Consider the following 72089-nt stretch of genomic DNA (forward strand, 5'->3'; position numbering starts at 1 on the left):
TCATAGTGCATGACACTAGGTGGGTTCTCACACACTTCTCTCATCTCACGTGTGGTGGAAAATAGAACTAAGTTCTTCTTGTCACTCATCGTGGAGTCGCTCAATTTGGGCTTGTGGCGCTCACTCTCTTTTTGGCGGCTCGCTCTCTCACTATTCTCTCCACGATGGGTGGCTTGCTTGTCGGCGATCACTTGGCTTGGAGACATGGGACGAAGTACGTACTCCTTTCCCTTAATCTTGAAGATGTAGTGGTTCGTTCGGCCGTTGTGGATGACTCCTCTATCAAATTGCCATGGGCGTCCAAGGAGAAGGTGGCAAACGGTCATTGGAACGACATCACACTCCAAAGTGTCTTCGTAAGCTCCGATGTTGAAGGAGACGTGTACTTGATGCTCGACTTGGATAGTGTCGGGGTCGCTAAGCCATTGAACTTTGTATGGATGAGGATGCTTCATCTTTGCCAATTGGAGCTTGGAGCATAGTTCCTCACTTGCTAAGTTATGGCAACTCCCTCCATCGATGATGACCTTGACAGACCTTCCATTGATGCCGGCCTTGGTGTGGAATATGTGGCATCTTTGGTCTTCTTCTTTTTGTTGTTGAAGATTCAAGACCTTGGAGACAACTAGAGCGGGATTTGAATCTTCGTCACAAAAGACTTGATCTTCTTCTTCTTCGGTCACGCGCTGGTACATTGCCACTTGCTCAAGGGCTTTCATCTCCTCTTCACTCATGGAGTCATGGGTTCCGTCGTTGTTGAGGATCATGGTGTGCTTATTTGTACACTCAAAGGACTTGTGGCCTCGAACGCCGCATGTGAAGCATTTGATGGAACTTGTCTTGCCGGTCTCATCGGTTGGGGTAGATGATGATGAAGTTCTCGGCTTGAAGTTGCTTGTGGAAGGAGGATGACTCGGGGTAGTCGAAGATGTTGGAGTCGTTGAAGCTTGATTGTTGGAGAAGCCATAGGACTTGGATGAGAACTTGGCATAATTGAAGTCATCTTGCACTTGACGTTCCGCTTTGGTAGCTTGATGCACTGGCTCGATGAGGGTCGAGTATGGTTGGAAGTCAGCGATCTTCTTGATAGGATGGTTGAGTCCATTCAAGAAATGTGCCATAGTTTGCTCATCATCTTACGTGACGTTGGCTCTTATCATAGCAATCTCCATCTCCTTGTAGTACTCTTCAACGCTCTTGGTTCCTTGCTTTAGTAGTTGGAGTTTCTTGAAGAGGTCGCAGTTGTAGTAGGTAGGCACGAAGCATGCTCTCATGACATCCTTCATTTGTGCCCAAGTAGTGATGGGTGGTTCACCTCTTGCCTCACGGCGCTCGATGACTTGTTCCCACCAAATGATGACATAGTCTTGGAACTCAAGGGATGCCATCGCGATCTTCTTCTCTTCCGTCGTAGTTGTGCAAGCGGAAGATTTTGTCGACCTTCAATGCCCATGAAAGATACTCTTCGGGATCGTTGCTTCCATTGAACTTGGGCATGGTGAACTTGAGTTTTCCGTAGCGTTGCTCTTCATTGTGTTGGGGTCGGGGATGATGACGCCCGTGTTGTTGATGATTATCGAGCTCGTGTTGCTCTTGGTGAGGAGGGTTTTCAACCTCATGTTGCTCTTGTCGTGAAGGATTTCCATTGTCTTCATGCTCTTGATGAACTTGATGTTCTTGGCGAGCTTGTGGAGGAGCTTGTCGAGCTCGAGGAGGAACTTGAGGAACTTGACGATGCACGCGAGCTAGACATCTTCGTTCGTGAGCTTCTTCGCGAAGTGCTTCCTCTTGTTCGCACCGATGGCGGTTGCGTGTGGCGACGGCGTGACTTGAATCTTGAAGGGCACGTTGCGCCTCAAGTGCTTGAGCTTCACGGAGTTGTTGTTCTTGGCGTTGTGCCTCGGCATCTTGTGCATCTCGGTGTAGACGCGCACACTCTTCCTCTTCATGTTGGCGTTGTCGTTGTTGTTCGCGTGCTAGCGCAAAAGCCTCTTGGGTTTGACGTTGTCGGTGCTGAGAGTTTGTATCGCGTAGAGGATTGAGACTTGCTTGACGATCATTGCGCGCGGCACGGCGAAGAGTGTTCGATGTCGGTGTACTTGAGCCGGAGAGGGTGAAGTCGGAGTGTCGACTTGAGCGGGTCCGTCTTGATGAGGACGAAGTGGAAGAAGAGGGGTTGAGCAACAAAGCTCAAATCTCGTCCATTCTTGCGTCGTTCTCTTGCTTGTGATCGTCGAGCTTGTGGTCGAAGTAGTCCCTTGTATGTTTCTCAGAGAGTCGCAAGTCGGCGGCGAGGTTGTCGATGCGCTCACTCATTGCTTGTTGCTCTTGATGCAAAGCACGTTGTGCACCAAAGAGGTGGCTCTTTGTAACACCCCGGATGTAATTTACCTTATATGTATCCCAACTCTTGCCGTTTCCGGCGCTAAGTTATCTTATTTCCTCGGGTTCGGGTTTTTATCGCGTGTGTTGTTGCCTTTGTCATGCATCTCATATCATGTCATCATGTGCATTGCATTTGCATACGTGTTCGTCTCATGCATCCGAGCATTTTCCACGTTGTCCGTTTTGCATTCCGGCGCTCCTATCTCCTCCAGTGGTCCTTTCTACCTATTTTCGTGTGTGGGGGTTAAACACTTCCGTATTGGACCGAGACTTGTCAAGCGGCCTTGGTTTACTACCGATAGACCGTCTGTCAAGTTTCGTGCCATTTGGACTTCGTTTGATCCTCCAACGGTTAACCGAGGGACAGAGAAGGCCTCGTGTGTGTTGCAGCCCAACACCCTTCCAATTTGGCCCAAAACCCACCTAAACCCTTCCTATCTTCTAGAGCGTTCGATCACGATCGCGTGTCCGCAAACCGCACTCCATTTGGAACCTCCTAGCTCCTCCTATCTATAAAAAGGGTTCCTCCCCGAAATTTTCGGATCTTTCCTACCCTAACCCTAGCCCCCTTCTCCCACCGCGCGTCGGACAACGTCCGCCGGCGCCGGACGTGTTCGACTTGCAGCCGCCGCCGCCCCGCGCCCAATCGCGAGCCGCCACCTGTCCCGGGGCGGGACCGCTTCGCCGCCGCCGCCCGAGGCCCGCCCGGCCCGGAGCCGGCCCCCGCGGCCCACTCCCTCCACCGCCGCGGATCGCGGTCACTCCCTCACGCCCGACCACCGCGCTGCCGCGCACCATCGCCGTCAGCCGCCACGCACCTCACCGGCCGGAGCCGAACTCCGTCCCGCGCCGGCCGCACCTCGCCGCCCCACCGCGGCAACCTCGTCGCCGACGTCCGCCGCCTCTCCTCCCCTCGGCTACGTCCTCCGGCGAGCTCCGCGACAGCTCCGGCGAGAAGCCCCCACGATCCTCGAACAGCGTGCCCCGATCCAGATCCGGTGCTACAGTAACCCTAGGGGTTGACCTCGTTTTTTCCCAAGTCTGCATTTTTTTGCATTGTTCATCGCATTGTAACTCCGCATCCGTAGCTCCGATTTGCGCGTGTAGCATATCAAAATGTTCGCCTCAGAGAGTGCATCATTTTTTCTCATTGCATCATTTTTATTTGAGCTCATCTTGATGCCCAAAATGCTGTTGGAAGAGGGATATATGATATAATTGTCAGATCTGTTTCAGCAAATGGTTATTTGTCATTTTTGCCATGATTAATGTGTGCATGATATGCTCCTGAGTTCTACATGTGTTTTGTTATATGCCATGAAATCTTTACATAGGTGCTTACCATGTATTTTTGTGATATGTGTGGTGACTAGTACAAGCTTGCAAAGTAGTGCATTCGTTAATGCTGATTTCAGGGACTTAGAATTTCACTAAGTCCTTGATCTGATTTTATCAATATGCCATATGTTCATGTTGTTTCCTAGTGATCCGTGCCTCTTTTGAGGATGATCAGTAAGGATGTTTTGTTAACATTGTGGTGATCTATCCATCCATGTCTTTTTTTGCAATTATGGAGCACTCTAGCTTGAGTCAATCGAGCTCTACTTTTGCTATTTCGTGAATCCTGTCAGATTGTTGACTTGTTAGCGATTTTGCCGAGGATATTGTTATTGAGCCGTGCATGCTATGTTGTTGTTCTTGCCATGTCTAGCTTCTATGATATGTATTCTTGATGGGTGCATTCTTATTTTTTCATGCCATGCTCTATAGTGAGTGCATCGAGCTCGTGAACATGCCTACTCGTTAACAGATTTGCATACTCCAGTTTTTCTCAAAGTCTGAGACCTGTTTATGTTTTTGCCATGTTCGCATGCTTGCACTTGTATTTTCTGATCCCTTTTGGCTAAAGGTCACTAAGGGACTTTTGTTAAGTGCTTTTAGTAGCTTCATGCCATGCCTTGATTTGCCATGTAGTTCCTGTAGCATATAGTTTTCATGCTCTAAAGTGTGCTACCTGATGTTAAATTCCAGACTTGTGTTAATTTCACCAAGTCTGAAAGCTGTTATCATTTGCACTTTTGCCATGCTTGTTTGAACCTGTTAATGGATGAATTGGCCGTAGCTCAGTGTTCATCTTTTGTCAAGCACCATGAGTGGATCCCTGCCATGTATTTTGTTGTCATGTTTGAGTGTTGTAGCATAATTATCTTGATGCATTTAGATGGCTACTTGCTGATTATCGCAGACCGGTGCCATATTTGTTTTGCTTGCCATTTCCAAACCATGCATCCGATTCCGGTGATCTTTATATCTATTTCAACCGAAATCACCTCACCTTTCTAGTGGCACTCTTGGATTTCCAAGTTGAGGCCAGGTTCAATCATTCCTTATCAAATCTTGCATATGCATCACATATCGCATCCCGCATAGCATACCATGTTTGCATCATGTTGCTCGAGCTTTGCACGTGGTTGATTGTGTTCCTTTTGCTTGTTTGTCTTGTTTGAGTAGAGCCGGGAGACGAGTTCGCTAACGAGGAGCCCATTGAATTTGCTTACGAGGATCAAGTCAACTCTGACAACTTTGTAGGCAAGATGAGCATACCCTTGAAATCACTTCTATCTTTGCTTGTTAGATGCTCGCTCTCTTGCTATGCCTATGCTATGATGCCTACCACTTGCTTATCATGCCTCCCAAAATTGCCATGTCAAACCTCTAACCCACCATGTCCTAGCAAATCGTTGATTGGCTATGTTACCGCTTTGCTCAGCCCCTCTTATAGCGTTGCTAGTTGCAGGTGAAGTTTGGAGATCGTTCCTTGTTGGAACATTGTTTATTGTTGGGATATCACTATATTATCTTGTTATCTTAATGCATCTATATACTTGGTAAAGGATGGAAGGCTCGGCCTTTTGCCTAGTGTTTTGTTCCACTCTTGCCGCCCTAGTTCCTGTCATATCGGTGTTATGTTCCCGGATTTTTGCGTTCCTTACGCGGTTGGGTGATAATGGGAACCCCTGGACAGTTCGCCTTGAATAAAACTCCTCCAGCAATGCCCAACCTTGGTTTTACCATTTGCCACCTAGCCTCTTTTTCCCTTGGGTTTCCGGAGCCCAAGGGTCATCTTATTTAAACCCCCCGGACCAGTGCTCCTCTGAGTGTTGGTCCACCTCGTCAGCCGCCGGTGGCCACCAGGGACATCTCTGGGCTGGCCTACCGGAAGTTTGGACAATCCGAGTGTGCCCTGAGAACGAGATATGTGCAGCTCCTATCGAGATTTGTTGGCACATTCGGGCGGTGTTGCTGGACTTGTTTTACCCTTGTCGAGGATGTCTTGTAGAACCGGGATGCCGAGTCTGATCAGAATGTCTCGGGAGAAGGAATATCCTTCATTGACCGTTAGAGCTTGTGATGGGCTAAGTTGGGACTCCCCTGCAGGGTTTTGAAGTTTCGAAAGCCGTGCCCGCGGTTATGGGCAGATGGGAATTTGTTAATGTCCGGTTGTAGATAACATGAACCTTAACTTAATTAAAATGAATCAACTGCGTGTGTAACCGTGATGGTCTCTTCTCGATGGAGTCCGGGAAGTGAACACGGTGTTGGAGTAATGCTTGACGTAGGTTGTTCTATAGTTCTTCGTTCATGCTTTGCCTTCTCTTCTCACTCTCTTTTGCGAACAGGTTAGTCACCATATATGCTAGTCGCTTGCTGTAGCTCCACATATTACCTTGCCTTACCTATAAGCTTAAATGGTCTTGATCGCGAGGGTGCGAGATTGCTGAGTCCCCGTGACTCACAGATTACTTCCAAACCAGATGCAGGGACCGATGATTCCGTTCCGGATGACGCTCGAGGTCAAGTGGGAGTTCGACAAAGACTCACGCCGTTACTATGTGTCTTTCCCTAATGATCAGTAGTGGTGCCCAGTTGGGGCGATCGGGACCGTGTCGCAAGTTGGGGTTGTTCTTTTATTTTGGTACCGTAGTCGGACCATGAGTGTATTGGATGATTGTAATGTTATTCATGTATTTGTGTGACGTGGCGAGTGTAAGCCAACTATGTACCTTTTTCCCCTATTATTTATTTACATGGGTTGTTGTGAAGATTACCTTACTTGCGACATTGCTTTCAATGCGGTTATGCCTCTAAGTCGTGCTTCGACACGTAGGAGATATAACCACATCGAGGGCGTTACAAGTTGGTAATCAGAGCCTTCCCCGACCTTAGGAGCCCCCCTGCTTGATCGAATTAGTTGTCGTTGTTGAGTCTAGAAAAATGTTTTGAGTCATTTAGGAATTATATATCGAGAGTTAGGAATTCTTTTTACTCCCCGGTCCCTTCATCACTCTAGTAAGGCATCCTGACGTAGAGTTTTGGCTCTTCTCTTCTCAAATTTCACAAAACAAAAAATTAGGATCATGCGGGTATCTTGGAATCATTCCGATCGATTTGTGACGAGAACATTGTTCTTGGTGCCTCCTGTCATTTAGGGGTTGTGGCAGTGTCCCGGGGAGTTGAGCTCTGAGGTGTTGTCGTCACAATTTTATCGTTGCAGTTCTGGAATACCTGAGTTTAGTTTCGCCGACATCGAAAATCTCTTTTATGCAGTTGTTGGTGAGATAACCTCGACGCCACCCAATATTGGGGCGGGAGTTCGGGAGTATTGCCATAACTTGTATAACGGATGCTTTTCGAAGGTTGAGGTAGATGATTTCCGAAGTTTTCTCGGTTATGTGTTGAAGGATGGATACAGCTAGATGTAGGATTTGCTAGATTTGGGTGAGATATTATGCTTTCCCTGTATCCCCAACACCTGATTGCATAACCGGAAAGGTTCGGGAGTTTCATAGGTGGGAATTCTTGTAGCTCTAGTTCTTCTTCCACGGATATTTGGTTTGAGATTGGGTGATCTTTACCAAGTATTCGTTCTTGTTCCGTACCTTGTTGTTGTTTTTCTTCCACCTCAATTCTAAGTGGCTTCTCAATTTATGGATATGTGACCATTTCAATTGGAATGCATTCATTCATTTTGTTCGGATGTGAAGGCTATATGTTGCAATTTCAACCCGTTTGATTCAGCTTCAATATTTGTCTATCAATGTGCTAATGGATGCCAACCGTTCAGGATGGCTCCTCCAACGCGCACGACTCCGAATCCTGATCCGCCACCACCACCTCCACCTCCGGAGGCATGGCAAGCTATGATGGCAGCTACCAATGCAAACACGCAGCTGATCATGCAACTTCTTCAAGAGCGCAACCAAGGGAACCAGGGCAACAATCAGAATCACTTTGCTACACTCAACCAGTTCCTTGCTAACCAGCCAAAGACCTTCAGCAATTGTGTTGAGGCAACTGACGCTGATGATTGGCTCGTGGACATATGCAAGCATTTTGAGTGCAGTAACGTCAGGCCTGAGGACTTTGTCAAGTTTGCTTCCTTCCAACTCAAAGACCAAGCTCAGAATGGTTTCAGCAGTATAAAGATTTCAGAGGAGGTCGTGTGATTACCTGGGATGAATTCCGTCAAGACTTCAAAGCTCATCATATTCCTCAGAGCATGGTTGAAAGCAAGCGTGAGGAATTCCGCAACGTGAAGCAAGGCTCTATGTCTATCTATGAGTACAACAAGATGTTTTAGAAGCTCGCCCGTTTTGCTAAGCAGGACGTCCCTGACGAGAAGAGCATGATATACCAGTTTAGGGGTGGTCTGAGAGAATAAATCCAGCTAGCTCTTGTCCTCTTTGAGCCCAGGAGGTACAATGAGTTTTACAACATGGCTTTGAAGCAAGAGACTGCTCAACTGAAGTGCGATGCTTCCAAGAAGCGAGTCAGAGATGCTACTCCTTCTTCCTCAACTCAAGTGGCTAAGCAGCAGAAGTATTGGCTTCCTCCTCCTCCGTTCCGTCAGCCTTATCAGCAGAAGAGCAAAGGTGGCAGTGGATCTTCCCACCCACCCAACCCTGGCTTTCAAAACAAGACTTCGTCTCAAGCTCCAAGATCAAGTGCTCCATATCACCGTCCGCTTTCAGAGGTCACGTGCAACAAGTGCCAACAGAAGGGTCACTATGCCAACAAATGCTTCAACCAGAGGCGTCTCCCTCCTCCTCCTCCTCCTCCTGTGAGATCGGCAAGTACAGCTATGGTCAAGCATAACCCCAAGCATGCCAAGGTCAACCTGATGAATGCAGCTTAGGCAGAGGACTCGTCAGATGTCATCATGGGTAACCTTCCTGTTAACGATGTTCCTGCAAAAGTACTTTTTGACACTGGTGCATCGCATTGTTTCATCTCGAGACCTTTTGCATCTAAGCATGAGTTGTCTTCTCAAGTTTTGCATAAACCGTTAGCAGTTGTCTCACCGGGTAAATGTTTGCTCGCAAACTACGAGATTCCGGATATTTCTATCATGATGGGTGATTTCAAGTTTCTGGCTTCTCCAATGGTCCTTGGTAACTCGGATATTGATCTTATTCTTGGAATGGACTGGCTTTCTAAGCACAAGGCTCGGCTTGATTGTGCTGCCAGGCAGATTCAATTGACTCATTCGTTTGAGGATGTAATTGTCTTTGCCGCTCGGGATAATACCATCCGTCTGTTTTCTGTCAATGAGAAGGGTGAATTGGATGCCATCTCTCAAATTCCAGTCGTTTGCGAATATCAAGACGTCTTTCCAGAAGAGCTTCCAGGAATGCCTCCGCACCGGCCAGTTGAATTCGTCATCGATCTTGAGCCTGGCACGGAACCTGTTTGCAAACGTCCTTACAAGCTCGGACCTGAAGAGTTGAAGGAGCTGAAGAAGCAACTCGATATTCAAGAGCGAATGGGTCTCATCCGACCTAGTTCTTCTCCGTGGGGTTGTGGAGTTCTTTTTGTGAAGAAGAAGGATGGAACGGACCGACTTTGTGTTGACTACCGTCCATTGAACAAGAAGACTATCAAGAACAAGTACCCACTTCCCAACATCAATGAGCTGTTCGAACAACTCGAAGGTGCCCAAGTATTCTCCAAGCTTGATCCCCGTATGGGCTATCACCAGATTCGAATCCGTGAGCAAGATATTCCCAAGACGGCTTTCAGAACAAGTTATGATTCATATGAATACACTGTCATGTCTTTTGGCCTCGTCAACGCTCCCCCGACTTTCTCTCGCATGATGAACTTCATCTTCAATCCCTACACAAATGACTTTGTCTTGGTCTACCTCGATGACATTCTGGTCTTTTCGAAGAACAAGGAAGATCATGCCAAGCACTTGCGTTTGGTGCTCGATAAGCTCAGAGAACATCAGTTCTACGCCAAGTTCTCAAAGTGCAAGTTTTGGCTCGATGAGGTTCTTTATCTTGGGCATATCATCTCTGCCAAGGGCATAGCGGTGAATCCTGAGAAGGTGTCTGCAATTGTGAATTGGGAACCACCTCAGAACGTGAAGCAACTCCGCAGCTTCCTTGGTCTCGCAAGCTACTGTCGAAGGTTCGTTGAGAACTTTTCAAAGATCGCGAAGCCTCTTTCAAACCTTCTCCAGAAGCACATCAAGTACGTTTGGTCTCCTGAATGTGACATCGATTTCAACACTTTGAAAGAGAAATTGGTCACTGCTCCAGTTCTGACTCCTCCTGATGAATCCAAACCGTTCGAGGTCTTCTGCGATGCCTCTCTTCAAGGTCTTGGTGCAATGTTGATGCAAGAGAAGAAATTTGTGGCTTATACCTCTCGCCAGTTGAAGCCCAACAAGAAGAACTACCCCACTCATGACCTCGAGTTGGCGGCAGTTGTGCATGCTCTTTTGACTTGGAGACATCTCTTATTGGGAAGAAAAGTGGACATTTTCACTGACCACAAGAGTCTCAAGTACATCTTCACTCAGCCTAATCTCAACCTCAGTCAGACTCGTTGGGTCGAAATGATTCAAGAGTATAATCCAAGTATCGAGTATACTCCAGGCAAGGCCAATGTGATTGCTGATGCTTTGAGCAGGAAGGCTTACTGCAACAGTCTGATTCTCAAGCCATACCAACCCGAGCTTTGTAAAGCTTTCCGCAAACTCAATCTACAAGTTGTTCCTCAAGGTTTCTGTAACACCCCAGATATACTTTCCATATTTGTACTCCAACTCTTGCCGTTTCCAGCGTTAAGTTATATTTATTTCTCGGGTTCGGGTCCTTGTCTCCGTGTGTTGTTTTCTTTTCCGTGCATCTCTTATCTTGTCATCACGTGCATTGCATTTGCATACATGTTCATCTCATGCATTCGAGCATTTTCCCCGTTGTCCGTTTTGCATTCCGGCGCTTCGTTCTCCTCCGGTGGCCTTTTCTAGCGTTCTTTCGTGTGTGGGGATTAAACATTTCCGGATTGGACAGAGACTTGCCATGCGGCCTTGGTTTACTACTGGTAGACCGCCTGTCAAGTTTCGTATCATTTGGACTTCGTTTGATACTCCAACGGTTAACCGAGGGACCGAAAAGGCCTCGTGTGTGTTGCAGCCCAACACCCCCCAGATTTGGCCTAAAACCCACCAAACTCTGCTCCATGTCCTAGAGCGTTCGATCACGATCACGTGGGCGAAAACCGCACCTCATTTGGACTCTCCTAGCTCCCTCTATGCCTATATATACATCCCCCCATTTCGGATCTCGTCTTCCTCCCCGTCCTCCTCCTCCTAAAAAAAACAGTTCAAACCCCCCCGCCACCGACGGACATGTCCGGCCTCCCCGTCCGCCGCCACGTGTCGGCCTCCTAGTGGTCGCCGCCCGGACCACTTCCCCGCCGCCGCCGAGGCCCGCCCGGCCCACGCGGGGCCCTCCCGGGCCCGGGTCGCCGCCCTCCCCGCGCCTCCTCCACCCGACGCCGGCTCCGCCATCCCGTCCGGCTCCGCCGTCCCGTCCGGCTCCGGTGGCCGGATCCGCTCCACCGCCGCCGCGCCGAACCGCGTCGCCGGCGCCGCGCCATCGCCGCCTCGCGCCTCCGCTGCGCCCCGCCGCCGCCCGTCCCCGGCCGCGCCGCCCCTCCTCGCCGCCAAGACCGGCCGGCCCCGGCCCTCTCCTTCCATCTCCGGCCGCCGCGCGCCGTTTCCGGCGAGCCCGAGCTCGGGCTGCTACAGTGCCGCGAGATCCGGATCTAGATCCGGTTGACCTCTCCCCGAAACCCTAATCTCCATATTTTTTTATGCATTCTTTGACTGCTCGTATCTCCGCAACCGTAACTCCGTTTTGGGCATATGATATATCAAAATCTTCGCCTCGACATGTACATCATTCCATTCCATTGCATCATTTGCATTTGAGGTCATCTTGATGCCCAAAATGCTGTTAGAAGTGGGCTTCGTGAGTTAAATTACAGATCCGTTAGTTCATCATGCACTTTTGTCATTTTTGCCATGTTTAATCCGTGCATGATATGCCTGTGCCCCTTTGGGATGAATTGTTAAGCATTTTGTCTTCTTTCCAGAGGTGCCACCCATGCATTTTTAGGATGTGTGTGTTGTCTTGTGCAAGCTTGCGAAGAGAGGTACCTGAGATTGCTGATTTCAGGGACTTAGTGATTTTCACAAAGTCTGGAATATTTTAGTTCATGATGCCATATGTCCAGCTTGTTTCCTAGTGATACGTGCCTCTTTTGAGGATGATCAGTAAGGGAGTTTTGATATTTACGTTATGCTCTATCCATACATGTCTTTGTTTGCATATGTGGAGTGCTCTAGGTTGACTCAATCGAGCTCAACTTTTGCTTCGTTGTTAATCTGGGCAGATCGTCAACTTGTTTGCGATTTTGCCGATGCTACCGTTAGTGTTCCATGCAGGCTATGTCTTTGTTCCTGCCATGTGTAGCTAGCATATTGTGTCTTCTTTCGGGATATATGCTTACCTTGCCATGACTTGCAACGTAGTGAGTGCATCGAGCTCGTTTACATGCCTTCGTGAGTTATAATTTCAGCATGTCTCAGTTTTCACTAAGTCTGAAAACTGATTGTGTTCGAGCTATGTTCGTGAGCTCGGTAGAGTATTTTGTGAAGCCTTTTGGCCCCAGGTCACTTTGGGTGTTTTGTTAAGCTTGTTGAGTAGCTCCATGCCATGTTCTTACTTGTCATGTTCAGGTTATCTATCATGTTGTTTTTCTGCTTCGAAGAGGGCTTCGTGATCTGAAATTTCAGGCTAGTGTTAATTTCACTAAGTCTGGAATCTGTTTTGCATATTCATTCTTGCCATGCTTGTTTGACCCCCTTAATGGATGAATTTGCCTATGGCTCAGTGCTAGTGTTTTGCTAAGCATCTTGTGTACTTCACTGCCATGTATTTTGTTTTCATGTTTGGTGGCTGTAGCATGTTCATTTCGTTGCATTTAGATGCCTACTTGCTGTAAATCGCAGACCGGTGTCCTATCTTAAAACGCTTGCCATTTCCAATCCGTAACTCCGATTCCAATGATCTTTATATCGTTTTCAAGCGATTTCGTCCCCTCTATCCAGTGGAACCCTTGGAATTCCAAGTTGAGGCCAGGTTCATGCATTTCCTGTCATATCTTGCATTTTGCATCCCGCATCGCATCCCGCATAGCATATCATCATTTCATCATATTGCTTGGTCTTGCACGTGATTGATTGTATCCTTGTTGCTTGTTTGTCTTGTTGGGTAGAGCCGGGAGACGAGTTCGCTACCGAGGAGCCCGTTGAGTTTGCTTGTGAGGATCCAGTCAGCTTTGACAACTGTGCAGGCAAGATGATCATACCCTCGAAATCACTACTATCTTTGCTATGCTAGTTTGCTCGCTCTTTTGCTTTGCCACTGCTACGATGCCTACCACTTGCTTGTCAGCCTCCCAATTGCATGATTGAACCTCTAACCTACCATTGTCCTAGCAAACCGTTGATTGGCTATGTTACCGCTTTGCTCAGCCCCCTCTTATAGCGTTGCTAGTTGCAGGTGAAGATTGGAGCCGTTCCTATTAGAACATCTTTTATTTGCTTGTTGGGATATCACTATATTGCTATGTTATCTTAATGCATCTATATACTTGGTAAAGGGTGGAAGGCTCGGCCTCTCGCCTAGTGTTTTGTTCCACTCTTGCCGCCCTAGTTTCCGTCATATCGGTGTTATGTTCCCGGATTTTGCGTTCCTTACGCGGTTGGGTTATAATGGGAACCCCTTGATATTTCGCCTTGATTAAAGCTTTTCCAGCAATGCCCAACCTTGGTTTTACCATTTGCCACCTAGCCTCTTTTTCCCTTGGGTTTCCGGAGCCCGAGGGTCATCTTATTTTAAACCCCCCCGGGCCAGTGCTCCTCTGAGTGTTGGCCCAACTCGTCAGCCGCCGGTGGCTACCAGGGGCAACTCTGGGCTGGCCTACCGGAAGTTTAGACAATCTGAGTGTGCCCTGAGAAAGAGATATGTGCAGCTCCTATCGGGATTTGTCGGCACATTCGGGCGGTGTTGCTGGTCTTGTTTTAACCTGTCGAAGTGTCTTGAGTTACCGAGATACCGAGTCTGATCGGAACGTCTTGGGAGGAGGTCTTTTCCTTCGTTACCGTGAGAGCTTGTCATGGGCTAAGTTGGGACTCCCCTTCCTGTTAATGATATTTCTGCAAAAGTTCTTTTTGACACTGGTGCATCGCATTGTTTCATCTCGAGACCGTTTTCATCTAAGCATGGGTTGCCTTTGCAAATTTTGCCTAGTCCTTTAGCAGTTGTCTCTCCCGGTAAGCGCATGCAGGCTAACTCCATTGCTCCGGATGTTACTATTACTTTGGGTGACTACAAGTTTCTGTCTTCTCCAACGGTTCTCGGTGACTCGGATATTGATCTTATTCTCGGGATGGATTGGCTTTCTAAGCACAAGGCACATCTTGATTGTGCAGCCAGGCAGATTCAACTGTCTCATTCGTCTGAGGAAGTCATTGTCTTTGCCGCTCGGGATAATACAATCCGGTTGTTTTCTCTTAATGAGAAGGGTGAATTGGATGCTATTTCGCAGATTCCGGTTGTTTGTGAATATCCAGACGTCTTTCCAGAAGAACTCCCAGGGATGCCTCCAAACCGGCCGGTTGAATTTGTTATTGAACTTGAGCCCGGTACGGAACCTATGTGCAAACGTCCCTACAAGCTCGGCCCCGAAGAGTTGAAGGAGTTGAAGAAACAACTCGATGAGCAAGAAAGATTGGGTCTCATCCGGCCTAGTACTTCTCCGTGGGATTGTGGTGTTCTTTTTGTGAAGAAGAAGGATGGTTCGAGCCGACTTTGTGTTGATTACCGTCCAGTGAACAAGAAGACCATCAAGAACAAATACCCACTTCCCAACATCAATGAGCTGTTCGAACAACTCAAGGGTGCTCAAGTATTCTCCAAGCTTGATCTTCGTATGGGTTATCACCAGATTCGCATTCGTGAAGAAGATATTCCCAAGACAGCATTCAGAACAAGCTTTGGTTCATATGAATACACTGTCATGTCTTTTGGCCTCGCCAACGCTCCTCCGACGTTTTCTCGCATGATGAACTTCATCTTCAACGCCTACACCAATGACTTCGTTTTGGTCTATCTCGATAACATTCTGGTTTTCTCGAAGAACAAGGAAGATCATGCCAAGCACTTGCATTTGGTTCTTGACAAGCTCAGGGAACATCAGTTCTACGCCAAGTTCTCCAAGTGTGAATTTTGGCTCGATGAGGTCCTTTATCTTGGCCATATCATCTCTGCCAAGGGCATTTCCATGAATCCCGAGAAGGTGTCTACAATTGTGAATTGGGAACCTCCTCAGAACGTGAAGCAACTCCGCAGTTTCCTCGGTCTCGCAAGCTATTGCCGAAGATTCGTTGAAAACTTTTCCAAGATCGCGAAGCCTCTCTCAAATCTTCTTCAGAAGCACGTCAAGTACGTTTGGTCTCCGGAGTGTGATATTGCTTTCAACACTTTGAAAGAGAAGTTGATCACTGCTCCAGTTCTGACTCCACCTGATGAATCCAAGCCGTACGAGGTCTTTTGTGATGCCTCTCTCCAAGGTCTTGGCGCAGTATTGATGCAAGAGAAGAAAGTTGTTGCTTATACATCTCGCCAGTTGAAGCCTAATGAGAAGAACTACCCCACTCATGATCTCGAGTTGGCGGCAGTTGTGCATGCTCTTTTAACTTGGAGACATCTTCTATTGGGAAGAAAAGTGGATATTTTCACTGATCACAAGAGTCTCAAGTACATCTTCACCCAGCCTAATCTCAACCTAAGGCAGACTCGATGGATCGAAATGATTCAAGAGTATAATCCGAGTATTGAGTATACTCCAGGCAAGGCCAATGTGATTGCTGACGCTTTGAGCAGAAAGGCTTACTGCAACAGTCTGATTCTCAAGCCCTATCAACCCGAGCTTTGTGAAGCTTTCCGCAAGCTGAATCTGCAAGTTGTTCCTCAAGGTTTCCTCGCCAACCTTCAAGTCTCTCCTACCTTAGAAGACCAGATTCGCCAAGCCCAGCTTCTTGATGCTATGGTGAAAAAGGTGAAGATTGGGATTGCAAAGAGTCAGTCCAAGTACAAGTGCTACCGCCTTGATGACAAGGACACTCTCTTCTTCGAGGATCGTATTGTTGTGCCCAAAGGTGAACTTCGTAAACTGATCATGAACGAGGCTCACAACTCTCTCCTCTCCATCCACCCTGGTAGTACGAAGATGTATCAGGATCTCAAGCAAGCTTATTGGTGGACTCGAATGAAGCGCGAGATCGCTCAATTCGTGAATGAATGTGATGTCTGCAGAAGAGTGAAGGCAGAACACCAAAGGCCAGCAGGTCTCCTCCAACCGCTTGCCATTCCAGAATGGAAGTTTGACCACATTGAAATGGACTTCGTGACTGGGTTTCCAAAGTCCAAGCGTGGCAATGATGCTATATTTGTTGTCATCGACAAACTCACCAAAGTGGCTCATTTTCTGCCTATCAAAGAGTCGATCACTGCAGCTCAATTGGCGGAACTCTATACCTCTCGCATTGTCTCTCTGCACGGTATTCCTCAAGTGATCTCTTCAGACCGTGGCAGCATCTTTACCTCGAAGTTTTGGGATTCTTTTCAGAAGGCCATGGGCACCAACATCCGCTTCAGCACTGCTTTCCATCCTCAAACAAGCGGTCAAGTCGAGCGTGTCAACCAGATTCTTGAAGATATGCTCAGGGCTTGTGTGATCTCCTTCGGCATGAAGTGGGAGGATTGTCTTCCTTATGCTGAATTCTCCTATAACAACAGCTTTCAAGCAAGTTCGGGCAAGGCCCCCTTCGAAATTCTGTATGGCAGGAAGTGCCGTACCCCTCTCAACTGGTCTGAAACCAGTGAACGTCAGCTGCTGGGTAATGACTTAATCACAGAAGCAGAAGAAATGTGCAAAGTCATTTGTGATAACCTCAAAGCAGCCCAATCCCGCCAGAAGAGCTACTATGATAGTAAGCACCGTGATTTGGTTTTCAAGATCGGAGATCATGTTTACCTCCGCGTCTCTCCTATGAAAGGTACTCGTCGCTTCGGTATCAAAGGGAAGCTTGCCCCTAGATACGTGGGACCTTTCAAGATTGTCAGGAAGAGAGGCGACCTCGCCTATCAACTTGAGCTTCCTTCAAACTTTGCAAATGTTCATGATGTGTTCCACGTCTCTCAGCTTCAAAAGTGCTTCAAGACTCCTGACCGCACCGTCAACTTCGAGGACATTGAGCTCCAAGAAGATCTCTCCTATCGTGAGCACCCAGTTGCTATTCTTGAAGAGACTGAATGCAAGACTCGCAACAAGTCAATCAAATTTCTCAAAGTCAAGTGGTCTCACCATTCCGACCGTGAAGCTACCTGGGAACGCGAGGATCACCTCCGTTCTGAGTACCCGGAGTTCTTTCAGTCCTAGATCTCGGGACGAGATCTTTTCGTAGTGGTGGAGTGTTGTAACGCCCCAGATATACTTTCCATATTTGTACTCCAACTCTTGCCGTTTCCGGCGTTAAGTTATATTTATTTCTCGGGTTCGGGTCCTTGTCTCCGTGTGTTGTTTTCTTTTCCGTGCATCTCTTATCTTGTCATCACGTGCATTGCATTTGCATACATGTTCATCTCATGCATTCGAGCATTTTCCCCGTTGTCCGTTTTGCATTCCGGCGCTTCGTTCTCCTCCGGTGGCTTTTCTAGTTCTTTCGTGTGTGGATTAAACATTTCCGGATTGGACCGAGACTTGCCATGCGGCCTTGGTTTACTACCGGTAGACCGCCTGTCAAGTTTCGTATCATTTGGACTTCGTTTGATACTCCAACGGTTAACCGAGGGACCGAAAAGGCCTCGTGTGTGTTGCAGCCCAACACCCCCAGATTTGGCCAAAACCCACCAACTCTGCTCCATGTCCTAGAGCGTTCGATCACGATCGCGTGGGCGAAAACCGCACCTCATTTGGACTCTCCTAGCTCCCTTATGCCTATATATACACCCCCCATTTCGGATCTCGTCTTCCTCCCCGTCCTCCTCCTAAAAAAAACAGATCAAACCCCCCGCCACCGACGGACATGTCCGGCCTCCCCGTCCGCCGCCACGTGTCGGCCTCCTAGTGGTCGCCGCCCGGACCACTTCCCCGCCGCCGCCGAGGCCCGCCCGGCCCACGCGGGGCCCTCCCGGGCCCGGGTCGCCGCCCTCCCCGCGCCTCCTCCACCCGACGCCGGCTCCGCCATCCCGTCCGCGTCCGCCGCCGTCCGGTCCGGTGCCGGATCCGCTCCACCGCCGCCGCGCCGAACCGCGTCGCCGGCGCCGCGCCATCGCCGCCTCGCGCCTCCGCTCGCCCCGCCGCCGCCCGTCCCCGGCCGCGCCGCCCCTCCTCGCCGCCAAGACCGGCCGGCCCCGGCCCTCTCCTTCCATCTCCGGCCGCCGCGCGCCGTTTCCGGCGAGCCCGAGCTCGGGCTGCTACAGTGCCGCGAGATCCGGATCTAGATCCGGTTGACCTCTCCCCGAAACCCTAATCTCCATATTTTTTATGCATTCTTTGACTGCTCGTATCTCCGCAACCGTAACTCCGTTTTGGGCATATGATATATCAAAATCTTCGCCTCGACATGTACATCATTTCATTCCATTGCATCATTTGCATTTGAGGTCATCTTGATGCCCAAAATGCTGTTAGAAGGAGGCTTCGTGAGTTAAATTGCAGATCCGTTAGTTCATCATGCACTTTTGTCATTTTTGCCATGTTTAATCCGTGCATGATATGCCTGTGCCCCTTTGGGATGAATTGTTAAGCATTTTGTCTTCTTTCCAGAGGTGCCACCCATGCATTTTTAGGATGTGTGTGTTGTCTTGTGCAAGCTTGCGAAGAGAGGTACCTGAGATTGCTGATTTCAGGGACTTAGTGATTTTCACTAAGTCTGGGATATTTTAGTTCATGATGCCATATGTCCAGCTTGTTTCCTAGTGATCCGTGCCTCTTTTGAGGATGATCAGTAAGGGAGTTTTGATATTTATGTTATGCTCTATCCATCCATGTCTTTGTTTGCATATGTGGAGTGCTCTAGGTTGACTCAATCGAGCTCAACTTTTGCTTCGTTGTTAATCTGGGCAGATCGTCAACTTGTTTGCGATTTTGCCGATGCTACCGTTAGTGTTCCATGCATGCTATGCCTTTGTTCTTGCCATGTGTAGCTAGCATATTGTGTCTTCTTTCTAGATATATGCTTGCCTTGCCATGACTTGCACCGTAGTGAGTGCATCGAGCTCGTTTACATGCCTTCGTGAGTTATAATTTCAGCATGTCTCAGTTTTCACTAAGTCTGAAAACTGATTGTGTTCGAGCTATGTTCGTGAGCTCGGTAGAGTATTTTGTGAACCCTTTTGGCCCCAGGTCACTTTGGGTGTTTTGTTAAGCTTGTTGAGTAGCTCCATGCCATGTTCTTACTTGTCATGTTCAGGTTATCTATCATGTTGTTTTGCTGCTCCGAAGAGGGCTTCGTGATCTGAAATTTCAGGCTAGTGTTAATTTCACTAAGTCTGGAATCTGTTTTGCATATTCATTCTTGCCATGCTTGTTTGACCCCCTTAATGGATGAATTTGCCTATGGCTCAGTGCTAGTGTTTTGCTAAGCATCTTGTGTACTTCACTGCCATGTATTTTGTTTTCATGTTTGGTGGCTGTAGCATGTTCATTTCGTTGCATTTAGATGCCTACTTGCTGTAAATCGCAGACCGGTGTCCTATCTTAAAACGCTTGCCATTTCCAAACCGTAACTCCGATTCCAATGATCTTTATATCGTTTTCAAGCGATTTCATCCCCTCTATCCAGTGGCACCCTTGGAATTCCAAGTTGAGGCCAGGTTCATGCATTTCCTGTCATATCTTGCATTTTGCATCCCGCATCGCATCCCGCATAGCATATCATCATTTCATCATATTGCTTGGTCTTGCACGTGGTTGATTGTATCCTTGTTGCTTGTTTGTCTTGTTGGGTAGAGCCGGGAGACGAGTTCGCTACCGAGGAGCCCGTTGAGTTTGCTTGTGAGGATCCAGTCAACTTGACAACTGTGCAGGCAAGATGATCATACCCTCGAAATCACTACTATCTTTGCTATGCTAGTTTGCTCGCTCTTTTGCTTTGCCACTGCTACGATGCCTACCACTTGCTTGTCAGCCTCCCAATTGCATGATTGAACCTCTAACCTACCATTGTCCTAGCAAACCGTTGATTGGCTATGTTACCGCTTTGCTCAGCCCTTCTTATAGCGTTGTTAGTTGCAGGTGAAGATTGGAGCCGTTCCTTGTTGGAACATTTATTTACTTGTTGGGATATCATTATATTGCTATGTTATCTTAATGCATCTATATACTTGGTAAAGGGTGGAAGGCTCGGCCTCTCGCCTAGTGTTTTGTTCCACTCTTGCCGCCCTAGTTTCCGTCATATCGGTGTTATGTTCCCGGATTGTTGCGTCCCTTACGCGGTTGGGCTATAATGGGAACCCCTTGATAGTTCGCCTTGATTAAAGCTTTTCCAGCAATGCCCAACATTTGGTTTTACATTTGCCGCCTACCTAGCCTTTTCTTTCCCTTGGGTTCTGCAGACTCAAGGGTCATCTTATTTTAACCCCCCCCCCGGGCCAGTGCTCCTCTGAGTGTTGGTCCACCTGTCAGCTACCGGTGGCCACCAGGGGCAACTCTGGGCTGGCCTACCCGTACCTAAGACAATCTGAGTGTGCCCTGAGAAAGAGATATGTGCAGCTCCTATCGGGATTTGTCGGCACATTCGGGCGGTGTTGCTGGTCTTGTTTTAACCTGTCGAAGTGTCTTGAGTTACCGAGATACCGAGTCTGATCGGAACGTCTTGGGAGGAGGTCTTTTCCTTCGTTACCGTGAGAGCTTGTCATGGGCTAAGTTGGGACTCCCCTGCAGGGACTGAACTTTCGAAAGCCGTGCCCGCGGTTATGGGCAGATGGGAATTTGTTAATGTCCGGTTGTAGATAACTTGAACCTTAAGTAATTAAAATGAATCAACCGAGTGTGTTGCCGTGATGGCCTCTTCTCGGCGGAGTCCGGGAAGTGGACACGGTGTTGGGGTAATGCTTGCGCAGGTTGTTCCTCTAGATTCTCGCTCACGCCTTGCCTCCTCTTCTCGCTCTCTTTTGCGTATAAGTTAGCCACCACATATGCTAGTCGCTTGCTGCAGCTCCACATACTTGCCTTATCCTTCCTATAAGCTTAAATAGTTTTGATCGCGAGGGTGCGAGATTGCTGAGTCCCTGTGGCTCACAGATACTATAATTCCAGATGCAGGTCCAGGTGATTCCGCTCCAGGTGACGAGTACGAGCTCAAGTGGGAGTTCGACGAGGACTCTCAGCGTTATTATGTTTCCTTTCCCGACGATCAGTAGTGGTGCCTAGTTGGGGTTTTCGATTCAGGGCCTTGTCGCATGTTGGGGGTCTTTTCTATTTTGGCGCCGTAGTCGGGCCATGAGTGTTTTGTTGAATGGATGTTATTTATGTACTTTGATGTGACGTGGCGAGTGTAAGCCAACTATGTATCTCCTCTTTATTATGTATTACATGGGATGTTTGTGATGATTTCCTAACTTGCGACATTGCTTTCAATGCGGTTATGTCTCTAAGTCGTGCCTCGACACGTGGGAGCTATAGCCGCATCGAGGGCGTTACAGTTTCCTTGCCAACCTTCAAGTCTCTCCTACTTTGGAAGATCAGATTCGCGAGGCTCAACTTCTTGATGCTATGGTGAAGAAGGTGAAGATTGGGATTGCCAAGAGTCAACCCAAGTACAATTGCTATCGCCTTGATGACAAGGATACTCTCTTCTTCGAGGATCGCATTGTGGTGCCTAAAGGTGACCTTCGTAAAGTTATTATGAACGAGGCTCACAATTCACTCCTCTCTATCCACCCTGGGAGTACGAAGATGTATCAGGACCTCAAGCAGGCTTATTGGTGGACTCGAATGAAGCGCGAGATTGCTCGGTTCGTGAATGAATGTGATGTCTGCAGAAGAGTGAAGGCAGAACACCAACGACCAGCTGGTCTCCTCCAACCTCTTGCCATTCCAGAATGGAAGTTTGACCACATTGAGATGGACTTTGTGACTGGGTTTCCAAAGTCCAAGTGTGGCAATGATGCTATATTCGTTGTCATTGACAAAGTCACTAAAGTGGCTCATTTCCTGTCTATCAAAGATTCTATCACTGCAGCTCAATTGGCGGAGCTTTATACCTCTCGGATTGTCTCTCTGCATGGCATTCCACAGTTGATTTCTTCAGACCGTGGCAACATCTTTACCTCCATGTTTTGGGATTCTTTTCAGAAGGCCATGGGCACCAACATCCGCTTCAGCACAGCTTTCCATCCTCAAACTAGCGGTCAAGTCGAGCGTGTCAATCAGATTCTCGAAGATATGCTCAGGGCTTGCGTTATCTCCTTCGGTATGAAGTGGGAAGATTGTCTTCCATATGCCGAATTCTCCTACAACAACAATTTTCAAGCAAGTTCGGGCAAGGCCCCATTCGAAATTCTCTATGGCAGGAAGTGCCGTACTCCTCTTAACTGGTCAGAGACCGGTGAACGTCAACTTCTTGGAAATGACTTGATCTCTGTGGAAGAGAAAATGTGCAAAGTCATTCGAGATAACCTCAAAGCAGCGCAATCGTGCCAGAAGAGCTACTATGATAGTAAGCATCGTGATTTGGCTTTCGAGATCGGATACCATGTTTACCTCCGCGTCTCTCCAATGAAAGGTACTCGTCGCTTCGGTATCAAAGGGAAGTTTGCCCCTAGATACGTGGGCCCTTTCAAGATCGTCAGCAAGAGAGGCAATCTCGCCTATCAACTCGAGCTTCCTCCTAACTTTGCAAATGTGCACGACGTGTTCCATGTCTCTCAGCTCCGCAAGTGCTTCAAGACTCCTGACCGCACCGTCAACTTCGAAGACATTGATCTCCAAGAAGACCTTTCTTATCATGAGCACCTCGTGGCTATTCTTGAAGATACTGAACGCAAGACTCGCAATAAGTCAATCAAATTCCTCAAAGTCAAGTGGTCACACCATTCCGACCGTGAAGCTACCTGGGAACGCGAGGATCACCTCCTGAGTACCCGGTGTTTTTCCAGTCTTAGATCTCGGGACGAGATCCTTTCGTAGTGGTGGAGTGTTGTAACACCCTGGATGTAATTTACCTTATATGTATCCCAACTCTTGCCGTTTCCGGCGCTAAGTTATCTTATTTCCTCGGGTTCGGGTTTTTGTCGCGTGTGTTGTTGCCTTTGTCATGCATCTCATATCATGTCATCATGTGCATTGCATTTTCATACGTGTTCGTCTCATGCATCCGAGCATTTTCCCCGTTGTCCGTTTTGCATTCCGGCGCTCCTATCTCCTCCGGTGGTCCTTTCTACCTCTTTTCGTGTGTGGGGGTTAAATACTTCCGGATTGGACCGAGACTTGTCAAGCGGCCTTGGTTTACTACCAGTAGACCGCCTGTCAAGTCTCATGCCATTTGGACTTCGTTTGATGCTCCAACGGTTAACCGAGGGACAGAGAAGGCCTCGTGTGTGTTGCAGCCCAACACCCTTCCAATTTGGCCCAAAACCCACCTAAACCCTTTCCTATCGTCTAGAGCGTTCGATCACGATCGCGTGGCCACAAACCGCATTCCATTTGGAGCCTCCTAGCTCCTCCTATCTATAAAAAGGGTTCCTCCCCGAAATTTTCGGTTCTTACCCTAACCCTAGCCCCCTTCTCCCACCGCGCGCCGGACAACGTCCGCCGGCGTCGGACGTGTCCGACTTGCAGCCGCCGCCGCCCCGCGCCCAATCGCGAGCCGCCACCTGTCCCGGGGCGGGACCGCTTCGCTGCCGCCGCCCGAGGCCCGCCAGGCCCGGAGCCGGCCCTCGCGGCCCACTCCCTCTGCCGCCGCGGATCGCAGCCTCTCCCTCACGCCCGACCACCGCGCAGCCGCGCGCCATCGCCGTTAGCCGCCACGCACCTCGCCGGTCGGAGCCGAACTTCGTCCCGCGCCGGCCGCACCTCGCCGCCCCACCGTGGCAACCTCGCCGCCGACGTCCGCCGCCCTCCGCCGCCTCTCCTCCCCTCGGCTACGTCCTCCGGCGAGCTCCGCGACAGCTCCGGCGAGAAGCCCCAACGATCCTCGAACAGCGTGCCCCGATCCAGATCCGGTGCTACAGTAACCCTAGGGGTTGACCTCATTTTTTTCCTAAGTCTGCATATTTTTTTGCATTGTTCATCGCACCATAACTCCGCATCTGTAGCTCCGATTTGCGTGTGTAGCATATCAAAATGTTCGTATCAGAGAGTGCATCATTTCATCTCATTGCATCATTTTCATTTGAGCTCATATTGATGCCCGAAATGCTGTTGGAAGAGGGCTATATGATATAATTGTCAGATATGTTTCATCAAATGGCTATTTGTCATTTTTGCCATGATTAATGTGTGCATGATATGCTCCTGAGTTCTACATGTGTTTTGTTATATGCCATGCCATCTTTACATAGGTGCTTACCATGTATTTTTATGATATGTGTGGTGACTAGTACAAGCTTGCAAAGTAGTGCATTCGTTAATGTTGATTTCAGGGACTTAGAATTTCACTAAGTCCTTGATCTGATTTTATCAATATGCCATATGTTCATGTTGTTTCCTAGTGATCCGTGCCTCTTTTGAGGATGATCAGTAAGGATGTTTTGTTAACATTGTGGTGCTCTATCCATCCATGTCTTTTTTTGCAATTATGGAGCACTCTAGCTTGAGTCAATCGAGCTCTACTTTTGCTATTTCGTGAATCCTGTCAGATTGTTGACTTGTTAGCGATTTTGCCGAGGATATTGTTATTGAGCCGTGCATGCTATGTTGTTGTTCTTGCCATGTCTAGCTTCTATGATATGTATTCTTGATGGGTGTATGCTTATTTTTTCATGCCATGCTCTGTAGTGAGTGCATCGAGCTCGTGAACATGCCTACTCGTTAACAGATTTGCATGCTCAAGTTTTTCTCTAAGTCTGAGACCTGTTTATGTTTTTGCCATGTTCGCATGCTTGCAATTGTATTTTCTGATCCCTTTTGGCTCAAGGTCACTAAGGGACTTTTGTTAAGTGCTTTGAGTAGCTTCATGTCATGCCTTGCTTTGCCGTGTTAAGTTCCTGTATCATATAGTTTTCATGCTCTAAAGTGTGCTACCTGATGTTAAATTCCAGACTTGTGTTAATTTCACTAAGTCTGAAAGTTGTTATCATTTGCACTTTTGCCATGCTTGTTTGAACCTGTTAATGGATGAATTGGCCGTAGCTCAGTGTTCATTTTTTGTCAAGCACCATGAGTGGATCCCTGCCATGTATTTTGTTGTCATGTTTGAGTGATGTAGCATAATTATCTTGATGCATTTAGATGGCTACTTGCTGATTATCGCAGACCGGTGCCATATTTGTTTTGCTTGCCATTTCCAAACCGTGCATCCGATTCCGGTGATCTTTATATCGATTTCAACCGAAATCACCTCACCTTTCTAGTGCACTCTTGGATTTCCATGTTGAGGCCAGGTTCAATCATTCCTTGTCAAATCTTGCATATGCATCACATATCGCATCCCGCATAGCATACCATGTTTGCATCATGTTGCTCGAGCTTTGCACGTGGTTGATTGTGTTCCTTTTGCTTGTTTGTCTTGTTTGGGTAGAGCCGGGAGACGAGTTCGATAACGAGGAGCCCGTTGAGTTTGCTTACGAGGATCAAGTCAACTCTGACAACTTTGTAGGCAAGATGATCATACCCTTGAAATCACTTCTATCTTTGCTTGCTAGATGCTCGCTCTCTTGCTATGCCTATGCTATGATGCCTACCACTTGCTTATCATGCCTCCCAAATTGCCATGTCAAACCTCTAACCCACCATGTCCTAGCAAACCGTTGATTGGCTATGTTACCGCTTTGCTCAGCCCCTCTTATAGCGTTGCTAGTTGCAGGTGAAGTTTGGAGATCGTTCCTTGTTGGAACATTGTTTATTGTTGGGATATCACTATATTATCTTGTTATCTTAATGCATCTATATACTTGGTAAAGGGTGGAAGGCTCGGCCTTTTGCCTAGTGTTTTGTTCCACTCTTGCCGCCCTAGTTCCCGTCATATCGGTGTTATGTTCCTGGATTTTTGCGTTCCTTACGCGGTTGGGTGATAATGGGAACCCCTGGACAGTTCGCCTTGAATAAAACTCCTCCAGCAATGCCCAACCTTGGTTTTACCATTTGCCACCTAGCCTCTTTTTCCCTTGGGTTTCCGGAGCCCAAGGGTCATCTTATTTAAACCCCCCGGGCCAGTGCTCCTCTGAGTGTTGGTCCACCTCGTCAGCCGCCGGTGGCCACCAGGGGCGACTCTGGACTGGCCTACCGGAAGTTTGGACAATCCGAGTGTGCCCTGAGAACAAGATATGTGCAGCTCCTATCGGGATTTGTCGGCACATTCGGGCGGTGTTGCTGGACTTGTTTTACCCTTGTCGAGGATGTCTTGTAGAACCGGGATGCCGAGTCTGGTCGGAATGTCTCGGGAGAAGGAATATCCTTCATTGACCGTGAGAGCTTGTGATGGGCTAAGTTGGGACTCCCCTGCAGGGTTTTGAACTTTCGAAAGCCGTGCCCGCGGTTATGGGCAGATGGGAATTTATTAATGTCCGGTTGTAGATAACATGAACCTTAACTTAATTAAAATGAATCAACTACGTGTGTAACCGTGATGGTCTCTTCTCGGCGGAGTCCGGGAAGTGAACACGGTGTTGGAGTAATGCTTGACGTAGGTTGTTCTATAGTTCTTCGTTCGTGCTTTGCCTTCTCTTCTCGCTCTCTTTTGCGAACAGGTTAGTCACCATATATGCTAGTCGCTTGCTGCAGCTCCACATATTACCTTGCCTTACCTATAAGCTTAAATAGTCTTGATCGCGAGGGTGCGAGATTGCTGAGTCCCCGTGACTCACATATTACTTCCAAACCAGATGCAGGGACCGATGATTCCGTTCCAGATGATGCGCTTGAGCTCAAGTGGGAGTTCGACGAAGGCTCACGCCGTTACTATGTGTCTTTCCCTGATGATCAGTAGTGGTGCCCAGTTGGGGCGATCGGGACCGTGTCGCAAGTTGGGGTTGTTCTTTTATTTTGGTACCATAGTCGGACCATGAGTGTATTGGATGATTGTAATGTTATTCATTTATTTGTGTGACGTGGCGAGTGTAAGCCAACTATGTACCTTTTTCCCCTATTATTTATTTACATGGGTTGTTGTGAAGATTACCTTACTTGCGACATTGCTTTCAATGCGGTTATGCCTCTAAGTCGTGCTTCGACACGTGGGAGATATAGCCGCATCGAGGGCGTTACACTGTTGGTGACGTAGGAGTTCATGTTGTCATCGTGCTCAATGAAGAGTGGGTTGGTAGAAGTACTTGGCCTATCCATCATTCCAAGAGAAAAATGTGAGTGATAGAAAGAGAAGAACGAATACCAAATGTACCTTGACCAAAGTTGAAAGTGGATCAATGATCACTCCAATGTGGACAAGGAAATAGCACAATTGGTACCAATTCTTGTCGGTTTCTCACACCTACACAAGTAAAAGCTTATGGTGGAGCTTGGTTAGGATGGTGGCACAAAATTTAATGCAATTGTAAGTGAGCTTCAATAATGTTGGAAAAGATTCGCAAGATTGCAATGCAACAAGTAGACCAAGCAAGATAAGGTACACGGAAACACACACGCAAAAAGATAAGTGGGGTCGTGCAACCAAGGATGAGCCAAAATGTGGAATCCACAAAAATGCTCTTGTTGCACAACACTAGAGAGACGCTAGCACGATTGCACAATAGGCGGATACAAAGACTTGTGCACAACCTACTAAGCAAAAGTGCAACGACTTCTATCTCAAGTATGCTCTATGCAAGGTGTTTCTATGATATGATCCAAGATGATCTAATATGACAATCTTAATGTTGTATGATGCTATGGTGCTTGCTTAAAAGCTCTTTGCTTATCTTTTCATTTTGCTTAAAAGCTTGTTTGGCTCTTTGTTGTTTGAGCTCTTTTCTCATGCAATGCTTCACGAACCAAGATGGCAATTGTGTATGCGATGACAACCTTGTGACACAAGAGATGATACCAAGATATGCAACAATGATGTATGTATTCTATGGGAAGTATGATCACTAATGTGCACAAGTCTCGTTGCCGGCAGTACTCAAAAGCTAGTCTCGATGGGTAAGCGACGCAAAGGAGTAAGGCTATGATGGCTATCAAAGTAATGGCAAGAATGATATGTCGAATACCAAGGCGAGGTTACCATTTCTTGCGTACGATATGGTGTCAAAATGGTGGCACGAATACCAAGATTTAGTCGAGGTGGTCGTCGTTGATGACGCGTCCGTGGCGAAGATGAGCGGCGGTGATGTTGATGTCGAACTGTACCTAAATAGCCGAAACACAAGTAGGACACGGTATCGCAACTCAAATTCTCAAAGCAAAATTGGGCCAAAATTGTCAGAGTTGGTGTTGGTAAGTGGTGGTTGTGTATGTGGTATAAGGTGGTGCTATGCGGAAGTGGTGGAGGTATGCGGAAGTATATGTGGGCACCAGAACAAAATTTGGCGAAATATGGACGAAAAACGGGTGGTGGAGAGGAAGTGGTGCTGACAGGGGTCGGATGTTCGGGCTTGATGGCCGGATGTCCGGGCTTGTCGGGCCGGATGTCCGGGCTTTGGATCCGGGGATGAATTCGAAGATCTTTGCGATGAGAGGTCAAATCCGGCAAAATTTGGAGGAATTTGTGGGTGGAAATTGGGGAAAATGGATGGAAAGCTAGATCTACCTGCAACACACGAAATCCGCGGATCAAATCCAACAAAACTTCATCACACCAACAAATCACAAAAAAAATTGGGGCTATTTTTGTGGGGAATTTTCGAATTAGGGACAAAATCAACAAAACTAGGCTAGCAACACAACGGGGAGGCTCCGAAATCGTGATCAACGTGGCTCTTGATACCAAGATGATGTAGGGTAGAACCCTAATCGGCCAATCTTTCACGAAAGAAGCGGGTCCCGCGATGAACACGAAGAACACAAGAGGGAAAACGAGGGGAAACACGGGAAAGTCACTAAACCAACACGAAATAGTCACAAATGTACTAGATCCTCGGGTACATAAGAGATCACACGATCCATGAACAACTAAGGACGATACAAAGGCAGCCGGTCTTCTCCGTGAGGAGGTTTTGATGTTCTTCTCCGTAAGGAGGTCTTGAATCCAAAGGGATCTTCTCCAAAGAGGGGTCGCAGTCTCTCTCGTCGAGTAGATCTGATGTGGATAAGCAATGCTCTCTCTCTAAAATGAGCTAAACCAATGCTAACTCTAAAAAGAAGGATGAGGAGGAGTATATATATTCTAGGTGGGCGAAGGGGTACACGGGCCTCGGGCCCTTACACTGTGCGCAGACAGGGGAGGTCAGACGCCCGGGCGTCGGGCCGGATGTCCCGGCTGTGGAGGCCGGATGTCCGGGATGGTGAAGCTGGCCATGTTGCTCTCGGGTTCGGGGGTGTCCGAATATCCGGGCTGACAGCCGGATTTTCGGGTGCTTGGGAAGGGTCGGATGTCCGGGCTGGCGAGGTCGGATGTCTGGGGCCTGTAGTGTCCTAGCGGCTGAGCGGCTGTGGTGGGTGAAGCTCCAGGGGCCGGACGTCCGGGGTCGTGGCCGGATGTCCGGATCCTGGGAGGTGTCCTTGACTCCTTCCGTTGGTTTTCTTCATCCGTGAATTTAGGGGTTTGTACATCTTCACGTGCATCTTTGGGAGGATCCTTTTGATACCTAATCATGCACAACGTCTCAGACTTAGGCAGTAGCCATGTTTCATGCATAGAAAATGGAAGTTCGGAGAGGAATGAGTTCACCTTATTTTCGATAGCCTTGACTCGGGCTTTTATCATTGGTCCAAGTGGTGTTGTTGGAGGTGTAGGTGCGTTCATGGGATGATTGTGGGATGCTCCGCACGAGCTACTAAAATGGAAAATGAAGGATTTGATTCGTGACTAAAATGGGTGAGGACGTCATGGTAGTTAGTGTAAGGATTATACTTAAATGGAATTAGTGGGAAATTATGCTAGGAAAACAATATAAACATGGCTAAATTGCATCTTATTTTTTATGTTCATTTTATAGAAGAATGTTGCATTGTAACATGTTCTTTATAATGAATCCGATGTTATGAGACATGTACGAAACATCAAAATTTTCTATTACAACGCACGGACATATATGCTATAGTAAACTTTTAAATAAATATATTTAGTTGGGCTTCTAGAATGAGCTGCCCAGCTTTAATAAAAGATCCGGCCCTGGATTTTTCACGCTGACCCAGCAGCCCTCACAAGTCACAAAGACCCCTAAAAAAAAACGAAAAAGCCAGCCCTCGCAAAAGAAAAGAAACAAGTTAAATAAAAAGAATTTAAAGAAAGCGAAAGAAGGTACGCCGACCCGAACCCCATCGCGACGACGTTCGCCGCGAAGTCCCCCCTCTCTTCTCTTGGCTAAATCTCCCGCCGCCGGTGCAGCTCGGTCGCTCCGTCGCCGGAGGCGCGAGAGGAAGGGGGAAAGATGAAGACAACTAAGGGAGGGAAAGTCATGAATCCCACCGACGCCTTCCGCAAGGAGCAGCGCAGGAAGGAGCTTAAGCGGGTGAGTCTCCAACCCTAGGGTTTCTGCCCTACGGCTTGCGCTCTTGTGGGGGGTTATCTGAACAAGACTCGTACGCTGCAATAGCGATAGTAGTTCGATTCGTTAGATTTGTTGTTTCGTGGGGCGGGTTAGGGCTATCTGAAGGTGGAAATTCAGCAATGACTTCGTAGCTTTCTGATCGTTTTAACATGAGATCCTCTTGTGCTCGTTACGGTCGATTGAGATGCTATCACGTACTCCTAGTAAACTAGTCGTTGTTTTGGTTCAATTGGACAATGCATTGTGGCATTCTTGCATGTAACAAGCATATTTACATTTGACATCACTAAGATACTAGGTATTTCGCTTGAAGAGCTTGTATGCAGCAGATAGACCAATCATACACTTGTACCACTATGCCACGCGGAATGGATAGTCATAATTGGGCAGCATACCCGTAATTTTAACTGTGAACAGTCTTGACCAGAAGCTGCAGCTTGTTCTGCTTTGTGATGTAAAATTGCCTGGCTGTCCGTTGTTTTGGCTGGATTTAGACAATCTCTGGTAGAATAGGGTGGTAGCTTGATTTTGTTGCTCAGTTGGATTTACTTTTTTGCTATGCCACCCAACAAAGGTTAATAGCAATGCTATCGTGATAGGAACTAGGGTTTTGCCTGCCTAGGGCGTAGGCTGTAGGGGAACGAGGGAGGTGGGCGAGGGCTGGAGCGCGGCGGCCGGCGGCGGGGCGCCGTCCTTGCGGTTCGGCGGCGGCGGCGCAAGCAGGAGGCGGCTAGGGTTTTAGGGTTCAGGCTCCTCTGGGAGCCGGGCAACAGAATAGTCTTATTGCTTAAATCTGAAAATAGTCTTACAACTTGTATATATAACCACGATCTGAAAATAAAACTAAGATAACTTGCGGCCTAAGCCTGCCCGGTGGGCCTCCTACGGCTGTAGGCCCGGCCGGTCATAACATCTCTCCCCGCCTGCGCAAACAGCTCGTCCTCGAGCTGAAAATCTAGATAGTGTTGGCGGAACTCCTCGCGCTGCTCCCAAGTAGCATCCTCTTCAGTAAGGCCACCCCACTGGATCAACACGTACCAGGAGCCACGACGCAGCTGAGCCTTCAACGCCTTGGCCGGCTCCCGAAGTAGGCGACCGTCAGCAGCTGGTGGTAGAGTGGGGGAAACCGCCGGTGGCTCTCCACGGAAGGGCTTGAGCAAACCCACATGGAAGACATCATGGATCCATGCACCCGCTGGAAGCTGAAGACGGTAAGCCAGCTTCCCAATGCGTTCCAGGATAGCAAAGGGACCGGCATAACGAGGACCCAGCTTCCTCTTCGCACGGGGGTCCAGGGACTGCGTAGAGCGATGAAGTAGACGCAGCCAGACCCAATCACCCACCGCGAACTCCGCCTCGCGATGGTTGCCGTCGTAGTAGTGGTTGGCCAACTGCTGGGCCTGGAGGAGGCGTTGCCGGACTTCTGCCAGCATCTCGTCACGGTTCCGCAGAAGAACCCCGGCCGCCTCGGTCCGCGCCAGGCCCGGATCAACCGGAAGAATCGGCGGTGGTGGCCGGCCATACACCACCTCAAACGGCGTCGCACGGAGGGCGGAGTGATAAGAGGTGTTGTAGCAGTACTCCGCCCATGATAGCCAATCGACCCATGCGCGAGGGCTATCACCTGTGACACAACGCAAATACATGGCAATCACCTTGTTAACGACCTCAGACTGGCCGTGGGTCTGAGGATGGAAGGCTGTGCTCAGGCGGAGCTTAACGCCTGCCAGCCGGAAGAGGTCGCGCCAGACATGTCCAGTGAACACGGGATCCCGATCACTGACGATAGAGGATGGAAACCCGTGGAGACGGACAATACCGTCGAAGAAGGCCCGAGCAACAGATGCCGCCGTGTAGGGATGCCCGAGCGCGATGAAGTGGGCATACTTGGAGAAGCGATCGACCATCGTGAGAATGACGGACTTGCCGCCTACTTTGGGGAGGCCCTCGATAAAGTCCATGGAAATGTCCGCCCAGACCTGGGACGGCACCTCCAACGGCTGGAGCAACCCAGCCGGCTGAAGCGTCTCCGTCTTGTTGCGCTGGCAGGTCACACACGACCGCACCCAGTCACGAACCAGGGCACGATCACCTGGAATGTAGAAGTCAGCGCGGAGACGATGGAGCGTCTTCTGCACACCCTCATGGCCCGCCGAGTGAGCGAGGCGCATCACCTGGTGACGAAGATCATCATGCGCCGGGACGAAAACCCGGCGGCCATGTAGCAGCAGGCTGTCGGCGAGGCGCCACGGCGCATCCAGCTCCCCCGCAGCGAGCTGCTGCTGCAGGAGAAGCGCGTCGGCCGCCGCGGCCGTCGCCCGTCAGATGTCGGCGAAGAGCGCGAAGGAGGGCCTGATGATGATGCAGAAGGCCGCTCCCTCAGCCGACCCATCGTCAGTGTCGGCGTCACGCCGAGATAGGGCGTCGACGACCGTGTTAAGGCGACCCGGACGGTATTCGATAGTGAAGTCAAACCCGAAGAGCTTACTGATCCACTGGTGCTACGGTACGGTCGAGAGCCTCTGATAGTGGTCCGTCCGGATCCGCAAGGAGCGACCCCAAAGATAGGGCCGCCAATGACGCACCGCCTGCACCAAGCCAATGAGCTCATGCTCATAGGCCGCCAGCTTAAGATGGCGGGCGGCAAAGGGCCGGCTGAAGAATGCGAGGGGTCCATCGCCCTGATGAAGGACCGCACCGAAACCCGCACCCGAGGCGTCGCAGTCAACGGTGAACGGTAGGTCGAAATCAGGCATCTGCAGGACTGGACCCGTCGTGAGGGCCCCTTAAGGGCCTCGAACGCGGTGGTGGCCTCCGCATCCCAAGAGAAGGCGTCGCGACGGAGAAGGCGCGTGAGCGGGGCCGCGATGACGCCAAACTCCCGGATGAATTTCCGGTAGTATCCCGCAAGGCCCAAAAAGCCGCGGAGAGCCCTGGGCGACTGCGGAATCGGCCAGGCGGCGATGGCCGCCACCTTGTCGGCGTCCATGGCCACTCCCTCGGCAGAGGTGACGTGGCCCAGGTAAGCGACCGAAGGTGTCCCGAACGAGCACTTCGAGCGCTTAAGCTGAAGATGATGCGCCCGAAGCTCGTTGAAGACGATGGCCACATGTTGGAGGTGCTCTGCCCAAGAGGCGGCTGTAGATAAGAATGTCATCAAAGAAAACGAGCACAAACCGACGTAAGTAGGGCCGGAGGACGTCGTTCATCAAGGCCTGAAACGTCGCCGGGGCGTTGGAGAGGCCAAAGGGCATCACCAAGAACTCAAAGTGGCCGTGATGAGTCTGAAACGCCGTCTTGGCGATGTCGTCTGGATGCATGCGCACCTGATGGTACCCCGACCGGAGATCTAGCTTCGTGAAGAAGCGCGCCCCATGTAGTTCATCCAGGAGTTCATCGACCACCGGGATAGGGAACTTATCCTTAAGTGTGAGAGCATTAAGGGCGCGGTAGTCGATGCAGAAGCGCCACGTGCCGTCCGACTTGCAAACGAGGAGGACCGGCGCCGTGAATGGTGATGTGGAGATCCGGATAATGCCCGCAACAAGCATGAGTGCACACTGCCGCTCCAACTCATCCTTTTGCAGCTGAGGGTACCGGTAGGGCCGTACTGCCACCGGTGCCGAGCCCGGCAGGAGGTGAATACGGTGGTCGTAGACCCGAGCCGGCGGAAGGCCCTGTGGTTCCTCAAAGAGATCACTGTGCTGCTGCAGGAGGTTATCTAACAGCGGATGCTCGGCCTCGGTGGTGGCCGCGGCCAGCTAGAGCGGAGGCGTCGCCGGGGTGCCTCCAACGCCCTCCCACCGGATGCGTCGGCCGAGACGCCAGAAGGTTATCGTCAGGGTGTCGAAGTCCCAAAGGATGGGATCGAGAGTCCGCAAAAAGTCGACACCGAGGATGAAGTCGAAGCAGCCCAAATCAATGCCGGCGCAAGTGATGGTGAAGTGCTCGTCGCCGATAGTAATGGGCACGTCCCGAGCGAGCCCATGGCAGCGGAGGCGGTCGCCATTAGCGACGGTGACTCGCAGCTGCTCCCCGCTGATCGGCTGTAGCGCGAGGCGCCGCATAGTAGCCTCAGGTAGGAAGTTATGTGTAGAACCCGTGTCCAAGAGGGCCACTAGAGTCTCGCCATGGATCGTGACCGGTACAAGCATCGTCCGCTCATTACGGATGCCGGCCAATGCGTGAAGTGAGACGACGACTGCCGTAGCTGGCGCGGGCGTGGGTGCCGGCGCGACCTCCACGGCGGTCGGGTCGCCGGGTCCAGCATCGGTGTCCTCGTCCTCGGTCTCGTCGGTCGTCTCCAAGTAGAAGAGGCGCGGGCAGACATGGCCCGGGGCGTAGGGCGCGTCACAGTTAAAGCAGAGCCCCAGGCTGCGGCGCTCGAGCTGCTCCGCCTGCGAAAGGCGCCGGAAGGGCCGTGTCGCGGCCGGGGTGGCCGCCGGTGATGCAGCTGATGGTGCGGGCGCGGGCGGCGGTGGCCGTGGAGGAAGTCGGCTCCCACGAGGCGCGGCTGGCCGTGTCAAGTCCTGGGCGCGCTGCTCGAACGCCCGAGCATAGTACTTGGCCGTCTGCAGGTCTTGGGGCCCCTTCATCTCGACGTCCACGCGGATGTGGTCGGGAAGGCCGCCGACGAAGAGTTCAGCCCGCTGTAGTGCCGTCACCCCCGGTGCGTGACACGCCAGAGCCTGGAAACGGTCGGCGAAATCCTGGACCGTGGAGGTGAAGGGTAAACGGCCCAACTCGGACAGGCGGCTGCTGCGCCGTGGGGGCCCGAAACGAAGGAGGCACAGCTCGCGGAAACGCTCCCAGGGAGGCATGCCGCCCTCGTCCTGCTCGAGGGTGTAGTACCATGTCTGGGCTGCACCCCGGAGGTGGTAGGAAGCGAGCCAAGTGCGCTCCGACGCAGGCGTGCGCTGCCCCCTGAAAAACTGGTCACACTGGTTTAACCAGTTAAGAGGGTCGTCCGAGCCGTCATAGGTGGCGAAGTCGATCCGGGCGAACCGGGGTGGCGTCGGGGTCGGCGCGCCAGTGCCCACCGGCTCGGCGATGCGGAGAGCGGATGACGGTCCCCCGGACTGCAGCGGGGGCACTGACGGGTCCCCGGCCTCCGTGTAAACTGGCGGTGGCGACGTCCCGGTGAGCCAGGCCGGAATCGGAGAAGGCGACGGTGGAAACCGCACCTGCTGAATCGGGAGCCCTCCTGGAGTGGCCTGGCTTAGGCCGATGTTGGGTGGCGGCGATGGCGCGTGGCTCGGCGCAGACGGGGCCGGCGCGGGCCAGGCCGGCCACGGGGCTGGGGCGGGCGCGGTAGACGCAGGTGGCGCCGCGGGCGCTGGCGCAGGCCACTGCGGCCAGGCCGGTGCTGGAGCGGCCGGCGGCTGTAGCGCCGGGTAGCCTCCGGTGAGGGCCGCGGGCACCGAGTACCACAGGAGAGCCGGCGGTCCGGAGGGCACGGGTGGTGGGAGCGGCGGTGGCGGCACGTACGGGCTGGCCAGGTAAAGCCGGATGCCCTGGACCACGACAACCAGGTCGTTGAGGACACCAGCCATGGCCTCCGGCGAGTATTGGGCCGGCAGGGTCGATGGAGATGGCGGTGTCGTGGTGACGGGGGGCGGCAGCAGCCCGGTGGACGCGTCGGAGAGGAGGTCCAGCGGCGCCGATGGAAGGGCCAGCGGGCCCGTGACGATCGGCGATGGCGCGGCGGTGGTGGTGGTGGTAAGGGGCAGCGACGGCGATGGTGGTGAGGATGACATGGTCGAACCCGAGCTGGATGATACCAAGGTGATAGGAACTAGGGTTTTGCCCTGCCTAGGGCGTAGGATGTAGGGGAACGAGGGAGGTGGGCGAGGGCTGGAGCGCGGCGGCCGGCGGCGGGGCGCCGTCCTTGCGGTTCGGCGGCTGCGGCGCAAGCAGGAGGCGGCTAGGGTTTTAAGGTTCCGGCTCCTCTGGGAGCCGGGCAACAGAATAGTCTTATTGCTTAAATCTGAAAATAGTCTTACAACTTGTATATATAACCACGATCTGAAAATAAAACTAAGATAACTTGCGGCCTAAGCCTGCCCGGTGGGCCTCCTACGGCTGTAGGCCCGGCCGGTCATAACATATCGCCTAGCAGCTTAGTTAGGGCCAGTTCTTTTGGTGGCTTCCAGAATAAGCTGCAATAAGCTGCCCCCTACCTAGCTTATTCTAGAAGCTGAACCAAACTTATTTTTTTAGAAGCCTAGTAGTTAAGACTTGACTAGTAGGCTTTTAAAAAAGAAAATTTTGGTTGGGCTTCTAGAATAAGCTGGGTAGGGGGCAGCTTATTCTGGAAGCCCAAAAAAGCTAGCAAAAGAAATGGCCCTTATACTTCTTTGTTATGTCACTCCAGTTTTCTATGGTACTTTTATCTGATGGGGCACTTTAGGAGCAATCTAGTTTGTCAAAGTAACCAAAGCCAGTTGCTGCAATTGTTCTGTGCTGTACTCTTGCATCTTCAGATGTCACATTTTTTTGGTGCACATCATTTTGACCTGGAAATGTATCCCTCGTCATGTATCCTGGTACAGATGCACCAACACTGTAAGGCGGCAATAGTGGTCATTACAGAGTTTACACACTATGTTATGTCCACTTATTAGCTTTGTCGGTAGTTTTGTCTTTTTAACCCCAGTTTCATATCAGACTGATGCTAAAGATTTTTTACACTTGTAATTCATTTAATCTCTCCCTAATAATAAAGCACGGATTGACTTTGTCGGGTTCACCGTCACAATACGCTTTCTTTTCATGTCATAATACGCTTTTATAATTTGTATGGACAAAATCATAATATAAACGAGGTGGTACTAATTTGGCTTCCGCACGTCCTTGTGGAAGTTTTCGTACGTCGTTGGAGAAAAATTCATCCCTCGTTGTCCCAACGAAGCCCAGTATGCCTCAACCGGCTAGCATGGGCCTCAAGCCATCCAACGAATCTTCTGGCAAGATCCGCCCCCGGCCCCTCCACCGCGCGCCGCCACCACAGGCTCCGCCCCTTCGCCGTGCGCCGGCCCCACCGGCGACACCCGATGCCGGCGCCGCACCTTCCTCCAAATCCTCTCTCCTCCTCAGCCGCTGCCCCTCCCTCTCCCCCGCCTAACACCCCAAGCCCCCAACCCTCTCCCTCCGCAGCCTACCTAGACGGCAAGAGGATGCGTGCTCCCATGTCGAGGCTGCTGCGGATTCGGCGCGGTCGCAGCTGCAATGGCAGAATGACACCAACGGGGGCTGTTAAGTGTTAACAGGCACATTTGACATGCCACCTCGTGCCCCTCGTCGGCCATTGCATCGTCCGCATGCTCATCTACACGTTCGTCCCGATGGCATGGGCGACGAGGCAGCACATCACACTCGGGGTGGCGAAGGTGGTCCGCGGCACTGGCGCTTCGGGCAACATCGTGGCATGGCTCGTGAAGCTCCTCTGTCGCGGCTACACCGTCCCCGCCACCGCCAGTGACACCGGTACCCATCCCTTCACCCCCCGGGCTTTCTTTTTACCCCTGAACCAGGGATCCATAAATTCAATGGCGGATCGGGTGTTTGGTTAATCTCGCTAGCCAGATTTTATTCAGGTCGTTGTTTCTTCAGCATATAACGTCTTAAATAGGACTACAGATATTGTTAAAAAGTGTGTGATGATTGTCAGACAACCTTTGGATATCCGTCAAAGACTTCACATATAAAGTGGAGGATGTGATTCATTCCTTACAATATGGGCTACGAATCAAATTCCCAGTACTTTTTTTTACTGTGATATTTTCACTTAATTATAGTATATCTAATGTGTGATATTTATTAAACAGATGAGAAACATTTTTGTTTGATTTGGGGACTCAGTTTGTTTGTGGATTTTGTAGAGGTAGCCGTCATGTACGTCAAAGTTCCACTCAAACTACAATCTATCTGAAAAAGGCCATGATTTAATCTTGCCTCATCAATCACTCTCTTCCCCAATCTTTTAATATCTTCCGTTTTAATTTCCAACCACCCTGCAAGCTGCAATATAACATCCTTTTTCATGTCAATCAGTAAATTAATCTCATGATTTAAGCGAATCATCCGCCCGCTGTCACCGCTGAGACTTCCAACTAGAGAAACTGGAGCAGTGGTGCAAGCCTTTTCTCTAGCCGTTGTATTTCTCTCATGAACACCCAATCAGCTTGGTCCAATGGTCAATCCCTATTGTTTGAACAAGAAGCCGATGTGTACATGTGTAAATCTATGAGCGCTACTCTGTACGCGAGAGACAAGCCACTTTGACCATGGAAACAAGCCGAGTTTGTTTATATTTTTATGTACACAGACATAATGTTGTATCTTACATTGTTGCTTTGAACATATGCTAAATTTGTTTAGTTGGAAGGGGGCAATCCTCCTTTTCAAAAAATATGCTAAATTTCTTATTATATCAAACTGTTCTTCCTTTCACCATACAGATAAGGTACAATAATGCTTGCACTATTAATATGTTTCCCATATATTTGGCATTTAACATGATGAAAATTTCTCAAGATTTCTCAAAATCATGTCTAATAGAGTACTGTTTAGTTCCAGGTTTTAAATTGTCCGTGATACAATTAGTTGCATGGAGTACTTGAGTTACACAGGAGGTTTCTTAATTACATGGTTCCTGATGCCTGGCCAAAAGGCACCGGACTGATGCACAGGAAACAATTCATATGAAGTTTTTCCTTGCTATTCGAACTATGGACGTGTGAGGCATATATGGCAGTGTTATTATATTTATATATAGCCTGCACCAATAAGTTCGGTCCATTCCAAACCTGGCGATCTGCTAATGGAATTTTATTTTATTCAGTTGTATTCCTCTATTGGCACTATCCTTTGCAAATTCCACACTCCAAATAATTATTCTGTCGTTGCTAACTATGGTCAGTGCATAGTCCATACCGCTATGTGAGCAAGTCTTTTCATTGCTCTTAGAACATTCAAAATTAGTGCTCTCTCTAGCTTTGTAAGGTGTTTTTCAGGAGTAACTTTTTTAACCATTAATTCACATGTTAGCATGTTCTGCTTAATAAGATAGTACTAGGTGACATAGATGACTATTAAATAATTTTGCTCATGTAGCCCATTGGTCTATCGTGTTGTTGGCACCTTTATGGTCTACATGTAGTTCAGTGGTCTATCGTGTCATGGATATTAACTGTTCCTGTTGAAAGTCTGACATAGACTCCAGTTCTATCTGTGTTACACCTGTTAGTTATGAGCACTTTCGGTTGTCTGCTGCTTGCTTATTTGGTTGCGTGCTGCAAGCGAACTACAATTGTGGTCTCAAGAAATTACATTTACTAGCACTTTTACCTCACTTTGAGAACAAAGTTCTGGTCTGCTGCTGTTATATTGAAACTTCATTTCAGATGATCATGTTTGTGTTCTTGCCCTTTTTATATGTACAATTAGTTTGCAATTATTTCTCTTCCTGTTATATAGCATTATTTGTCCTTTGCCGCTGATACATATACTGCCTATGATGATCACTTGGCTTTGAAGTGTAGTATGCACTGAAGTTTGGCAAATACCCTAACAACTTCTAGGTTTTGGTTTGTTTACTAATAAATTATTTCTCTTTTTTGCTTTATTAGGTTCGCATAGCATTCGATTTGTATTTTTCTCCCGGTGCAACACACGGGCATTTTTCCTAGTCTGTTACCAAGTAGTTTAATCCATCTTTATTTCTCAAACTTTATCATTTTCTTTGCTCCGCAGAACAAAAAAGAAAGAAAGAAGGTACGGGAGGTTGGAATTTTGAAAAAGGACCCAGATGCTATAAAGGATCAGATTGAGAAGTTGGAAAAGATGAGTAAGTATATTGCATTGTATTTCGAGGCTAATTCAGACCTTTAGATCAATGTCTTAGAAACAGACCATTTTAAAAACCTATCTTTTATGCAGAATCAGATGATTATTTACTTGCCCTACCAGCTTTGTTTGTAAGAGGCCTAGCATTCTAAGTTTTATGTGTCTTGAGTCGTTGCTTTGATGATCATGTCATCTGACATATAGAAGAAGAGTCCGACCACGGGCGGAAATATGATAAAAAAGCGCAGGATCATGACCACTTGCTGGAAAACAAACCACAGTCACCACGAAGGTGAAGTACTCAAACTAGGCACAAGGGGCGGCCATAGAGAGACCGACGAACATGCCAGGCTATGCTATCAGGAACATAATACCCAGGTGGTGGCTGCATGTAAACCTCCTCACACAACTCATCGTTAAGAAAGATATTCTTGACATCAAGCTGAGACATAGACGAGTGATGAACAAAGGCCATATCGAGAACTATGCGAACAATGGTCACATGGGCCATAGGAGCAATGTCTCACTGTAATCATGCCCACGCTCCTGCTGAAAGCCTCGTGCCATAAGACGAGCTTTTTAGCGCTCAAGAGAACCATCAGAGCGAGTCTTAACCTTGTAGACCCACTTACAATTGATGGGACAAACACAGTGAGGAAGGTAAACAAGATCCCGCGTTCCGGTGTGCTGAAGTGCGGCAATCTCTTCTACCTCGCATGCTGCCATTCAGGATGAACTACATCACGATACGAAGCCAACTCAAGATTAGCAGTGCCAGAAAAACCATAGTGGTGAATGGCGAGGTGAGGACGAGCACAAAAGCCATAAGTAGGCTATAATACGGCGAAGATGGCACACCAGAAGTAGATGGCTAGTCAGTAGACTCATCCACAACACGTGGACGACGGGTATAATAGTGAGGATAAGAGGGAAGAATACGAGGAGGAACCACCGGGATAGACTCAGGTGATGGAGGCGGGGAAGCCATCGGGGATGAAAGTGTAGAATCATGTGACAAGTGAGGTGTGGAAACCATAGGAGCCGGCAGCGTCGGATATGCAATAGTTGGATGAGCAGGGGCAGTGGGATGGTGGACAAGGGATCAACAAAAGTGACAACTACGTCAGAAAAAAATGAGGAAAGAGATATCCTCCACTGAAAAGGTCGAGGAGGATGGACGCATGTAGAAGGGACGAGACTCATCATAAGTCACGTCCCGAGGAATGTGTATCCGACGACTGATAGGAACCCAATAGCATAGCCCTTATGTTCATCACTGTAACCTAAGACACACTAAACCGATTGAGCAGTCAGTTTGGTGTGTTCGCAGGGTGCAAGAAGAACGTAACAAACACAACCAAACAAGCGAAGGGTCGACTAGCCAGGTGAACGACCAAAAAGAACTCCGAGAGGGATGCCACCTTGGAGTGCAGAAGAAGGCTGAAGGTTGATGAGATAGGTGGAGGTAGAAACAACTTCATCCAAAAAATGAGGGAGAAGTGAAGCAACAATCATTAGCGCATGAGCCGTCTCAAGAAGGTGATGATGCTTGCGCTTAGCCACACCATTATGAGCGTGAGCACCTAGACAAGAGAATTGGGCAAGATTACCCTGCACAGCAAGGACTCCACGCAACATCTTGGAGATGTAATCTCCAGCAGAATCAACACATTATAGTATCGATGATCTCGTTTCGAAGCGAAGGGAGCTGGACCCCATAAATTTGAATGAAGTAGATCAAACGGAGGATGAGATACTGACTCACTAGTATGATGATAAGGTATGTTTACTAAGCCTACAACCTTGACACTCGAAAGAGACATCTCCGTAGATAGACCCTAGAAGATCTCGAACTAAAGACGACATACGAGAGTCACAAAGACCCAGATGATGACACCACTACTGAAAGGAACCGGTAGCTGAGGCGATGGATGTAGAGAGATTGGTGACGGTGGTGGCTGCGGAAGGAACATGAAGCTATTCCACCTCCCAAAGTCCTTGAGGGTCACGACGGTGAGGGCCAGCCCCAACCAAAGCATGCACGCACTGATCCTGAACAAAACAAGAGTCGACCAAGAATGGCGCGGCAACCAGTGTCAGTAAGCTGACCAGTTGAAAACAGGTTCATGGTAAGTCGAGGAACATGAGCAACATCGGGATAGAAAAGGAAGTGCTAAGAGTGCCTTGACTAGCAACATGAAGGGGAGTACCTTCAATTGTAAGAACATGAACTGGATAATCAAGAGAGCTAAGGTAGGACAAGGTGGAAGAATCAGAGGACATATGAAAGGAAGCTCCAAAATCTGGAATTCGTAGGGGATCGGTGTAGGGGGTGGTCTCTTAGTGCCAGAAGCATCAGTCACAGAGCTTGCAGAACCGAAGCTGCAAGTGACACTTAAGTCTCGTAATATCCTGCTCATTCAAGGAGACAATTGAGAGTGTCAGAGTAGAGTACGAGTCCTAGAAGAAGAGCTGCGCATATGCCTCTTCCTCTTGAAGCAATCAAACTCAGAGCGACCATCCCTGTTGCAATAGCCGTAGTGTATACAAGCATGACCCCACCACTAGGAGTGGGCAGAAGTGGTGGAGGACCAGGGTGGGAGGTAGCCTGTCTGCCTGTGTAGTAGGCGGCCTAGCAGGAGCTCCAGTAGCGAGCACAAAAGGGAACCTCAAGCAGACCAGCACCACATAGGCGAGTCTCCTCAGCGTGAGTCTCAGTATGTGGTTGTTTGGGTACTGAGGATTAGATGCAAGATTTTAGAAAATGAGTTTTTAGAGGATTTTTAGGAAAACTACTTTTAGTTAGTTTTTCTGTTAAGATTAGCATACACAATTCTTTGTTTGGATGGGAAAAAAAGAAAACATGATGATGCAGTTCTTCGCTCTAGCCGCCTATTGAAAATCCTATTCTGTGATCACTACTTGTCTTCTTCATCTTGATCCATTAATCTCTTCTACGACCTTGCCCTCGCGCCATTGTCCCACGCTAGAGAAAACCTTTGACCCTTCCGCTTCATATAACTCTCCATGCACTGATGTAGTTGCTGTTGTGGTCTCGTATGATGAGTAGGATCAGCTGAATTGCGTGCTCATCCACCCGAGTAATGATCGAATAATCGATTGTTAGGTCTCCCGTACGATGGAGCGCCTTAATTATAGGAAAAGCAATGCTACTATGAGTAATAGATGTGCTCACAGCAACATCATCAAGCTCTCATGTCGCTGCCCGCGGAGGCGCCCATGGTGAAAGTGCGCACAGGGAAGACGTCCAAATTACTGATGTAATACCAATGGAGAGGATGGTACTCACATTGCCGTTGTTGCGGTTACAGAGCAATCCCGTTGTGTGCCCTTATCGCTGCCAGCGATCGATTCTTTCCGCCGCAATCCGTTTAAATCTTTTGTATATAGAAAATTGGATTGTGCAAAAATGTATATTGTTCGTTTGTTCTAAAGTCTATTTTTTTTGGGCCTTGTCGAACTTGCTTTTATATGTCCATGATTAGATTAGAAAATCCAAACAAAATTTTAAGTTGTTACAACCGAAATTACGTTTAAGGAGAAGCAATTCTGCATAATCTTCCTATCCAAACAACCCCTAAGAGCCTCCAGAAGAGAGAAACACGAGGCACACGGGCAAACAGCTGAGCGCGCCGCGGCTCAAACTCCTTACTGACCCAAGACAAGAACTCGTAGATGCACTGAAACTCCAAGTTGGACCTCACAGCCCGGCAACACTAGCATGAACCACAACGAGCAGTGCGGAGGGAGTCAAGCTGACGTCAGATAGCAGAGCTCTGTGCATAGAAATCATCCACATTAGAGTCACCCTTCGCGTGCTTGTGGTGGACCACATACAGGTACAAGGCATCACCAGAGCCGATAGCGTTCTCGGAGAAGGGTCCGCATGTCGAAGGCAGTAGAGAAGCCCACAAACTTAGAAGAAAACTGAGGCAAAACACCAGCTCGTAGAATAGCCGAGCATCATTATCAAACCACTAAGTGTAGAAAGACAGCTCATTATGATAAGTGTTAAGAGCCGTTCGGTAGTCCGAGGCCTGCTGCTCATAAGCAGCAGCAAAACAACATCAACAGCAGCCTGGCGACATCCTTATCAGCCTTGGAAGCATCTGAGGCAAGAACCGGTGGCGTCTGCAGGGTAGGAACCACGTGAGGAACCAGGCACGTCGGACAAGAAACCTTGCCAGAGAACGCCCCATAGATGAATACTATGCATATTAGCGCACATAAACACGACGCACTTGGTGTAGTTTACACCATCAAACATGATGTGGCAACATGGAATGGACACGTAGCTTGCTGCATTGGACATCACCATTTTTTTGCGTGGAGCAAACCAATCTGATCTGGCTGACCGCTGCACACGTACGCAACGAGCCCAACACTCTAGCGCCCACTTCCGTCAGCGGTTACGAGCTGACACGCTAGATATGAACCAACCGGAATGGAGCTGCGCGAGAGATCAGATTGGGAGGCGGATGGCGCGACAGATCAGATCTGAGGCGACTGGCGTGGATGATGGTGGCGGCTGGCTACGGATGGCATGGAGGCTGCGGAGAACTAGCGGTGGCGGATGACCTGACAACAGTGGACGGCACTGATCAGCATGTGAAAGGACCGCCAACAGCGGTTGAGGAGTCATGCGTGGAAGGGGAGAGAGGGGAGGCAGCGACGGCTAGTTGAGAACAGGATGGCGGTGGCGCGAGATTGGATCGGAGGCACAAGTTGTGGGTGTGAAAAAATTACCTAGGCTCTAATACCATGTTAGGAAATATGCAACTTGTATTTCCTGGGGGCCCAGGGCCAGTGTATATATGCTACATGAAAACATATTAAATTCAAATGTGAAGTATGTCATTCACAATGTGTTGACATGCATATTTTTCCTTATCAAGTCATACTGTCCATAACCACTCAAAAATTAACGCAAAAAGTGTTACTTGGGACTGACATGCGTAGACTTGATTCCTCCAGGAAAAAAAGACATGCATGACTTGATGAGGTGGCATGGTTTGCGTGCATAGATTAACGCAGAAAAGTAAATTACGAGTACATGCATGACTTGCAGATGTCACACAACTTCAATCTAACGGTTATCAACAATTGAGGTGATGTGGAAGCACGCACGTGTAGAGAAATTTAGTAGTGGGGCAGCTAATTAGATATAGAAGATTTGCTTGCTTATAGAAACGTTGTTGCCTGTTTGAATTTATTTGTTTGCGAGGAGGAAATGTATGTTAATGATTCTGGCAAGCTTGTATTTCTGAGTGATTAATTACTATTTGGTTGATGCAGAGGCCGATGGTGCTCTGGATAAGGCTAGGAAACATAAGAAAAGACAGCTTGAGGATACTTATAATCTTGTTGTGAAGAAAAGGAAGGTATTCTTATTCTGCAGATACGTTGGACTTTCTTTTGGAAGTCTCGAATGGTTTCACTACCATTACTGCGATTTTAATATCTTTTTAGTCCATCAAACATACAAGATTTTAACTGTTCCTTCAATTTTCTCTGACCATGTTACGGAGAAGTATTGGGGGCAGCACTGTAGCCGCAGGCCCAAACCTGCAGCACAGTCCCTAACCACAATACAAAACAGTTGGGCCTTAGGCAGGCACATGGCTAATCCTTGGCAGCGAAGAGGTCCCAAGTTTATCCCTAGGAAATATCTCTATTAGGAAGTTGTCTTTACTTTCCAAACAGTTCAGATTTGGTTTGTTTTCCAAGTTACATGAGGATAGTTTGCATTAGGATTATCAATAAGTAAACAGAGAAAAATTGCCCGAAACTGAGAGTTCAGAGCGTCCAGCATCATGGCAGGGGACGAGCCCCTACGTGCGCCTAAGGTGAACCTCGCTATTCCCTCTGATCAGATCCCTGTTCCCACCACCAACTCTACGCACACAACATCTTGGTATCAGAGAGGACCTTCCTTAGCCTCCCACCACCAACAGCCACCACACCATGGGCGACCCCATCACCACAAAGCTTAGAATGGGCAGCAAAGAAGTCCAAGTTTATCACTAGGAAATATATATATATATATTAGGAAGTTCTCTTTACTTTCCCAACGGTTAAGACTTGGTTTGCTTTCCAGGTTATGCGACCTCTCTGATCTATATAAAGGGAGGATAGTTTGTATTATAGGGTTATCAATCAAGAAACAGAGAAAATTGCCCTGAACAGAGTTCAGAGTCTCCAGTGTCACGGCAAGGGACGAGCCTCTACGTGTGCCTAAGGGTGAACCTTGCTATTCCCTCCGATCAGATCCCAATTTCCACCTCCAACTCCACGCACACGACAGGCTAGGGACCATTTTGGGCAGCACATTAGGTTTTGTTTGCTATCGATGGTTCCATATTATTTTTTCCTTTTCCACAATCTTTTGTTAGTATTTTTTAAGTTTGTCCGGAACTCTTTTTAAGAGGAAATGCAAGTGGCCGCCCAATGAGTTAAGAAGAAAGGAAAAAAAAACTGTTACAATTTCATCAAGATTCAGGAACATGATATTTGGAGGATTTCTGTTAAATATCCCATGCTGTTAGTGAACTATGTTAGTGTATTCTGATGTGTTCACAAGAAACATTTGGTTTTGATAACAGGGGAAAGTTAGAACTAAAAGGGATCATTCCTTTTACAGAATCATCTGTATCGACTCTGTTATGCAATCTAACTGAAGACTGTTATTCCCTCCGTCCCAGAATAAATGTCTCAAGCTTAGTACAACTTTGTACTAGAGTTGGTACAAAGTTGAGACACTTATTTTGGGACGGAGGGAGTATTATCTTATTCATGAGTTATATATCCCTCACATTATGACACAGTATGAGTGATTTTTAATGTGTTGGTACTTGGTAAACCTATTTGGACTTTGTATTAATCTTCTAATTTCTGTACAACTTCTTGACGGGATATGCTATAACTAGTTTTTTTTGGGAGCATGGTACCTCATTGCCTTTTCATATCTGTGCCAGGAATATGAAGAAAAGATGAAAGAAAAGGGTGAGCAACCAGTTATGTTCAGGTGAGAATTTTTTCATTTGTTATACATTCATTTCATTAAATTTACATGCAATTGTTTTCGTTTATTAAATTTGTATTTCATTTCCAACCAGCCATCTTGGACCACCAAAGAGACGGCCTGCAGCAGACGAAGATGACAGAGCTAAAAACCCTATGCCTGAAGTATGGTATTTACAGTTCTTCGGACACCATTGATATATGTTACAGCATGTTCAGAACAGATACTAACTAGGTTTGTACTGCAGGATTCTGTTTACTATCACCCAACCTTGAACCCATCTGGGGCACCACCACCTGGCAAACCTCCTATGTACAAATCATCGATAGGTCAGCATAACTTGTAGGATATTTTCTTAATATTTTTTTACAGTTTGCTGAAACGTCTTGCTCACTTTTGTTTCTTGATTGACAATAGGACCAAGGATTCCACTGCCTTCCTCAGTTGGTGCTGGGGCTTCATCTTCCATGACAGAATCTGAAGAAGCAGGTCCTTCCACCATGCCCCCTCCTCCACCGCCCCCTCCACTGCCAGCCTCTTCAGAACCTTCAGATCTATCTGTCCCTTCTTTACCTTTACCCCCACCACCGCCCCCACCCCCACCTAAGCCTGCTGGCGCTGTAATAGCACCAGGCTTACTGCTGCCACCTCCACCTCCTCCTCCTGGTGCACCTCCCAGAGAACCTGTGTTAGATCATATATTACTGCCACCACCTCCTCCTCCACCACAGCGGCCTTTGCAACAACCACCTCTACCTGGTACAAATGAGCTGCTTAATAAACAAATTGTTGGAGAGGGTGCAAGCTCGGCAGATTCTACACAGGTGCTACTTCAATTTTTATTTTAAATATTTCTGACTCTTCCAATATGTTACTACTATTTATGCATTCCCTGAAAATCCTTATTAATATTTCAGTTACCATTCTCTTCGTTTGGTTTATTATTTGGCTGCTAGTTCCGGTCACAACTTTGAATTTCATTTTGCAGGCTCCAGTTGTGCTACCTCCACCTCCACCTCCCCCTAGGTTGCCACCGAACTCGAATGAAATACAGGCTACTGACGATACTGCTATGGATACTCCTGTTGTGAAAGAAGATGCTAAAATTTCAAGGTTCTTACCACCACCTCCACCGCATCCATCGCAGTTACTGCCTTTGCCTCCAAGGCCTCCAATGATGCCTCCAGTACAACCTGATATTCTAAGTCCAGGAATGGTCAGATTTCCTCCACCACCGTCACAACCAGATTCAAGGCCACCATTTATGGCTCCTGGTGTTGCTGCCAGGCCCCCTCCACCTCCTCCAGCATTAACTCCGGCTCAAATGCCAATGGCACCCTTTGGTGTACTTCCTGGTCCGTCAGCAATGCTTAGGCCTCCATTTTTTCCAGGACCCGAATTTGCTGTTTTTGGCCCAAGGCCGCAGTTACCTCAGCAGCCATCTTACGTCAAATCGGCTGCTTCAACAGTTGTAAAGAGACCATTAGCACAACATACTCCTGAGCTAACAGCTATGGTATGTGTTCTTTACTCTGGTTATTGACTTGCTGCATGAATGCTATCACTTGCTTATTTCCTGAAAAGTTCTCAAACACAGCAACAGAGTATTAAAACCGTGTACTATGGTGATATGAACTAAGGCTTGGGTATATCATTCCAAGGAAACACATATACCATAGCAACGATGACCTAATGCAGCAAACAGTATATTTTGCCTTTTCAGTTTTGGGTTTTGATCACTGTTATATCTGCCATTTACAAAAGGTTTTGGGACCAGCTTTCCAACAAATAGACAATTTTAAAATATGTTCTCATCTGAATTACAAAATCTGCTGACTATCAGGTAGTCCATATGACATGTTACTGAGATGTTTTTTGTTTAACACCGAGGCAAAAACATTCATTAATAAAGAGAAGGTTATGACAATGGGTAGCAAAAAAACAAAACCCCCCAAAAAAGATGCAGGGCCGTTACTCTCCCGGCATCAAGTTACTCAAGCGCTTCGGCCACGCAAGGACCCAAAGCTTTGCCTCATTCTTCAAATTGTTCAAGATGATTTGAGGTGGCGTAGATTTCTTCCGAAAGATCCTCGAGTTCCTCTAGTTCCAAATAGTCCAATTGGCGAGCATTGTGAGGGACGCCATTGCTTTGCTCCGCGTAGCCATATAGATCCACCAACTACAGATGGAGTGGTGAGTCGCCCATTGGGAGGGGTCGATGTCAAGACCAAACCAAGCTTTGATCAACCTCCACATGCGCAAGGTGTATCGACACTTGAAGAAAAGATGAGTGGCGAATCCAAACTCTCTTTTGCACAACGGGCAAAGGCCACAATTTTATCTTTCCCGCCGGTCAAGGCGATCGGCCGCCCACACCCTATTTTGAATGGCACGCCAAGCAAAGAACTTGACCGTCGATGGTGCCCAAGCTTTCCAGATGACCTTGTTCATATGTGTGAAGATAGTGTTGGGTTCTATGGTAGGGTGCGTCGACTGCAAATTAAAATTTCCTACGTGCAGAACAACCAAGAACATGCTACGGGAGATGGATCACAGATCGTTACCACTAGACGTGTAGTGCCGTGCAGCGGAAGAAGAGTTGGGGCAGCGCGTCCACATGGATCGTCCCCTCCTCGTCCGATCTCCCTCGAACAGCCGGTCGTGGATCCCATGTATAAGTTCGCCGGAGCGGCGCAGGTGCACCGCCTCTAACGGTATCCACGCGTGCAGGAGGAACACTGTGCGGCGGACTGCTAGGTCCAATCACATAGTCGGCGATGAGTGGAGGTGGCTATTCGCAACACATGCAAACCCTAGTGACAACGCCGAAGCGATCAACCGCACGAGTGTGCCGCACCCCCACTTTATATAGGCGTCCTTCGCGGGCTCAACACTTGGGCCTCGCACGGACCCTAAGGCCCAAAATCTGTTCGGCCTGGATCCGAGTCCGAGTAGGATCACTCTGACTCGTGGAGTCGGACTGGGCCTCACAGGTTCCTTCCCTTAAGCGCGCGACCCCTTAGGTTCTGGTTCACTTGGTTGCGAGTCAGATCACATCCAACTCGGCAGCGGCCTCTAGCAAAGCATGCAGACTCCAAGTGTCCGATGAACCTGGTGTTCCCTTTGCCACACGATATATGTTGTTGGGCTCAAGGCGAGTCTGTCATCCTTGTGCTAGCCCGACCTCTTTCTCGTTCCAGTGATGCCGACCACTAACCGGATTATCTCATAATCCCTGTCGCATGGCCATGCTTATCTTGGTCGGATCACACGAGGGGCCCAGAGTATATCTCTCCTGATCGGAGGGGCAAATCCCATCTTGCTCGAGCATGTCTCGCAGCATGGGTCTGGACAAGCCCAAAACCTACCTTTGTAACTACCCAGTCACGGAGTAGCGTTTGGTCGGCCCAAAGCAGGTATGTCACCATCCCGAGTACATGCGCCAGCTCAGGTCTTAGGACATAGAACGTATGTTGTACTAGAGACTCACAGATGACATATCGCTACGTCTCATTCTCATAGTTGGTTCTGTCCGACTTGGACCTTATCTCAACTCGGATCCGACTATGTTGAATCCAATCAGACCCTTCCGAGTCTATATTATCTAGTTAGCATCCAATGCTCCATGGCCAGTGAGACCAAGCCATCAACCATGTCATATGCTAGTCTAGTCGGTTGTGCGTCCACACAGCCCTTTCGACTAGGGTCCTTTTAGGACAGCCATCATACAATGCATAGTCCCACAAACAAGTCACGTACTTGCTGATACACATCATTGATAATGTCCAAGGACTATCTTTATTCATAAGCACATAGGAAATATCATCATACATGATTGCCTCTAGGGCATATCTCCAACAGATAGCTCCTATGAATTGAGCCTTATAAGCTGAGTTGACCGAGTACTCCCTACTAGGAAATAGCTTCCACATGATAGTCTTGGGCTTCATCAAGAAGAACATGGGAAAGTTGAGACCAACGCTCGATGAATTGGGCGACATGATCCCAAGATAGCCCGGAGCATTTTTTTTAAGGCGTCACTATGGCGTTGCTTAGGCGACGCTTATGCGTCAGGGCGCTCCCAGGTGCCAAGGCGTCGAGCTCGCCTTACAAACTAGAGTAAGGCATCCGCCTTAGTCTTTAGAGTGTCCAGATCGTCCGCCTAGGCGTCCTCCTGCTCGCCTCAGGCAAAAGCAGATGCCTCAGGCAGGGGAGAGAGAGGTTCAGGCGGGAAAAAGCCCCTCGCGCGGGAACACAGGAGCAGGAAAGATTACCTCGTGTGGTAACAAGTACGCGGAGGGGATAGAAAGAGTCCAAACAAACAGAGCAAACCAGATCCAGCACGATAGGGAGAGGTGTCTCACTGTCTCTCCTCTCTGGAGATTTGGTGGCGGCTAGAGCTAATCCCAGATCCTTCTCCTCTCCGGCAGCTCTCCAGCAGCTGGTCCCCCCAATCTCATGCAGCCTTTTCCTCCCCCCTCTCCAGCACAGGCCACAACAACAACCAGCAAGGTATGCCTCCCCCCTCCTCCCCCTCCTATCCAGCAGCTTCTCCCCCTCCTCTCACACAGATCCTCCTCTCCAGGACAGCAGGCTGGAGCAACCAGCAAGTTATGGGGCTCCCCCCCCCCCCCCCCCCCGGAACTCTCAAGGCGTCGCCTTGCCTGATGCCTTAGCGGTGAGGCGCCCCCAGCGCCTTGCCTCGCCTTACCGCCTTAAAAACAATGGCCCGGAGCACATGTCAATGGTCTTAACCCAAGCATCCTCGTGCATGGCTGCGCTAACCTTCCAAGATTTGTGCTTCGAGACCTTCAAGATAAAGGGGGAAGGGCGCGGGGGGGTGGGGGGGGGGTGATATCCTTGGGATTTTTAGCATTCAGCCACGGTGCTTCCCAAAAGGGGTCCTCTCACCATTGTCGACGGTAATGGTGGTAAGAACATAAAAAAGATCCATGTCCGCTTCATCGCAAGGGTTGCCCGAACCAACCCAAATCTTCGTCGGGTCCCGCCACTCAAACCAAGGACATTGTAAACGAAGAGCTCTAGCGAATTTCCCAAGGTGCAACACACTACGCACTTCAAAGTGGGTTGGTCGACATATAGTTTCCCAATTTACCTTGCACTTTCCGCCCGTCACCTTATTAGTTCTGGCCCAAAGGGAGGCCTGCTCAATCTTGTTGATGCTCTTAAGGATGGGTGGGGGCATGATAAGTGGCTTGAGGTGATGGATAGTTTGCGAGGTGAGAACCGACTTCACGAGTGCGTTACAACCCACATTGGTGATGTGTAAGTGCTCCCAAGGCACAAGTTTTGCCGCAATTTTGTCCTCGAGGTGTTGAAAGTCCATGCGTCTAAGCTACCAAACAGAGAGTGGGAGGCCGAGGTATCTCATGGGTGAAGGAGCTCGTATGGCGGGCAGCCTTCGAGAATGACATCCAAATCCAAGTGCCCACACCGAATGGGCACCACTGAGCTCTTCATGAAGTTTGTTTGCAGCCCCGTCACCTGACCGAAACCATGTAGGATACGGGCAAGGTTTTGAATATCCTCCTTGATTGGTGCCACAAAAACAGCCCCATCATCCGCATATAACGAAGTCCGAAGGATGGTACCACGACCCCGGATCCTATGGCGATGACAAAGAGCGGCGGAGAAAGCGGATCACCTTGACTAAGACCCCGACCATGAATGATAGGGGTGCCCAGCACCCCATTGAGGAGGACTTGAGAGGTGGAGGTGCGAAGAAGACTAGCAATCCAGTCACGAAATCTGCTAGGGAAGCCTCGCCGTTGGAGAATGTTAAGAATATACTCCCATCACACCGACTCAAATGCTTTCCGGGATGTGAAGCTTGAATAGTATAGCGTTGGGTTCTTGTTCTTGTGGAGCCAAAGGGCAAGGTTCCTAACATGCATGAAGTTGTCATGGATGCTCTTATTCTTGTGGAGCGTTGAGATGTTTTTACGTGCAAGTTTTCTTATGGCACCAGTGCACTACTACCAACTCAAGTTTTTTATGTCCCTAACATGTGTTTGATTTTTCTTATGGTACTAGTTCTAAGACTGGTTACTATGCATATTGCTTTTTGTACTACTAGTTTGCAGTATCCACATTTGTCCACATCCTACAATAACAAAATTCTGAAATGTAATGCTTGTTGCCTTGCTGGTCATTTCAAGTAATTTTTTTAAATATACTCAGGGGATTATCATGCTGTCCTACATATAAATTAAAATACATTTTACTTTTATGCTGTCTTACACGAAACAAATTGCGCGCTCAAGTTTGAACAGTTCACCTAGTATATTCGTGTAAATTTTTGTTCTGTCAGGGTTTTGTATTAAATAGCTGTTGCATCTAAATTGTTAGCTTCTGTGTTGCACTGAGCGAAGAACTCAAACTAATTTCTGTGGCAGGTTCCTGCATCAGTTCGAGTTAAGAGAGAATCCGCTCTCCCTAAACCAAAACCAAAGGCGCAGCAGCAGTCATCAGCACCATCATATTCTGCTCTGAAGCCTTCAGTAACCCCCATAAAATCTGCAGCCCAGCCTTCACCCTCAGTTTCTAAGCCACAAAGCATTGATGACTCCTACATGGCATTCCTGGAGGATATGAAGCAACTGGGTGCCCTCGATGAGTAGCTCAGCATCCAGTCCCTTCTCCCTGATGGCTGTCAGCAGCTTGGTCATGAACCTGAACCTGAACATGATTCTGTTCTTTGCATTATGGCTCATGAATGGCTTTTCCTGCTATGATCTTAGAAACCATTTCTGTTTTTCCATGAGCAAGCATTTGAGATGTATTCCAGTTCGAAATGGGGAGACAACTATCAACAACAAATCTTTCGTTGTTGTCATTGTGCAACACAGCCGTATCGAGTCAAACAATGGAAGCATTTGATTCATTTTTTTTAAATGGAAGCACTTGATTGGCCGCTCTAGCTAATAGGGCAACAATATCTATCCACTTGTCTGTGTAACGACCCCCTGGACGACTTTGAGATAACTCTGGTCGTGGGAAACACTACTGGCAGCTTGCTGTATTTTTTTTTTTGGGGGCTTGCTGTATTATCTGGATTGGATGAATTAGAAAAGCAACTGAAGCCTACAAAATCAGATTTATTTCGTACTCCCTCATATCCATGTTAATTGACGCACACTTAGTACAACTTTAGTACTAAGTTGTACTAAGTCTGCCTCACCTAATTTGGATAGGAGGGAGTACGATGGTTCTGGAAAATGAGTATCAGCTCTTTGTCAGCTTGTATAACATCATGCTGCCTTGCATAAAAGAAAGAAAGAAAGAAAATTGTTGTGCGAAATGCGTGTTATATATTTTTTGAAAAGGATAAATTTGCCGCAATCATTAATTAATAGAGGGTTTCGAACAAGTTTGACTCCCCTGAAGTGGCTGGTAACACAAAAGCCTACCCCCGACATAATAATACACAAATAACAAGTAGCCGCCTTTGGAATTTCATGGGATTAATTGAAAGCTTTTGTACTAGCAACTATGCATCACACACAACATATAAGAGAACAAAACATGAATTTACTTGAATGCTAAAAGCTTCTAAAGCCACGGGAAAACTCTATCCTTTGTTGTGTCCTGAAATTTTGGACAGCTACAAAGGAACATGCTCCATCTGTCCGATGAAGAGTGTATGTTTGACTTTAAAATTTGTCCACATAAGACTGTACTTCTATCTTCCCAATGCATTTTAAAGTAAAAAAAAATGCTTCTCTCTCGTCATACGGTAATCAAGACCAATAAAATTCTACACATGGTCTCCTTAATTTTTACATGCACCTAGCTCATTGGGGATTGGGCAATTAAAAGTAGAGAGATGATGTCTTGCACCTTCCCAATGCACCACCACTTCATAATTTGTCCTAAAATTTGTATACCTACACTTTTCACTGGACGGAGGGAGTAAGCTTCACAACTTCGATTGATACGTTTAACCACTCCGATCCTAGAATTAACACCTACAAAACATTCGACATACTCCTCTGATTTTGCAATATAGGAACTCTAAATTGATGATTTCCATATATGAATACACAGAAACAGAAATACAGATAAAGCATTGCCCTAATTCCCCAATGGTCATCTTTGCATTCCGCAGAAGTCTCAGGTGAAAGATGACATCCTCCAAGAATGCCATCACACAGTGGCGGAGCTTGGAAGAAAAAGCTGGACGGGCCAGATTAATGCCAAAAAAAATCTTGGCTCAATGTGATTGGCCTTGCCATGGGTATCTACGTTGCAGTTGCAATTTGAAAAATGTGAAGAAAACTTGCCGGTCAGATCACATTTGCTGTCTTTCAGTTTTGCAGACTTGTAATTGCAGGGAAATGGAGATGCAGTGCTGGATTGCTAATTCTCCTTGCCTTCATATTTTGGTCGCCGACTAGCCGCTGCTCCTACCTAGTTGTTGGACCTCTAGTGACTTGCGATCTGGCCGGTGCACGTATGGCGAGTCGAGGCAGGGAGCTGTCTATGCGAGTAGCGCCGGCTGCCGGCTGCTCGTGCTGATTGCTGCGCGCCGCCGTGCGAGACCTTTGAGGCTGATCGATTTCTAGTGGACTTGGCTGGTGGAATTCTGGTGGACCTTGGAGGCTAATCGATCCGTGGGTGGACTGGACTCTAAAGTGTAGTTTAAGTATGAAAAAACTGCAAAATCCTGGGCGGGCCATGGCCCAGTCTGGCCCCAACTAAGCTCCGCCCCTGATCACACTCCTTACACAGTTCATCCCGGTGAGACCAAGATGTATCATGATCTAAAGCATAACTTCTCGTGGAAGCGCATGAAAGTAGATGTGTCTGAAGTTGATAAGTGTAAGGAAAAAATGCTCTTACACCGCGTCGCTCCAATAGGGGCGACACGGGCGGCCAACCCTAGCAACCGGCAGCAACTTCCCCACCCCTGTCTTTTCTCCTTGTCACCACCAGAGGGGCCACCGGTGCGCCGGGCGAATGCCAAGGAAGGTGGAGGCGAGGATCTGGTAGCCGGTCTCCCTTGAGGTGCCCTGCATCCATGGCGGCAGCCATGGCTGGTGGGCCGTCGCCTGCTTCAGCGCGTGGCAGCCGATGGTGCTAGCCATCCTCCTCGGCCCCCGGGGCGGCAAGGGGGTGGTAGGTGGTGCGGGGCCCTTCGATGGCGCCCGTTTTCAATCTGATGGCCTCTTCCTCAACATTCGTGACGCCCTCTTACCAGATCTAGCCTATGCTGGTCTTCGATTGCTGGTCCTGTTCATGCTTGGATGTTGGAGGTGGAAAGGGACACCAGAGAAATTTGAGGCCGGCTCCGGCCATGACGACGACGTCCTTGGACGCCATTCCCTTCTTGTTGGCGTCGTTAAGGTTATTCGTTTCCCCTCCTCTTCACCGTACTCGTATACTAGGCGAAAGCCCAGATCCTTTCCGGATTGGCGTCATCACCTTTTTGGGGTGCCGGCTGATAGCCTGCAAGCCAAATATGGTGTTGTAGCACTTGCATGTAAGTATCCTAAATAGTAATCGTCCCAGCGAAGAGCGGAGGAGAGTATTATGTGCAATGTTTCTGTGACAGACAAGTTGTCACAACTCTTATGTGAAGTAACTAGTTGTGATTTTGGAGAAGCCGTTAGTGTCCCAAGAAGAAAATGAACCAAGATGGTAAATATGATATGTTTTTGATAATGAGAGCAATAGTAACTTGAAAGTAAATAACATAAATAAAACAAAAATTAGAGATGTTTTTCCTGCGATGGAGATTAGGCACGAAGAGAGTTTAGATCATGGTATACATCAATTGTGCCAGTGCAACGGTAATACCAGTTACCTTGTATCATGAGTTTAGTGTTTGATTTTCTTGTTGGGTAGGTGGATCACCCTAGGGTTATGGAACTCCTCCTCGCAGGATTATATTCCATTACATGCCCCCGCTTTGCCGTTGCCACATCATGGTTGTTTGGACAATTAAGATCACTAGGCCAGAACCATGCATTAAGTTTAATGGATCACATATGAGTGATATTTTTGCATTCATTTCACTCTTGTTTAAACTGAGATATTTCATTTAAAAAGAGATATTCGCTCTGATATTGCTACTAATGACTAATTAATGCAAATGATTCCACAAATTCTCTCTTTGATGTGTTTCCATAGGAAATAAGCTAAAAAGGGAAGAAATCACGTGTGAAAATGGAATGGAAGGAAAATGGAGGAAGGAGAAGTCAATAGGAAGCACCCGCGCGAAACAACACAAAAGACGACGTTCCATACGGGCGTGAGCGCCTGTTTGGCGCGGATTTCAAGACAAATCATCCACCTAAATAACTTATAAAAGGGACCCCATAGAAATGTCAATAGAACGACGAGCACGCAAGCCAGAACCTCTTCATCAGCATCTTCATCCACAAACCCTAGCCCCTGCCATTCCCATCTCCATAGCCATCCCCACCACCACCATAGTGCTCTCTCATCTATTTCGTACTTGTAATCATGCATAGCAGAAGGCATCCATTGAAAGACATATTGAAATCAATCAATCTCAAGATGTGTTCTTCAATGTTTTCTTCTCGCGATCTGATCTCCATGTGTGAGTAGTTCGATAAGTTATGGGTTGAGGCATGAGCCATGCAACCCAAGGAATTTGTTGAGGGGATCAATGGAAGACCTTGACATAACGTCTCGTATGTGTGAAATAAAATTGTTCCATGAAGATGTCTCTTATCTTGTTCGCGATCTTCATCCCTAGAGGTACTCAGGAGTCAGGATCATGGAGATCGAGCACCGATGAGGCTAGGAGCAAGGAGACCGTGAAGTGTTATACCGAGGATAAATGAGGTTTAGTAATTAAACGCCCAAAGCTCTTGTCTGATTTAATTATCTTAATTATCGAGTCAACCCCGCGTGACGGATAGGGCATGTGGTAGGACAACTGATTCTTCATGCAAGACTCGTGCCGGTCAAGATGTTATTTGGACACATCCCTCACTTCGATCCGTAATAAGAACATCTCGATGGGTGACTTCCAGCGCACAAATTAATATCCTATTTGATCCAAGTGCAATACAAGGTTGCAAGCATAAGACCTCATACCCACACCTCTTTTTATTGTAAGTGTTTGAATCACAATTTGCTTGCTGATCCAGTTAAAAGCTTGATTTGACACTTTCACAAAAGCTTGCAGAGACTATTGCTTCAAGGGAATCTTCCTCTCATGGGCTCGAGAACCCAGGGTCACCTATGGGGAAATAGGTGTGGGATACTCTTTTCTGTTCCAATACCGGATCAATAAAAGGAGGTATCAAGCCCTTTTTCTTGCGCCATTGTGATGCGGAGCATCCTAAGGTCATCCCCATGGACCGACCATCGTCTCACGAAGTGATATTACATATGATCCTCTCGAGACATGGCTACTACCTAAGTCCGAGATGTTGTGCATGATTAGGTACAAAGAGAACCCTCCCGAAGGTGCACGTGAAGACGGACAAGCGCCAAGTCCACAGATGAAGAGGAACGTCGAAAGGAGAAGAAGGCAGCTCCAAGGCCCGGACATCCGGCCCCGCTCCATCCCGAACATCTGGCCACTACCCGGAAATCCGGCGCCCGTCACAGAACGCACCTGAAGCTGAACCCCGTCAGCCCAGACATCCGGCCCGCCAGCCCGGACATCCGGCACCTCGCGAAGGCCCGGACATCCGCCCCCTGCCTGCGTGCAGCGCATCTGGGCCGAGGACCATGTACCCCTTCGCCCCTTAGACTATATATACTCCCCCTCCACCTACGTTTTAGGGTTAGCAAAGTAGTAGCTCATTAGAGATAGAGCTTTGCCCAGCTTTGCTCATCCATTACGGATCTACTCCACGAGAGAGAACGCGGCCCCTCTTCGGAGAAGATCCCTTGGATTCAAGACCCCCTTTTGGGTGGCCCCATCAAGACCTCCTTTGGAGAAGAACCGGTTATCGTGTATCACCCCTTGTTGATCGTGGATCATGTATATCCATTTGTGTTCATGGATCTAGCACATGTGTGATCATACTTGTTGGTTTGAGTGTTTCTCTTGTGTCCCCCTTTGTGATTTCCCCTCGTGTTTCTCCTCGTGTTCTTCGCGGGATCCGCTCCTTTCATGAAAGATCGGCCATCTAGGGTTCCACCCTACATCATCTTGGTATCTAGAGCCACGTTGATCACGATTTCGGAGCCTCCCCGTTGTGTTTTCTAGCCTTGTTTTGTTGATTTTGTCCCTAATTCGAAAATTCCCCACAAAAATAGCCCCCCAATTTTTTTTGTGATTTGTTGGTGTGATGAAGTTTTGTTGGATCTGATCCGCGGATTTCATGTGTTGCAGGTAGATCTAGCATCCCATCATCTTTTCCCCAATTTCCATCCACAAATTCCCCCGAATTTTACCCCAAATTTGGCCTCTCCATGTGAAGTTCATCGACTTCGTCCATGGATCCAGAGCCCGGACATCCGGCCTGACAGCCCGGACATCCGGCCACCCCGGACATCCGGCCATCAAGCCCGGACATCCGCCCCCTGCAGCATCACTTCCATCCACCGCCCCGTTTTCCGTCCAAATTTCACCGTTCCTGTGCCCACATACACTTCCGCATACCACCACCACTTCCGCATAGCACCGCCATATACCACATACACCACCATTGCTTACACCTACCAACTCCGACAATTTTGTCATGTTTTGCTTTGAGAATTTGAGTTGCGGTTCCGTGTCCTATTGTGTTTCGGCTATTTAGGTACGGTTCGACATCAACATCACCGCCGCTCATCTTCGCCACGGACGCGTCATCAACAATGACCACTCCACCATCTTGATACCATACCATAAGCAAGAACGGTAAACTCATCTTGGTATAGTGATACATCATTCTTTCCATTGCATTGATAGCCATCATAGCCCAATTTTGCGTATCTTACCCATCGAGACTAGTCGTTGAGTATTGCCGGCAACGTGACTTGTGCACATTAGTGATCATACTTCCCATAGCATACATATATCATTGGTGCATATCTTGGTATCATCTCTTGTGTCACAAGGTTGTCATCGCATACACAATTGCTATCTTGGTTCGTCAAGCATTGCATGAGAAAAGAGCTCAAACACAAAGAGCCAAACAAGCTTTTAAGAAAAAGGGAAAGATAAGCAAAGAGCTTTTAAGCAAGAACCATAACATCATACAACATTAAGATTGTCATACTAGATCATCTTGGATCATATCATCGGAATACCATACATAGAGCATACTTGGGATAGAAGTCGTTGCATTTTTTGCTTAGTAGGTTGTGCACAAGTCTTCGTATCCGCCTATTATGCAATCGTGCTAGCGTCTCTCTAGTGTTGTGCAACAAGAGCATTTTCGTGGATTCCACATTTTGGCTCATCCTTGGTTGCACGACCCCACTTATCTCTTTGCATGTGTGTTTCCATGTACCATATTTTGCTTGGTCTACTTGTTGCATTGCAAACTTGCGAATCTTTTCCAACATTATTGAAGCCCACTAACAATTGCATCAAATTTTGTGCCACCATGCTAACCAAGCTCCAACATAAGCTTTTACTTGTGTAGGTGTGAGAAACAGACAAGAATTGGTACCAATTGTGCTATTTCCTTGTTCCACATTGGAGTGATCTTTGATCCATATTCAACATCGGTCAAGGTACATTTGGTATACGTTCTTATCTTTCTCCCACTCACATATTTCCCTTCGAATGATGGATAGGCCAAATACTTCTACCAACCCACTCTTCATCGGGCAAGACGACGACATGAACTCCTACGTCACAAAGAGCCACCTCTTTGGTGCACAACGTGCTTTGCATCAAGAGCAACAAGCAATGAGCGAACGCATCGACAACCTCGCCACCGACTTGCGACTCTCCGAGCAATGTACAAGAGATTACTTCGACCATAAGCTCGATGACAACAAGCAATAGAATAACGCAAGAATGGACGAGATTCGTGCCTTGTTGCTCAACCGCTCTTCTTCCACTTCGTCATCATCAAGACAGAGCCGCTCAAGTCGACAATCCGACTACACCATCTTCGGCTCAAGTACACCGACATCCAATACTCTTCGTCGTGCCGCGCGTCAAGATCGTCAAGCCAACCACAATCCTCTACACGACAACAACTCTCAAGAACAACGACATCGTCAAAACCAAGCTACCTTTGCGCAAGCACGAGAACGGCAACGACAATGCCAACATGAAGAGGAAGAGCAAGCGCGACTACACCAAGAAGCACAAGATGCCGAAGCACAACGTCAAGAGAAACAATTACGACAAGCTCAAGCACTTGAGGCGCAACAAGCCCGCCGAGAATCAAGCCGAGCTGTAGCCAACCGAGGCCGACAAGCTCGTGAACATCAAGAAGCACTTCACGAAGAAGTTCATGAGCTCGCGTGCAACATCAAGCTCGACAAGTTCCTCCACAAGCTTGCCAAGAACATGAAGTTCAACAAGAACAAGAAGACATTGGAAATCCTCCAAGACAAGAGTGAGTTGTGAGAGACGATCCTCCTCGTCAAGGACGTCATCATCCCCGACCCGAACACAATGAAGAGCAACGCTACGGCAAGATAAAGTTCACCATGCCCAAGTTCAATGGAAGCAATGATCTCGAAGAGTACCTTTCATGGGCATCGAAGGTCGACAAAATCTTTCGCTCGCACAACTATGAAGAAGAGAAGAAGATCGCGATGGCATCCCTTGAGTTCCAAGACTATGTCCTCATTTGGTGGGAACAAGTCATTGAGCGCCGAGAGGCAAAAGGTGAACCACACATCACTACTTGGGCGCAAATGAAGGATGTCATGAGAGCACGCTTCGTGCCAACCTACTACAACCGTGACCTCTTCAAGAAACTCCAACTACTCAAGCAAGGAACCAAGAGCGTTGAAGAGTACTACAAGGAAATGGAGATTGCCATGATACGAGCCAATGTCACGGAAGATGATGAACAAACTATGGCACGTTTCTTGAATGGACTCAATCATCCTATCAAGAAGATCGCCGACTTCCAACCATACTCGAACCTCATCGAACTAGTGCATCAAGATACCAAAGCAGAACGCCAAGTGCAAGATGACTTCAAGTATGCCAAGTTCTCATCCAATTCATATGGCTTCTCCAACACCCAAGCTTCAACGACTCCAACTCCTTCTACATCAACCAAGCCTTCTACAAGCAACGTCGACAAGTCGAGTTACAAGAAAGCTTCGACAACCTCAAGTCATCCTCCTCCTACCATGAGAAACTTCAAGCCGAGGGCTTCATCATCATCAACCCCAACCGATGAGATCGTCAAGACAAGTTCCTTCAAATGCTTCACATGCGGAGGCCGAGGCCACAAGTCCTTTGAGTGTACCAACAAGCGAACCATGATCCTCAACGACGATGGTACATACGACTCCATGAGTGAAGGACAAATGGAAGCCCTTGAGCAAGTCGCCATGCACCGGCAAGTGAAAGATGAAGAGGAACAAGTCTTTTGTGATGAAGATTGAAGCCCGCTCTAGTTGTCTCCAAGGTCTTGACTCTTCAACATCAACAAGAAGAAGACCAAAGATGCCACATCTTTCATACCAAGGCCGGCATCAATGGTAGGTCCGTCAAGGTCATCATCGATGGAGGGAGTTGTCATAACTTAGCAAGTGAAGAACTTTGCTCCAAGCTCCAATTGCCCAAGATGAAGCACCCACATACCTACATAGTTCAATGGCTAAGCAACTCCGGCACCATGCAAGTCAAGCATAAAGTGCAAGTCTCCTTCAAAATCGGAGCTTATGAAGACACTTTGGAGTGTGATGTCGTTCCAATGACCGTTTGCCACCTTCTTCCCACACGACCATGGAAATTTGATAGAGGTGTCATCCACAACGGCCGAACGAACCACTACATATTCAAGATGAAAGGAAAGGAGTATGTACTTCGCCCTATGTCTCCAAGCCAAGTGATCACCGACAAGCAAGCCACCCATCGTGGAGAGAATAGTGAGAGAGCGAACCACCAAAAGAGAGTGAGCGCCACAAGCCCAAATTGAGTGCCTCCACGATGTGCGAAAAGAAGAACTTAGTTCTATTTGACACCAAACGTGAGATACGAGAAGTGTGTGAGAACCCATCTAGTGTGATGCACTATATCCTTTTGTGCAAGGATGAGGCACCAAAAGCTAACACCTCTCACACTCTACCTCTAGTGTTGTCTTCTCTTTTGCAGGAATTGCAAGATGTTTTCCCCGACGAGCTACCTCCGGGTCTACCTCCTCCACGAGGCATCGAGCACCGCATCGACCTCATCCCTGGAGCACCACTTCCAAACAAAGCTCCCTACCGCGTCAACCCCGAAGAAACCAAAGAAATACAAAGGCAAGTAAAACACCTCATATACCATGGACATGTGCACGAAAGTTTGAGTCCTTGTGCCGTCCCGGTCATTCTTGTGCCAAAAAGAGATGGTAGCTTTCGCATGTGTTCCGATTGTAGAATCAATGCTATCACCGTTCGCTATAGGTACCCCATTCCATGCCTTGATGATATGCTAGATGAACTTAGCGGTGCCACTATCTTTTCCAAAATTGATCTTAAAAGTGGTTACTATCAAATCCGCATACAAGAGGGTGATGAATGGAAAACCGCTTTCAAAATGAAGTTTGGTTTGTATGAGTGGTTAGTCATGCCTATGGGTTTATCGGAAGCACCCGGTACTTTCATGTGTCTTATGAATTATGTGTTTCGCCCTTACATTGGTGTGTTTGTTGTGGTCTACTTCGACGATATCCTTGTTTATAGCAAATCTCTCAAAGATCATGTCACCCATGTTCGAACCATTTTGCAAACTCTTTGAAAAGAGCGTCTCTATGCCAACATGGAAAAATGCCTTTTTGGCGTTGATAAGCTCATTTTCTTGGGTTTTGTTGTATCCTCTAAGGGTGTTCATGTTGATGACTCTAAGATCAATGCTATTAAAACTTGGCCACAACCAGCCAACTTGCATCAAGTGCGTAGCTTCCTTGGTTTAGCTGGTTTCTATCGTTGCTCTGTGAAGGATTTTAGCACCATTGCTTCGCATTTGCATGCTTTGAGCAAGAAGAATGCGCCTTTTGTTTGGGGACCATCCCAAGATACCGCTTTCAATGAGCTTAAGAATTTTCTTACTCATGCTCCCATGCTTGCATTACCCAACTTTGACAAACCCTTTGAGATTCATTGTGATGCTAGTGGTAATGGCATAGGAGGTGTGTTAACGCAAGAGAAGCGCCCCATAGCTTACTTTAGTGAGAAACTTTCTGGAGCGCCCCATATGCTTTAGTGCGAGTTTTGCATAAATACCTTAAGGGTCAAACTAAGTTGAACAAGCGTCATGCTATATGGAGTGAATTCATTGAGTCTTTTCCTTATGTCATCAAGTACATCAAAGGTAAGGAAAACGTTGTGGCAGACGCTCTTTCCCGCATATGCATGTTTGTTACTCAACTTGAATTGGATGTCATTGGCTTTGAGCACATAAAAGACTTGTATGAGCATGATCCTACTTTTGCTATTCCTTATGCCAAATGTTAGACGCATACCTCTTGGGATAGTTATTACATCAAAGATGGATATCTTATGAGAGCTAACAAACTTTGCAACCCCGAGTCTTCTCTTGGTTTGTTGTTTTTGCAGGAATCTCATGGAGGACTAATGGGACATTTTGGACGCGACAAGACTTTTGCTACACTCTCCAAGAACTATTATTGGCCCAAGATGTTTCGCGATGTCAACCGCTTCACCAACCAATGCTCTACATGTCGCAAAGCTAAGTCTACTCAATCCCATGGCCTTTAAATGCCTCTCCCAATTCCATATCAACCATGGAAAGATATTAGCATGGATTTTGTACTTGGTTTGCCTAGAACTAGAAATGGAAAGGATTCAATATTTGTTGTTGTGGACCGATTCTCTAAGATGGCACATTTCATTCCTTGCAACAAGATAGACGATGCTTCACATGTTGCCAATCTCTTTTGTAGGGAAATACTTCGTCTACATGGAGTGCCAAATACGATAGTCTCGGACCGCGACGTCAAGTTCCTAAGCTACTTTTGGAAAACCTTATGCGCCAAGCTCGGAATCAAGCTACTCTTCTCAACGCTTACCACCCACAAACAAATGGCCAAACGAAGGTGACCAACCGCACACTCGTCGCTCTACTTCGCGTGCTAATCAAGAAGAACATCAAGGAGTGGGAGTAATGTGTACCTATCGCCGAGTTCGCCTACAACCGCGCAAGACACTCAACTACCGGCAAGTCCCCTTTCGAGGTCGTCTACGGATTCAACCCATTGTCACCATTGGACATTCTTCCTCTACCACTCCAAGAGCGCATCAATATGGACGCAAGTTCACGTGTGAACCATCTCAAGAAGGTGCATGATCTACAAGGAACACCATCGAGTGCCAAGTACAACGACTTGCGACCAAGCTCAACATCAACAAGCACCCCACAATGTTCAACATTGGAGATCTTATGTGGCTAGACCTTCGCAAGGACCGCTTCCCCCACGAACGCAAGTCCAAACTTCGACCACGAGCGGATGGACCCTTCAAGGTGCTTGAACGCTACAACAACAACGCCTACAAGATCGACATTCCATGCGACAAGTACTCCGTGAGCGACATCTTCAACGTCAAAGATCTGCGCCCTACCATGGTGATGAGGATTTTGATCCGAGGTCGGATCTTCCTCAAGGGAGGGGAGATAATGCGGAGCATCCTACGGTCATCCCCATGGACCTACCATCGTCTCACGAAGTGCCAAGAGGACCCATGACACGAGCACGAGCTAGAGCTCTCGAGACCGAGGTGACTTCTCTCCTTAGTGATATTACATATGATCCTCTCGAGACATGGCTACTACCTAAGTCTGAGATGTTGTGCATGATTAGGTACCAAGAGGACCCTCCCGAAGATGCACGTGAAGACGGACAAGCCGCCAAGTCCACAGATGAAGAGGAACGCCGAAAGGAGAAGAAGGCAGCTCCAGGGCCCGGATATCCGGCCCTAGCCCCAGACATCCGGCCCCGCTCCAGCCGGACATCCGGCCACTGCCCGGAAATCTGGCGCCCGTCACAAAACGCACCCGAAGCTGAACCCCGTCATCCCGGACATCTGGCCCGCCAGCCCGGACATCCGGCACCTCGCAAAGGCTCAGACATCCGGCCCAACGCCCGGACATCCGCCTCCCTGCCTGCGTGCAGCGCATCTGGGCCGAGGCCCATGTACCCCTTCACCCCTTAGACTATATATACTCCCCCTCCACCTACGTTTTAGGGTTAGCAAAGTAGTAGCTCATTAGAGATACAACTTTTCTCATCTATTACGGATCTACTCCACGAGAGAGACCGCGGCCCCTCTTCGGAGAAGATCCTTTGGATTCAAGACCCCCTTTTGGGTGGCCCCATCAAGACCTCCTTTGAAGAAGAACCGGTTACCGTGTATCGTCCCTTATTGATCGTGGATCATGTATCTCCTTTTGTGTTCATGGATCTAGCACATGTGTGATCATACTTGTTGGTTTGAGTGTTTCTCTTGTGTTCCCCTTTGTGATTTCCCCTCGTGTTCTTCGTGTTCTTCACGGGACCCGCTCCTTTCGTGAAAGATCGGCCATCTAGGGCTCCACCCTACATCACATTGCCAGGGAGGAGTTTAGTATTCCTAGTGTTTGTGTTTAGAGTTTTTGTTAAAGTCATTTTTCAGTTTTTGTCTTTACTTTTTTGTTTTTAGTTTAAGTTTTAATTTTAGTTGCAAGTCTTGTTAGTTGCAAACCAAAAGATTACCATGGCTCGTAATCTTGGGAGTTTTGGTACTCCCAACAAAAACTTCATGTGCGGACCTATAGCACAACCTAAGGTAGCAGCCGCTGAGTATGAGATTAAACTGAACTTAGTTTCCATGGTTCAACGGGACCCATTTGGAGGCTCTGCTTTTGAGGATGCCGATATGCACCTACACAATTTCACTGAATTATGCAACATGACACACATAAAGGATTATGATCCTGACACATTGAAATTACGTTTATTTCCTTTTTACTTAAGGGGAAAAGTTAAGGAATGGCTTCTTGCACTACCTAAGGGTAGTATTACTTCTTGGGCTGATTGTTGTAGTAAATTTTTTTATCGAAGTATTGTCCACCTGCAAAGATTATGCAATTACATTCTTAGATTACAAGTTTCAAGCAAGAGGAACATGAGCCACTAGAATGAAGGAAGCTATTAGAAACTATCCCAATCATGGAATGGAGGAATGGTTAATTCTCCATATGTTTTATAATGGCTTAAATCATAAAACTATGCTTGATACAGCTGCAGGAGGAAAAATCATGGGAAAGCCCATAGAAGATGTCAAGAAACTACTAGATGATATGCAAGAGAACCATGCCTAGTGGCATGTTGAAAGAACCAACACCAAGATGGTAAATGCCATTGAAGAAAGTAGCACGGAGTTGACAACCAAGCTGGATGAACTTATCTCCACGATGAAAGGGAAAGAAGAGGTAACATGAATGCCATCACTAATGAAGAAACTAGTGATGTAAATTTTATTGCTCGTAATAGCTACAATCCTAATTGGAAAAATAATGGCTATGCTTCTAGATGTCCTTATCATAGTAATGGAGGAGCACCCAACAACTTTAATGGAGCTAATGGTAGCAATAGAAATAGACTCGAAGAAACTCCTAAAAGTTTTATTGCTGGTCAGACTGAGCAAAATGAAAACTTCAAGAATATCTTGAAGAATCATGATAACTTACTTGGTCAATTGACCAGTAAGGTTGCTGGACTAACAAATGATGCGTAGATACTTGAAGGAAGATCCAAGAATATGGAAGCACAAGTGGCTACAATAGGAGAGAGCCAAACACTAATTTTGGCTAAGTTTGCAGGTAAACCGGAGCCTAACCCGGCTGAATAAGTTAAAAAGGTAAGAAGCAACTAAGAGAAGGCCGAAGTGCTTGACACAAGCCATGTGCCAGAACACAGTTATACCATTGCAGATTTTGTAAAGATGATATCCATGAAGTATCCACTACCGAAGGTGACTAATAACGAAGCATATAATGTCTTTGTTGAACAAGTTGCAGCCGAGGTACGTGAACTTGATGATGAAACAAAAAAGGTCTACACTAAGTTACCGGCTAAGCAAGAGGATCCTTTTGAACCTACGATAGAGATTGATATAGGATTGAATAAATTCAGTCCCTTATGTGATCCAGGGGCAAGTGTTTCCACTATCCTAAATCTATTTATGATAGTCTCAATGTTGGACCATATGCTAATACCGAGATTATATTGAATATGGCTAACTCTACTTTTACTCAGGCAGTAGGCATTAACCATGGTGTTGTAGTTCAAATTAATGATTGCCCTATCATGATTGATATTGTGACAATAGATATGCCTGAGGATCCAATTGCTCCTATAATTCTTGGTAGACCTTTCCTAAGGACTATCAAAGCTATGATAAATGTGTTTGAGGGGAATCTGAGATTTGAGTTACCCACTAAAGATCATTTTGTGAGACATTTCCCCAGGAAAAAGAAAATGAAGACCTACGCAGGAGAAGGCATCATCGTGAATGCCAGAAGCTATGGTCTCAGTGTGTTCGCACCACCTTGATCACCACAATGGTTGAGTTAACTGACCAAAAGTAAGCACTTCGTTGGAGGCAACCCACGCGAATAAAGTAGACAAGTTTTTTTGTTTCAATAAAAGATGGATTGAAGTTCTTTATGAAGAAGTAAGTTTGGAAGAGTTGTTCTAATGAAGGCTTTACGATGTGCAAGATGAAATATATGTTGAATTGATGTTTGGATGCCTGGAAATATGTCTATGTATTGTTTTGGAACTAACCCCATAGGAAAACAAAGAAAAAGAAAAGTTTCGGAAGAAACACATCAAAAGACGACCTTTAAGATGACCGCAACAGTCGTATGGGCGGTCGTATGGCCTGCTGGAGGTTTCAACACAAAACATCCAGAGACATCAGAGTGATCGATGGTGTTTCAAACCTACACAAGCGCCCGTTTCGGCGGTCATTTCATTTATTTGCAGAAACAAAGAAACATACCAGAGTGTTTGACGGTGTTCCAAACGGGCGTGCGCACCTGTTCGAGAGGTTGTTTGACATCCTCGACCAGAAGTTCAAAAAGATCAGATTAGAAGACGGTGTTCCAAACGGGCGCCGCCGTCCGTTTCGTCCATGCACAAATGCAATAAGTCATTAGGGAGAATGACGTCATTCCATGTGAGCACTTGCGCCCGTATGACCGGTCGTTTCAAACCCTGGTGGCCCCAATATGTTAGGAACGAGAGTATATCGACCAGAGGGGGGTGAATGGGAGATTAAAAAATCCCTAGGGATGTTTTGAATTTGATCCCAAACACAACAACGAAAATAACGTTTAGTAGACAGGAACTTAATCAAGCACGAATTTGAGAAACATATCTATCGAGGTATGAAGCAATTTTGGTACGAGCATAGGATATCACAGGTTTGACAATGATGATGGTAATGCAGTATGCATACAAATGCAACAACATGAGAGAAAACAAGGTATGAACTACGAAGAATAAGTTTGAATAAGAACAAAGATGAGGTGAATGAAAGCTATACAGGAAAAAGCACTAGTCTAGGTAGGATAAGAACGAGGAGAAATTTATATACTAGAATGACTAAAATGTATGATGAGAATGAAAGAGATGACATATACGAATGATATGCAATAGTCAATGATTGATTAGATAACCATCGTCACAGAGCACGAATGTAAACTGCTGAAGGTAATGCTGTAAAGTAAATTGAACCAGTGGTGCTCGACGGCGACATATGGATTTGGTAGACCAATGCGCCTTCTGCCAAATGACTATGTCCGGTTGGAGGGGTTGTGATTTAACACAGAAGATAAACTCTCTTCACCCTATTCTCCTTCAACTCAGAGTTGATTAGACTCCAGTTGATTTCACTCGTGGTAGATACTTGCCGGAGACCTCCAAACCTTCGACAAACCTCTTCGCGAACCACAACGACTCTTGGTTGCTGAAGATCTTGCTCGGTGAATAGAATGACTATTCAAACTCGAGCCAACACCTATCCATCTAGAGAGTGCACAACTCTCAAGAGTAATAGGTACAGGAACTCCAAACTCAGAACTACTATGATGCTCAACCACGGTCTAAGTTTTGGGCTCTTGATTTTCTCTCTCAGTGGATCTTAAACTCAAATCACTCGGAGAGTGGTTGCTCAATAAATCTTCTCAAAAATCTTAAGCGGAGCAGCCAACAGGCAACGTTGGAGCGGAGTGGCTATTTATAGCCGCAGCCTTCCCTAGAAGGGAGAAAGACCAAATTGGACATGTGGAGCAGCCAATGGCCGACCGACACGAGTCCAATGGTCGGAAATTGAGCACAAAGGTAACATTCCTTGTGGAGCAAGTAATGCTAACTCAGTTCGAATGATACCTCCTGTAGCACGAAGGACAACGTCTATTACTGGCAGGTAATTGAAGGAAATATGCCCTAGAGGCAATAATAAAGTTGTTATTTTATATTTCCTTATTCATGATAAAGGTTTATTATTCATGCTAGAATTATATTGATCGGAAACTTAAATACATGTGTGAATACATAAACAAATACTGTGTCCCTAGTAAGCCTCTACTAGACTAGCTCATTGATCAAAGATGGTTAAGGTTTCCTGACCATAGACATGTGTTGTCATTTGAAAACGAGACCACATCATTAGGAGAATGATGTGATGGACAAGACCCATCCGTTAACTTAGCATATTGATCGTTCAGTTTATTGTTATTGCTTTCTTGATGTCAAATACATATTCCTTCGACTATGAGATTATGCAACTCACGGATACCGAAGGAATACCTTGTGTGCTATCAAATGTCACAACATAACTGGGTGATCATAAAGATGCTCTATAGGTATCTCCGAAGGTGTTTGTTGAGTTGGCATTAGGATTTGTCACTACGAGTATCAGGGAGGTAGCTCTGGGCCCTCTCGGTAATACACATCATAATCAGCCTTGCAAGGAGAGTGACTAATGAGTTAGTTGCAGGATGATGTATTATAGAACGAGTAAAGAGACTTGCCGGTAATGATATTGAACTAGGTACGAAGATACTGACAATCGAATCTCGGGCAAGTAACATATCGATGGACAAAGAGAATTGCGTATGTTGTCATAAGGTTCGACTGATAAAGATCTTCGTAGAACATGTAGGAGCCAATATGGGCATCCATGTTCCACTATTGGTTATTGACCGGAGAGGTGTCTCGGTCATGTTGACATAGTTGTCGAACCCGTAGGGTCTGCACGCTTAACATTCGTTGACGATATAATGTTATATGAGTTATATGATTTGGTGGCCGAATGTTGTTCGGAGTCCCGGATGATATCACAGACATGGCGAGGAGCTTCAGAATGGTCTGGAGGTAAATATTGATATATAGGACGATGATATTTGGACACCGGAAGAGTTTCGGGATGTACCGGGTAGAAATCGGGTCACCAGA

At 47.8% G+C, this 72089-nt stretch overlaps 1 protein-coding gene across 1 annotated transcript; it reads left to right on the forward strand.

Annotated features, from left to right (window-relative positions):
• The first annotated feature begins 30348 nt into the window (after positions 1–30348).
• Positions 30349–54466, forward strand: LOC125536840 (protein EARLY FLOWERING 5). Its single transcript, XM_048700125.1, has 9 exons — positions 30349–30581; positions 40374–40467; positions 45783–45868; positions 47462–47511; positions 47603–47672; positions 47756–47837; positions 47926–48332; positions 48497–49024; positions 53925–54466. The coding sequence occupies exons 1-9, from the start codon at positions 30501–30503 to the stop codon at positions 54147–54149; spliced, it is 1623 nt and encodes a 540-aa protein (XP_048556082.1). The 5' UTR covers positions 30349–30500; the 3' UTR covers positions 54150–54466.
• The last annotated feature ends 17623 nt before the right edge of the window (positions 54467–72089 follow it).

Source organism: Triticum urartu, chromosome 2 (genome assembly GCF_003073215.2).
Source record: "Triticum urartu cultivar G1812 chromosome 2, Tu2.1, whole genome shotgun sequence".
Classification (NCBI taxonomy): Eukaryota; Viridiplantae; Streptophyta; class Magnoliopsida; order Poales; family Poaceae; genus Triticum; species Triticum urartu.

Coding starts and splice junctions, on each gene's coding strand:
- LOC125536840 (XM_048700125.1), top strand. CDS start 30,501: ATGAAGACAACTAAGGGAGGGAAAGTCATGAATCCCACCGACGCCTTC. Junction 47,512..47,602: donor GAGCAACCAGTTATGTTCAG/GTGAGAATTTTT, acceptor ATTTCCAACCAG/CCATCTTGGACCACCAAAGA. Junction 49,025..53,924: donor CTCCTGAGCTAACAGCTATG/GTATGTGTTCTT, acceptor TTTCTGTGGCAG/GTTCCTGCATCAGTTCGAGT.